This window comes from Pieris napi, chromosome 5 (assembly GCF_905475465.1).
Source record: "Pieris napi chromosome 5, ilPieNapi1.2, whole genome shotgun sequence".
Classification (NCBI taxonomy): Eukaryota; Metazoa; Arthropoda; class Insecta; order Lepidoptera; family Pieridae; genus Pieris; species Pieris napi.
The window spans coordinates 1,089,719-1,161,807 of record NC_062238.1 but is presented as its reverse complement, the minus strand read 5'-3'; the positions used below and the strand labels follow the sequence as shown (position 1 = coordinate 1,161,807).

The following is a 72,089-nucleotide window of genomic DNA, read 5'->3' as shown; positions in this document are numbered from 1 at the left end:
CCTATTTAACTAGTAGACAAAGTTTAAAATTAGCGTCTTTTAATGACAGTTTCAGAGGAAATTATGGTACATATAAAGCAGCCAATAGTCAGTCAAATAAATACAACCTTAAAAAAAGTGTAAATATATCGACTTCGACTCAAAGCATGTTTAAAAATAGCCAAAGCCCAGATATTAGAGAAAATTATGAATATAATGAAGATGACGCTTTGAAGAATTTTAAAAATGAATTAACTACGTCGACTATTACTCAATACGTTAGTAATGATCAAAGTTTAAGTACTACGACGAGTGATAAAAATATTCAAGAAAATAATACTGAACTGAATTATATCTTAAACCGAAGATTTATTAGCACTAACAGTAGTAATCACCAAAATACAACTACAACTGTATCCAGAGATGAATTTCAAATACATAGTACAGCACTATACCTTACACATCAACCAGTTTCAATTTCAGAGACCTTTAAAAATATTCAAGATAAAAGAACTATACAAGATAATTTTCGGATTAAAGAAATTTTAGTTACAACGACACCAACTCAATCTAGTCAGCAAAGCCTAATAACAACTATTAAAGGTAGTGAAAAGAAAAGTACGCAAGAAAGTAGAACTGCGATTAATAATTTTACTGGTCAACAAATACTGAATTTAGCTACACCTTATCATAAATTTCACGAAAAGGTAACGATTCAAAATACTCATTATCATCCAAGTTTAACAACACCTGTAATCCGAGAAAATTTTCAAGAAAACAATCAGGTGAGATTTAAAGGCGAAAAAACTCATGCTCATGCAACCCACCACCAACTCACTCAAAGTTATTTTAGTAAAGGAAATAAGTTTAGTTCTACGACATTTAGATATGACAACATACTCTTACAGATGATTGGTGAAAATTATAATGATTCTAGTACATCAGCACCATCAACGTACGAAAGAAACAAAAGTTTTATACGAGAAACGCAGCAGTTCACCGGGTTAACCATCAAAAACTATGATAAAAATAACTCTGATCTGTTATGGAAAAATAAAATACCTAATTTGCCACTAGATTCAACTTACGACAATTACATGAAAAATACACAAGCTTATTTAAGTAATGCAAATAAATTTAAATTGACGACATCAAGCAATGATTTACAACACAGTCATCAGACATATGTACCTGCGAGTCTTCAATTTAGAGAAAGTAACGAGTTGAGTATTCGAAATGTATCGCCTTCTACTCAAATTAACTCACGTGCTAGATTCAATGAAACGATATTAAAAATGTATATGCCTGAAAAATATCAAACGAATCTCAAAGATTTGAGTAGGCAACCAGCATACGATGTTATTAAAAATGATTTAACCAGTAGACAAAGTTTAAGAGGAAGTTATGATACATATAAAACACCCTATAGCCAGACAAATAAAAACAACAATATAAAATGTCTAAATATGTCGACTTCGACTCAAAGCATGTTTAAAAATAGCCAAAGCCCATCTATTAGAGACAATTATGAATATAATGAAGATGACGCTTTGAAGAATGTTAAAAATGACTTAACTCCGTCCACTATTACTCATAACAACAATACAACAAATGGTCAAAGTCTAGATACTACGACTCATAAAAATCTGAGTGATAAAAATATTCAAGAAAACAATACTGAACTAAATTTTATCTTAAACCGAAGCGTTAAAAGAAGTGATCACCAAAATACAACTACAGCTGTATCCAGAGTTGAATTTAAAAAACTAAGTACATCACTATACCTTACAGATAAACCAATTTTAATTACGGGTAGACTTAAAAAAATTCAAGATAAAAATACTGTACAAGATGATCTTCGTATTCAAGAAATTTTAATCACAACGACACCTAAAAATATTTTACAAGAAAATAGTACAACACTAATTCAATCTAGTCAGCAAAGCCTAATAACAACTATTAAAGGTAGTAAAAAGAAAAGTACGCAAGATAATGGAACTGCGATCAATAATTTTACAGTTCAACAAATTCTGACTTTAGCTACACCTTATAATAAATTTAAAGAAAAGGTAACGGTTCACAAAACCCATTATCATCCAAGTTTAACAACACCGGTAATCCGAGATAATTGGCAAGAAAGTAATCAGGTGAGATTTAAAGGCGAAAAAACTCATGCTCATGCAACCCACCATCAACCCACTCAAAGTTATTTTAGTAAAGGACATAATTTTAGTTCTACGACATTTAGATATGATAACATACTAGTGCAGATGAATGTTGAAAATAATAATGAATTTGCAACATCAGCACCATCATCGTACAAAGGGCACAAAAAAAAACTTTTACGAAAAACGCAGAAGTCAACAGGATTAACAATCAATAACAATGCTAAAAACAACTCTGATCCGTTATGGAAAAATAAAATACCTAATTTACCACCAGATTCAACTTACAACATTTACATAAAAAATGCAACAGACTTAAGAAAAGTGAAATATACACAAACAACAGCAGAAAGCGACATTATAATTAACACTAAAAAGCCACAGTTATTGGTGACCAAGTTTAACATTTCACAACAAAATGTTGGTAAGTTTAAAAATGTAAGTACCAACTATTTTGATAATACAACATCGACATCTAACGTCTCCCCAAAATGGTCTGATATACAATTTCAAGAAAAGGCCTTGGTCTCTACAATTGTTCCAAGCTTATTAAAAACTGTACTGAATAAGGACCTCGCAAATAGAAGTGTTCATAAATCGAATATTGCAGTACCGAACAATTCATCGGCATATAATATTAACTTAAAACATAGCAGCAAAAATAATCAAACTCTAATACTGCAAGACAACATACAATATATGATAAGTAATAATATTACAAACAAAACTTTGAGAATCTTTCCCACTCACATGGAAACAAATATTGAAATGAACGTATCAAATTCAAAAAAATTGCCATTAGGTATTTTTAATACGTATATTACTTCGGCAGTCGACTACACACATATTGAAGACACAATAATACAAAAGTCAAAAAATCTTAAATTTGCTAATAATCTAATCTTGGCTAAAACAATATCGCCAAATGTTCTCAATGAGTATCTAAAACCAACTAAAATATTGAGTAACAATTATTTTAAATCAATAAAAGAAAAAGGAAGGATTGATGAATTTAATGACGATTTAGCATCCAATACTATTTCTCCATTATTGACAGTGACAAAGAGTTTAAATAGACTTCCGAAATTGAAAAAGGCAACTAAAAATTCTAGTACATATGTTACAATAAAAACTTATTATCCAGATAATATAGGATACAATTCACAAATGTTTACAACAACTGCACTTTTTCTAACACCTAAAAGTAGCAGTAGTATACCAGTTATAAGAATTGGTAATCAAAAAGAAATAACGTTATATAGCGATGCCAAAGGAATTACAAATTACACTATGGGATATAATGGCAGTAACCATTTAAGTTCTACTAAGCAAACAAAATCTATGATTAAGAATAATATTGAAGGAATAACAAAATCTTCCCCAAGACCATTTGAATATAATCAAACAGATAAAATAACTACTCATAATCTAAAATCTGCGGTTACAGAATACAACGTTAATAAATCTAAGTCTGTAGCTACCTTGAGACGTCAGAAAGATTATTCGACGATCATAGGTAATATAAGAAAACTGGAAAATTCTAGCGTGCATGCTGTAACTAGCGCTATATCTACACCATATAGGAACAATTTAAATAGAACAAGGATGTTAAACCTTTCATATACCACCGCAAAAATCCCTGGAAAATTAACTTATATTATGAACCGAAACTCTTATACTGCTATAACAACACCTATGGCTTATCATTATGCAAATAATAAAGGTCCACCAACGGCAAAGATCAACTTAGGAAACGTTACTCGAAAAATTTATAAAGAAATTCAAGTCAAAGACACGAAAAATATTAAAAATGAAATAAAGATGCTGATAGCTACACGCCCACTCACAAATAATGTTACCACTGATGATTCAACACTGTTGGATTCTAATATGAACTATGAATCACATTCAGGGAAGCAATTAAACAGCACCAATAAATTAGTATTTTTAAAGATTGACAAAAGTACCACAGTATCAGATTTAACGAATAAAAATTTTACCATACAAAGCCCTACTTCTCAAGATTGGAATAATTCTAGTAGCCCAAGTGTACAAGAAATTGATACGACCACATTAGAAAGTTTTAAATCCGAACCGCATCAAGGCCAATTAAATATCACTCAAAGCGTTATATTACACAACAGATTTAGACACGGGAAAACGAAAAACAATCAGGCGATTACTGCTTCGTCATCTAATTCATTGAAGCAATGGACAACACTTTTACCGCTAACCGAACAAAATATTAAGCTTTGGTCTGTAAAAACATTATCTCCAAAGCTGTTAACTGCTGTACAGAATGGATTACTATTATTAAATCACAGTTCTTCTCATCATACAACACAACCAGCGCAAAATTATGCTGAAAAAGCAACCACGAGTGCAATAAAATCTCAAAATTCTGAATTTACAAATGTTATAAAACCTTCTATAGCTCTCTTTACAACACAAGTTAGTAAAGAAATACAAACAGGACAAAATATATTAAGAGGTATAATTGAAAATGATAGGTATGTAATTTTTAATAATACAGTTCCAACAACTAATGTAATAGACCACAGAAAATTCACAGTACATCAAAATTACATAAAGGAAACTACAGAAATGTCAATATTTAGCAAATATCACAAACAAAATGATGGCCGATTTGCAAAAAAAGATAATTATTTTACGACGGATCTAAGAAGCAAAACTGCTAAGTACTCTGATGCTATAGGTATAACTACAAAGTCAATGAATCAAACATCTGAAAATATCATGAACACATCAAAGAAGATTTTATACAACAAAAAAAACCCGTTAGACATAACAACACCGTTATTACCAAAAAGAATAATCAATGTCCAAAATACCACGACAATGTTATCATTCATAACTAAAGTCGATAACGGAGGCACAAATAACTCAAATACAATGAATTATAATACTGATAATGTTTCTTTATTATCAAAACAATTTAATAAAAATTTCCTAAAGTACAATGTTAATCCTATAAGAATTTACAATGACCTGATAAAGAAATCAATTAGAATAACGTCGCCTGTAAATATCATAGAGTTGAAAGTTACAATGCCGACGGAGGTTGTAGCAACAAGCCAAATGAAAAGTGAAAGGTCGGAAATAAAAGAAATAGAATTGGATATAGACCAAAATTTAACTAAAACGAAGGATTTACCTACAGAGACTTTCTTAAAAACAACAAATTTTATTAAACCAATTAGACAAAATAACACAGGTTTCACTACACAGTATCCGTTTAACAATAGATATACAATAGAACTGGATTCAGAAAATATGAATTTGCAGGGAACTACAACCGTTAAAGCAGAAAACACAAAAACGTTTGATGATCATCTAAGTATTTTGAAACATCATTTTGGATTTGATAATATTACTTCAATGCAAAATAAAACCCTCAACACTCTGCTGTTAGGCCGTTATAAAATAATAAGAACTAGTACTACAAGTTATGAAAACAAAGCTACACAAACATTCCATTTACAAAACCGATCAACGTCTCCATCACAAAATATACGCAATGAGCAAAATATAACAAATAGCAATAAACCCCAAACAAAATACTGTTCAGATGTTTATAAAGCAGTGTACTTACAGAACATTTACCTAAATATTCCTATATTAGTAGCTAATCATAATGACATAAATGTATGTAACTTCTCTTATAATATTGTTGATAACACTCATAGTAATTTCACAACTAAACAGTTGAATTTCAGCCACATCATCCCTAAAAACAAACTTTCCGATTACTTGAAAAATATATCGACACTCATATCAAGTAAAACCATAGACCGAACATATTTCTCTGAAAAGGATACACAGGATGTGTTTAAAGAAGCATTTGAATTTAAGCAAATCAATCCAAAGACAGAGGTAATATTAACAGAAACAGCGTGGCCTATGACCACTGAAAACAAAAATTTCTCATACTTAAAAACGAATCCAAATCGTAACTTAAACTTGTTACCAACTGAAGGAAAATTTTCTAACATTGCAACTAAAATAAAACTAAGTGCGATTAAGCCTGCTAAAGTTTCACTCGATACAGATTTTACTACCGCCCTATATTCTTCCACAACAAAAACATTAACTACGTCTTCTTTCTTCAATGTTGTAAAAACAATCACACCGCCTTTAAAAGTTAAGAAAATTAGATATAACACATACAAACCCAAGTCTGAAGAAGATTTTGACACAACAATATTAAAATTTAACAAAAACAAGTTTTCGACTATAAATACTGTACAGAAAGCGGTAACCAAGTCTGATTATCGATTACTAAGCAGTACTACATATAAAGAAAAGAAAACAAGTAACAAGAAAAATAAACATTTAAATCATCTGAAAAATAGCGGAGTACCCAAAGGGCCAGTCAAAGACATGAGAAAAATAATTGTTCATACAAAAAGTGTTATAGATCCTTTAGCTAAAACGAATCTCTACCCTGTTCAACGAATCCCATCAACAAGCCAGAGGAAAGTAATGAAAAGAATTCGTCTGATGCATAAGAATAAGGAACTACTGGCAATGGACACTAATGATTTCTTCTCTCGACGGCATAACGATGTTCCTGAATCAAGAGGAAAGTCACATGGTATTTTAAGAAAAGGTTTCTTTACCCCCAAACCAAAGGAATACATTATACGCCCGACATTTAAGATGATAGATAAGCCTCAAAGTTTTAGACCTAAACCAATAATAATTGAAAGTGATAGTTTTTATAAAAATCACTTTCCGCGTAACCGGGGTAAAAGTTTATCGCTACTAGAACAGGTCGACTATTTCCGAGATACGATTAAAGAACCTCAAACAGTTTTAGAGCGACCCGCGTATTTACCTCCACATACAAAACCGAAGTTCTTGAGGGACCGGATTGATTCCATTAGGAATTATGTTCACAATTCTGATTATCTAAGGGCTTCTGATTCTGCCGGAGAGATCGATAGATATGCAGTTTTTAGGGAACCCGAATTCAATTTCAGAAGGCATGAGACGACGACAACTATACGCACTACCGTGAAATACACAAGAAGAAAACCAAGAACAATTTTCTTTTTAAGTCCAACAGTTCCTTACAATCGCTATTTTAAGTAAATAAATGATGTAAAATAATAACTATTTCTCTTTTTTTTCATACCTATTAAGTAGTTATATAGTTCATTGTAGGTGAGTTGAAGAAATGTCCGAACATTAGTCAGACATTAGACATTCCACTTTTTCCTGTTTCCTTCAATTTGTTATTTAAAAAAATGTGTGGGTATACTGTGCAGTAAAATATAATTTTGTAATGTTAGTAATATCTGATCTGATTTGCTTCATTTTTAAATATATATAAAGAATATAAACGTGAATGTAAAAAATATATCAAGACACAGAAATTCTGTGTCTTTCAATCCTTTTACTGGTTTTTATAATAAATACAAATATATTATATTATTTGATAAATTTCTTTAAACAGGTGACAGATTGGTGGTTAGATGACATGTATTTGAAAGTGCGTCTTCCGCTGCCTATTAATTCCAGTCCAGGGATGGTTTTCCCTCGCAAACACTTCGCTAAGATCGATGAAGTCGCTGATCTCGCCGCTCTATACATCGACGATTTGCTCGACTATAAAGAGATGCTAGATAGGTAATTACATAATTATATATTTGGTCTCCTAGGATATCTAGAAACATATTAAAAAAACATATTTTGAAATGCTCCAGTACGGTTTTGCCATAGTCTAATCTCTATGGAATCTGGCCATCAAAGTGAAAGTTATTATATGCATATACCAGAATACGAAATTCCACCCGTATCACCTCGACACCTGTCGCTCCAAAACTGGGAGTTTTTAAAGGACCACCACCAGTATGTAGAACCAGCTGCCCACTGAAGTATTTCTGAACCATTTTGACTTGTGTCGCACTCGCGTACCCTCTGGCATTGAGAGTGTCCATGGGTGGCGGTATGACTTCACCATCAGGTGAGCCTCCTGCCCGTTTGCCCTCTGTTCTATAAAAAATAAAGATACAGTGTGATCACTCTGTAATCTTTTAATCTAATAGTTGTATGGGGCGTATGTGACTGGAGTATCACAGCGACAGTATTAATATTCTAGAAAAATAAATGGTGCCTTTTCTGGGGGGTAAACAATACATAATTTCATTCATATTATATTTGTCTTCATAAAACAATTTTTAACACATGTTACAGAGACGAACTACCACAGGAGCGAGCCACAAGTCGTGAAAAGGGTCAGCCTCTCTGTATGGAACAATTCTATCGATTGCTGGGTGTCTGTAGAGTACCAGGTGAAGGAAAGGATAGACTGTCGCTGCCAATACCACCACCAGATCCTGATAACTGTGAAGAGCTGGTCATCGTTGCTTGTAGGAACTATGTAGGTTTCAATAAGTTAATTCTTATAAAAAACATACATGTCACTTACATGGGAACAAGTAATATAACTATAAACATAAAGATATTAAAACCATAAAAAGAAAAAAAATATCACGAGTCCGTCTACCAAAAAAACTTCCACTGCTAGTAATTCCTATATCTCAGGAGGCAAGTTCTTGTAAAGACTAGCTCCGGTTCAGATTTTAGGTAGATGTTTATGATTAGTGTTATGCCGGCTACGTGTGGGATTGAAGTTTAATATAATGATTTATTGTATTTGGTTATGTAATCTTTTTAACTAAAATGCATGTTGTGACTTATAAATAAAATGAAAATAAATAATATTGTCGCAGGGCAACAGTCAGCCTTGTTCTTTGTTAGCGATATTTTAATAATAAAGTTTGTAATGCAAAAGAAACATCACTTATTGGCTACTTAATGTTACATAAGGCCCAAATTCAAAAAGCTACTTTAAACAAATATAGTATTGCAATCGCAACAGTCACACTGACTATAAAGGAAAAATAACGATACGAGAATAAAATTGGTGCTATGTTATTGAGTAAAATATTGGACTATTAAAAAATAAATCAAATTGAAATCTGCGTTCTACGTATATAACTTTCCACCGCAATTTGTAAAGTTTAGCGAACTATACCGCTATCAAGTTATCTAATCAGACCTTCGTAATTTAATAATTTGAGTTTTCGTTTGGCTCAACGAGACCCGAGTCAAGTTATCGTAAGTTGTTTTAAAGCATTAAGGTTCAAAGCCGCCGATATTTGGGAAACTGACGTGACTTTGAATAGGTTAAATTCTTAGCTGATTGACATCTACAAAGGCGGGTTTGTAAAGTAATTAATGATAGAAAATCGACGATTGACATGAAAGACTCATTGCTTCTACAAGATTGGATCTAAGAGTGAAAGCTTGTGTAGTAATGTTTGTATTTATAACTGGGTTATATAATTTTAATTATAAACACATTGCTAGCTAATCCGTAATCATATTAGCTGTAAATAATGCGGGACACCGTGTGTTCCGTGGCGGTTATTGTAGGGATGTTCAAAATATATATGTTAAGTTAAACTCTTTATTTGAAGCTGGGTGTCAACTGGATTTAATTGTTTAGTACATGAGCTAATAACTTACATAAAATTAGTAGTTAGTGCTGTTGCGACGCTGGATTAACAAACGTGACTTATTGAAGGGTTTAAATCTAAGTGACACTTATGTTACCTATAAAAAATATAAGTGTATTCGACCGATTGGACATTATTGGAAACGAGAATGTTATATTACAATTTATGTGGGAAAAACTAAAGAGCTCATTTTGGTTTCAAGTGTGCGATGGTTTGGTTTACGGTTCTAATTATTAACTAAAATATATATGTATATGTAACATAACTCGCGACACAATAATAATTTAAAATTCAAAAATATGTCGCGAATTAAGTGATAACTTTGAATAATCGATATAGATATAATATTTAGTATTGCCGTATATAGGTTAAATTTCACATATAATGATTAAGTATAGTAATTAAAACACGCAGGAGTCAAGTGAAGGAACACTAGATTAAAATCCATTAAATTTAAATTAGTCTTAACTAATATTTTAGTTACTTAGTAGTTAGTAAATATTCTGTAGTTTTTGTACACTTGGCGTTAATCGGAGGATTTCAGTTCGATTCCCAGCGAAACATATATTGTCCTCGTTACGGGACTTTCAATATATAACAAGTGTATACATGTGAAATCCTTTATATAGTTTTATGCGGTGCCAGTGAAGGCACCAGACCGTGGAAGACTCTCAGCGGGTGAAATTCAGGCGCAACTCCTACACGCCTTAGTAGACGCATCAGCTGCGCCGCCCGCTCCTCGCGTAGGTCTGCTCACTGCAATGAACCGAGATGACTGGGCCAAGGCAAGGGAACTTCTTTTGAAAGGTACTTTTCCTTTTAAAGAACCATTGAATAAATATTATGATTATGAATATAAATATTTTTTTTTATCATGAATTAAATTTTTTTTAACCAAAATGTACATATAAATAGATCAACACTTTAAACAAAAAAAAAGTATTCGTTGATGAAGTTTTACTTTAATTAATTTTCAATTATTTGTTGGTATTGTTGGTACTAAAGTTTACGCACCACGGACCTAGTGAGAGTCTAATTGCGGAAACTGAGTGCACCGTTAAGATTTTTAAAATATCTGTGTTATCTAAATCGAATAAATTATTATGATAATGTTACCTACTTTCTTATCTTAATATATGTTATAAGATTTTGAACTGGGTTTAGTCATTCATAACATCAGCATTTTCTAGATGAAAACAACCGCAACAACCTGGAACTTCTAAACCGGGCATTGTGCCTGGTGTGTCTTGATGAAAGTGGGGGAGACCGCCGTGACTGTGACGCAGATACAAACGCACTCCTGAGAGCCATGCACGGTGCAGGGACACAGCATCATTCAGCTAACCGCTGGTTTGACAAAACAGTTCAGGTGCGTACTTTGTCGTGGAAGAAGATATTAGAGGAAGGATGTAAATTCATTGGTGCACAATCAAAATCAGAATTTTTAATAAAAAATAAATTATTATTACATTAAGAATGTTTTTTATTTAAAAGGCACAAATCTTGCACTTATTTCTTTATTTATATTCTTAAAATGAATTGTTGTCAAATTAATAAACACATTTTATTTTATTGCAATCGGCTCGGCTTAGAACTTTGGGAGTAACGAGAGTGGAATTAATGATATTAGAAATTAGTTTCTTAAGTTGTAGCTGTAGTTAGTAGATATTTTTGACATTTAAATCTAGTTTATATGGCACACCGGACAGTGTATTGACAGGATATTGAATAGAACTTCTAATAAATATTTTACTTTGTATAATAATGAACAGAAATTAAAAGATATTAGACAATCGATAAAGACTTACATCTTACATATATCAATCGATATTTATATATTCTCAACACACAAATACAGTATTCAGTATACAGTATTTTCAATGTTTACAATTGTCTTAACCTACATAGTAATAATAAAAATCAAAATAATTAAAAATCAAAATAATTAAAAATCAAAATTAATACAAATTTATAAAGTTTGGTCCCTTTGGCAGTATACCTTTAACGCTGGCAGCGTTTCCTTAGTCGTTGAGCGAGAAAAGCACCAGCTCTGGGGTACTATCTAGCAGGCACCAACTTAATTAGTAGTCCGGTCAATCTATACATTACAAGCTTTACGAGCTTTGGCCTTGAGTCAATTTTTTCCATGGTTCGTAACGATGGGGAATTTTGAAAAGTTGGTTTTAATTGTGTTTTGAACAAGTAACTCAGTTTCAGATTGATGGTAATTCTGGTAGCTTCGCTCTTCTTTTTTGACCTAATTTGACCGGACTATAGCGCCTGTGCACTTGAACTCTACGGCCCAAGAGTGACTTTAGAGTTAAAGGGAACAAAATTTAATTTAGAGGAAATACTTTTACATTTTAGCCGTTTATTATTTTCCCCAGCTTTTTTTGCTTGTCCGAGGGACTAAGAGACGGGGCTCACGTGTCCACACAAGTAGCATCCCTTATTTATTTTTATTATAGTGTTAGCGGACTAACGCCATCTTGTAGCAGAAACCTATATAAAGCATAGCAACACTGGCGTTGACTCACTTTCATTTCGAGACTTCGTGTGGAATGGACTTATTACTAACCTAACCTCAGTAGATTCTACTTACCTACCTGTAGAACCTACACGTTCTAATCTTTTGTGTTTCCTAATAATAGTTTTTTTTTACAGCTCATAATATCATCAGACGGTACTGTGGGGATGTGTTACGAGCACAGCCCGGCAGAGGGCGTGGCTGTAGTGAGGCTTGCTGAACGCGCGTTGGAACGTGCGGAAGTAGCAGACCGGCCAAAACCTCCTCCGACCCTTTTACCTGCTCCTGAGAGACTCCAGTGGAAGCTAACTCCAGAACTTAATAATACTATTGAAAAGGCGGCACGGGATTTTGACCGGTGACATACCTTTTTGATAAATCAAATAATATCAATCTTGAACCATAAAATATATTCTCAGTAGAGTTGTCTACATTATGAAAAATTTTCTAGAATTACAAGTCGGCCTCAATCATGCCAAAAGGCCAGAAGCATCGTTAATAAAGTCAAAAAAATAATTAAAATATGGATTTCTGTGTTTAAGCTACATTTATCGTAACAATTGTTTGTTTATATTTAAACAAGTCGAATGTATTTTAAGCGGAAACAATCCTTTTAGAGGTGATGTACCTAATAAAAATAAATGTATTATAATGTACTTTTATTATATTAGTATATAATATCTTATAATAGCTTTTAGTGTATTGTCATATAATAGCTTTTAATGTATTGCCATTATGTTTTAAGATTTTACGTTTCGTAAAAAAATTGTAGTACAAATAAATATTTATAAACGCTTTCATTCAGGGCTATCAAGGACCTCGACCTCCGTGTGTATACATACCGCGGCTACGGCCGTGAATACATGAAGTCGTGCCGTACCAGCCCTGACGTCTACATTCAGCTTGCTTTGCAGTATGCCTACTACAAGTAAGACATACACACGTGAATATTATAATTAATATCGCTTGAACTTTTACCTCAACTGTGTCATAGTCGATTCGATAATCTACACTCGCGAGCAAACAAATCGACTCAAGCGCTACCTCTGCATTCAAAGATTGTTTTAAGTATAAGTATACAACATTTTAATAAAAATGATATGTCATTTGAAAGCTTAAAACTTCAGCTTTTATGAGATGACATCATTCTTAATATCCATGTATCCTTTTTTTTATTATTGGTGTCTGAAGTTAAATGGGGTAAAACTGTGATTTTGGGTAAAGGAGTTGTGTTCAGAATTTACTAATAAAACACGTTTTTTTTATCTTAAAGAGTATAATATTTATTGGTTCACTAATTGGTATTGCCCCCCTAGCCCTAATTACAGCCCATATTCGGTTCTTCATCAACCTTATTCATTTTTTGACGGTGTCTTGAGGAATACCTTCCCACTCCTCTAACAAAGCTGCTTTCAATTCTTCAAGGCTCGAATGGGCTGGATTTCTTGCTCCGTACCCTTTGTTTGAGCTCATCCCATAAATGCTCGACGGGATTTATGTCTAGACTGAGCGCAGGCCTCATTGTGCGCAAATCGACTTCTCGAAGAAACTGCTGAGTAACGCGCGCTGTGTGGCATCGAACATTGTCATGCATTAGGATGAAGTCTTCATCAAAAAATCCTGCGTAGGGCACAACATGTTCCAGGAGAATATTTGTGATGTACCCATCAGCTGTCAGTCTTGCTCTTCGGCCTACTCCAGGCATGAAAACGACCTCGGTTTTTCCCTCCAACGAGATACCAGCCCACATCATACACGAACCGCTACCATAGGCAACGATTTCTGCGAATCAGCATTAGGAAAATCGCTCACCCGGACGCCTGTAGACCCGGCCTCTCCTGTCACTACCATGCAGACACATCCTGCACTCTTCAGTCAACAGGATCGATCGCCATTGCTCAATGCTCCAGTTAAGATGCTCTCGAGCAAACTGTAGCCGAGCTTGCCGGTGGCCTGCAGTCAATTTGGGGCCCGTTGCAGGCCTTTTTGGAGTCAGGTTGGCTTCCTTCAGATGTCTTCTTGCTATCCACTCGCTGACAGCTGTACCTCGAACACGTCTCAGCTCGCCCTGCACGTCGACACACGTAAGGTGCCGATTTCGCAGGGCGTTGAGACCATGAAACGGTCGTCTCGTTCAGAAGTACAACGGAGGCGGCTGGTTGTTGGTCTCCGAGTGAATGCTCCAGTCTCTTGTCTATCGTCTGCATACTCGGGATACAGCAGATTGACTCAAGTGAAGCTGGTAAGCGACTACTCGCTGTCTGAGTCCTTGTTGCAATAAGGCAAAAACTTGAGCGGCTTCTTGAGGTGTGGTATCCATGGTTTCTTGAAAACAATGAATGCATGTTGTGGAGATGTGTATCGGTCAACTGTTGATAAGTGATTGATAAAGGTTGAAGGGTAACGGGGGTTTTATAGGGGTAGAGGGTAGCGCAACTGGCTGGTAGCGTAGTGAGTAATTTGTCCCATACGCGCTCATTGCGCAAATTAACATGTTGGTATTGGTTTTATTTAATCGTGTTGACCTTTTTTGTAAAGCTTAGGTTTCAAGCTTTCAAATTACATATCATTTTTATTAAAATGTTGTATACTTTCACTTAAAACAATCTTTGAATGCGGAGGTAGCGCTTGAGTCGATTTGTTTGCTCGCGAGTGTATATATAAAAAAATGAAACCCGTTTTCCGTTGTCACGACAAAACATGAAAACGGCTGACCGATTTGTCTGATTCTTTTTTTATAATATTCCTTGAAGTACGAGGATGGTTCTTACGGAGAGAAAAATTAAAAAAATTGAGTGAAAAAGTCTAAAAACAACACTTTTCTATATTCCCATACAAAATATTCATAATAATATTTAAAGGCAATTTGAACTTTAATACCATATCATAAAGTTCAAGTGTTAGTGGAGGGGTTCCGGGAAGGTAAATTTTTATTTTTTGACATAATGTATTGGTTGTATTATCAACTTTCTTTTTTTTATCTAACTAGCTAGACCGGTGTCCCGAATAGCAGAATAAGTATTAAAAAAAATTAAGAATCGACTGTTAGGCGGTACGATGTTCGCCAGGCCAGCTAGTCAAAAATAAAAATCAATGGCGCTACAACCTTTTTAGGTTTCAGATTTCGGTATCTGTTTCATGATCATTTGTTAATCTAATAGGCAAGTATAGCAGTTAAGCACACGAGTTAGCACACACGCCGTCGTTTTCTGGGTTGTTAAGTTGTTCGGATTAATACCTGCAGCTGAGTTTCGTCATCGGACGTCGAGGCAGAGTACGAAATTCCACCCGTATCACCTCGACGTCCGCCGTTCCACATCTGAGCGTTTTTCAAGGCAGTTTTTGCCGCGCACCACCACTTTGTGGAACCAGCTGCCCATTGAGGTATTTCCGAACCAATTCGACTTAGGGTCCTTCAAGAAAAGTGCGTACCGATTCCTGAAAGGCCGGCAACGCACTCGCGAGCCCTCTGGCATTGAGAGTGTCCATGGGTGGCGGTATCACTTAACATCAGGTGAGCCTCCTGCCCGTTTGCCCCCTGTTTTATAATAAAAAAAAGGCAAGTCGGTTTCCTCACGATAGTTTCCTTTTAATTTTATCTCTTGATTATATTTTAGAAAAAATTTTATCTCTTCCTAAAATTTCGTGCACAGAAACATACATATTTTTAAGTCAACGGCAATGAACATCTGTCGAAGTAGACATGGGGAGAAATTGGCTGTGCCAAAAATCAATCTGGAATTGTGTAGGAAAAACACCTTTTGTATGGCAATTAAGGTTTACAATAATTTACCAAAAGAATTAAAAGATCTTCCGACTAGAGTCTTTAAAAAGCGACTTGGTGTATTACTTTTGGAAAAAATGTATTATTCAATAAGTGATTATTTGCGTGTGACATTGTAGTTGATATAAATTAAATTAAATTAAAAAATTAAAGAAAATTGCGCACGATTGTGTATGGCAGAATGTGCGAACTTAAGATTGTACCACCTTACACATTTTTAAATCATAAATTTCTTCCAATTAATTATTATTATTCACCGTTCGAGCGAATGTTACAACACTGCTCACTGTTGATACTCGTACTAAGCAGTGTTGTACACATTAGTAAGTATTATTTATGTGGCTGGAATACTAGAAGCTAAAATTGTTCAATATTTCAGGATGTACGGACATCTGGTATCCACATACGAGTCGTGTTCTTTGCGTCGATTCCGGAACGGACGCGTAGACAACATTAGGTCATCCCACAGTGCAGCGCTTGCTTGGGCAACAGCTATGTGTGCACCTGAGTCTCCGGCTACTACCCAGACTGATGATGGGCAAAAGAAGGTCTCCTTTGATTTGCAGGAGGTAAGTGAATATTGGGTGAAAATAAATCTCTTTGGTTAGTTGAATTAAAGTTTAAATAAAAGGCAACCCTAGTAAGGAATATAACTAAAAAAAGAAATACTAAGGGTAAAGTGCAAGAAGTGCATAACCAAATCAACAAAAACTAAATTACAAGTTACACTGAAAAATAATACAATGACCAAACTTAATCTAAACTAAAATCTAATCTCTCGGTTCATGAATTAGAACGAATAAGAAAATACTAGAATTACTAAAGTCACGATTGAGCAGGATAGGATTTAGTTAAGAAGTGTTTATGTAGAAGACTTTAAAAGAGGTAATCGTACCTAAGTCGGATAGCGTATTTCACAACTTCACGGCAAAGATCCTAAACGAATTACCAAAAAGGATGTGCTGTGAGATGGAATTTTCAGAAAGCATCCATTAGAGGGGCGTGGTTGTTATTATTTGGTAAGATTTTATGTTTCGTAAATGATTAGTAATATAAACAAATAAACGCTTTCTACTCAGGGTCAAAAGAAAATAGATTTATTCTACGAGGCGGCTCGTAAGCAGACCACTATAATGGAAGCCAACATCCAAGGCCAGGGAACTGATAACCACATGCTGGGCTTACGCGAGGCGGCACGAGAAACCTTCGGCTCATTACCTCCTTTATTCACGGACCCAGCGTACCAGAAGATGATAGAGTTCAAACTCAGTACTAGTCAGGTATTACAACTATAATTTTATAAGCATACAGGGAATCAAAAATATAATTGGACGGAAGGTTCGGTAAGCTAAAGTTATCTTTATTTTGTATGAATTGCCTTATCAAGAAATCAATCTCTTTACTTCACTTACAAGAGCTACGGCTAGAGAGACATTTAACTAAAAGTGTGTTCTGTAACAAATTTTGTCCATACAATTCTTAATACATACTTTGAAGAAACAACACAATATAACCTTTGAAGAAAGAATATAATGGTTGATAATACCAAACACAACTGTTAATAAATTGTATTTTATATAACAGGTTGCAACCACAACAGATGGTACATTCATGGGTTACGGTGCGGTAGTACCCGACGGCTACGGCTGCAGCTATAATCCGAAAAAAGACCACGTCATCTTCTGCATATCATCTTTTGTTGCATCGAACGTCACTAGCACAGAAGCATTCAGACAGTCGCTGGAAGAGGCTTTAGACTCCATGAAAGCCTTGTTTGAAAGCCGAAAGAATGAAAAGTAATATGGAAAAGTAGAACTCTTCATTTAATTACTTCTAAAACATATCAAATTATAAATGTTATATTTTATGTATTAGGTGCATGTTAAAATGGAACTAAATACTCTATATATTTAAGAATCAAAGCGTATTATAAAAAGTGTTTGATTAAAACGCACATTACGATACATATCAATGATGACTTATATTATGAAAAATATACAAATATATTTATACTTACATATTTATGAATAATTATATATATCGAGCTGTTTTATGGCTATTAAAAAATTTGGAATTCTCTATCCAGTATCGGTCTTAATTAAAAAAATCAACTCAATTTTTAATCGATTTATGTGGTTGTTGCAAAAAAAATTATTAAAAAATTTAAACAAATACTTATGTATGCAAAATTTGATATCTACAATGTTACGTGCAACAAATAATACTTATAACACATTTACGATTATTATATATGCATCTTCGCAATTTTGAAAATTTGATATTATATAAATTACATTGTTATTTTATACTTAATTAGAAAAATATACAAAATGTTATTTTAAGCATAGCTTGAATCTGAGTTGACAGAGTTTATTATTATATATTTAATTAATGTTATATAATTCTTGAATAATATTGCTTCAATATGACAAAAAAGAAATATAATATACTGTATAAAGATCGCGAAAACAATTTCTCAAAAAAATGAGTTTATAAACGGCATAATATTTAAAATGGCAAATAGCTATCTGTGTAATATGCAATAAATTAATAGTACCAAGTGTTAAGTTGTACATAATAATATTTCTCATTTATTTACTACAATGCTTTTGATCTCATACAGTTTCGTAATAATATTATTGAATTTGAATTATTGGTCGACTTAAATGACAATTTTATTAGCTACTTAAATTTACATAGAATTTATACATTGATTGATATTTGAGTTGAGTATAGTTATAAATAGGATATACTTAGTGGTAAGGAAATCAAACATATCAATGTTGGACTTCATGTATATCATGGCCAAGAATATCTCAAACATATCAAAGTTTAGAATTAAGGTTAGCAATATTGAAATGTCTATTATAAATTAATCATTATATGTAATAGCTTATTATGTTATCCTTTGTACAGTTTTATATTTGTTATAGTTTACATTCGAACTTGGATATGGTATTGTAATTTTTACTGAAATTGTATTGTTCGAGAGCATTTCTAATCTCGTTTAAAGGTAAATGAAATGAACTAGATCAAGAATGTTTTATCCTAAGCTGTCTATCCTGTTTATAAAAAGCGTTGTGTTTTTAAGCTGTTAAGGTGTATACTTCCTCCAAGCTAAAGGGAACTCGACCAGTTAACCACAGACCAAACTGGAGGCAAAGACGTCAGAATCAGATGTTGCATAATATATAGCAGTATATAGCAGTCGGAAATTTAGAGCAAGTCATAGAATAACGTTATCAAAACGATTGTAGCCGGAGAAATCTAATAAAAACGAGATTGTAGGAAACCCTAAGGCTAATGTAATTTACGCGAGAAATGAAAATAAAACTCGGACAAGGCAGATAATCTCCGAAGGAATCTCATTTGTTTTTATCCCAGTTCGAATGTTTGTTATATATTTATATGCCAACCGTAAATTGCTGTATTATTTGAAGTTAAACTTCAGTTAAATCTTGTATATACACTTGTTATGCTAACCAATATTTATTTGAAAGATAGACGGTACTGTTTATAGGAGATTTTAACTTGATATTTAATCTGTGTTCATTCTTAGGATGTGCGTAGTTATACACTGCTTTAGAAGTTCGTAGTATTTACAAATTGCAGTCACCATAGTGACGGTCTTAGTAGATATATATATTATATAGTTATTTATAGACAAAGCTATTGCTGTTTTTGTTTTCTTTACATTATGGAAATTGGCAAATATGTGTTTGGTAGTAAGTGTTGAGGGAATTATAAAACTATGGAATGGATTTATTTAAAATATTAAGGTACTAATTGCAAAATATAATTAAATTTAATTAAAATATATTGTGGAGGAACGATTCTGAGCACGGAATAACTTCTTTAGTGCGTTTTATGGTGTGACGTCTTCGCAATTATTGTAGCCGTAGATTGTGTCACTACACATTTTATTTAAAATTCTATTAAAATTAAATGGCGCGCAAGCTAAGTTAAAAAATAGTAGATGTGGTTAGCTCATAAGTATATTTCCTTGAAATGTGAGCATAAAATTAGAATTTGAAAAATTTGTGTAAGTTAATATTAAATGTCAAATTGTAGAAAAATATATGTTTTTAAATGTTAGATGTAGTTAAGGCCTCGGCGATATATTAGCTGTTGAAAAGGTGAGTTTTAGCGATTGTATATTTATAGCACAACAGATGTAGCTCGTATAAGTCACAAATTATTCTGTCGTTCTAAAAATGTCTATCTGTTCCGTGGTAATTTATATTTATGTATAAGGCCCTTTCTCCACTGCTCCGGTCCGGCGTCGGATACCGGAATGAGTCATAAGAAAAATATCGGAACGCCGGATTGCGCTTCTCCACTATATCCGATCCGACAATAACCGATACTTGTATATTTATCATGCAACACCTATATTTACTAAAACCCAAATACTTTATTTTATTAATAAAACGTTCTAAATTCTGAATATTTATTGCCCTGGCTAGTTTATTACTTTTTTATATTGTCTATCTTAAAATGTTATAATCTACTTAATAAATAGTTCACTAATACTAATAATAAATAAATAGCAACATAATTTGGTTTGGTCCAGGTTATCCAGATTCTTTCAAATAAACAAACTATAAATAAACCTGTGAATAATAATTTATAACCTCTTGGATTCTTGGACCGATAAAACACCGCGTTCCGATCTAGCAAGTTATCGGATCGTTAAAAACCGGGTGAAGGAGTAGTGGAGAAGTACGTAAGTATTGTTGTGAGTTTCTAAATCGGATCGGTAATTATCGTTTGCCGGACCGGAGCAGTGGAGAAACGGCCTAAGAACTATTTCAAGTTTGTTATATAGATATATATATATGTGAAATCAAATTTAATCCTTTATACATTTATATATATATGAGTGTGAATGCTGTATGTCTAGCTCCTAAACCCCATCCTTACTGCTTCGTTCTAGAAAATAACTGCGGGCGTCGTCTATCATGTTAAAGCGCGCGAACTAAACATAAGTGTACCTGTGTTAAGGTCTTTGTCTTGATTCCTATTTGTGTCAAATCTATCTGAATTGATATCAGAGCTGTTATTTAAATTAGTTGTTGTTTTCAGTTTTATATTTTGAGGAAAAAGTTTTACGACAACTTTCCTAAGTGATTTCCCTCCTCCTTTTTAATATATACATTATACACATTTTTTTTACATTATTTGGATATTTAATATAAGAGATCTGAAGTTGTTTTTCGATTGTAATAATTATGGTTACAATTATGCGTCCATTCTATACAGAATTCACTTATATCAAATATCAAAAAGTTGTATATTATACTCATTGGAACTTATCTTTATAACATTTTAATCTTTTTTTGTTTTCTAATGCAATGGACGGGTATTGAAATGTAAACATATCATTAGACATAAGATATTTAATGTTGCCGTAATAAAGTGTTGGTGTAATACGACTTTTATTTATTTGGCTTTAGCCCGCAGTACGAAGTAATAGCCAATACAGAGAACCACCAAATCTCCGTCGTCCTTTGGGTTCGTCGGATCATTGCGTGGTCTCTAATCATTGCGTGGTCAGTACTCTGTACCGTGCCTACTACGCAGCCTTCACAGCTACGCTTTACGGGCTGTCGCTGTATTTGGCACTATAGGTCAGCAGATTGGGACGGCATGCGGTCTTTCTTTGCGTCCTACCTTTGGGGGACTCTGTCGCCGAAGTCGTTCTGCAGCCAACTCTTTATTATATTTTCTGCGGTGCCGAACGGTGGCAAGTCACAGCATGCCATGATACCAAGCCTTCAGGAAGGCTCTTAGATTTTATAAGATTACTAGCTGACCAGGAAAACCGTTTTTGCCATGTATATTATTTCTAGGAAACATTTTTTTAGTTTAAAAATGACTATTTACAATAATAAAAAATAGGGGTTGATCGTAGAGTAATAAAAATAAAGGGGGTGTATGTATTTTTGTATGCTGTATCATAAAAAATTAAAACATTTTTTTTTGGGGTGGACACCCCTCATCACTAAGGGGTTTGAAATATAGATAGTAGCCGATTCTTAGACTTAGAATCGGTCGAGCCGTTTCGGAGGAGTATGTGACACGAGAATTTTATATATTACATTGTACCAAAACCATATCTGAAAAATACTTGGTTTCCTTACTGGTTATGACAATTGTGGGCGAATCGTAGAATTAATCACTTCATTTAACGGTCAGCGTTTGACGTAAAACAGTTACTTGCATGGCCACTTCACGATATGGCTAATAATTAGTGATTAAATTGTATAATAAAATAAATCAGTGGCGCTACAACCTCTTTAGGTCTTGGCCTCAGATATCTGAATCTGTTTCATGATCATTTTTAAATCTAATTGGCAATTAGGTAATCAGCCTCCAGTGCCTGACACACGCCGTCAACTTTTTGGGTCTAAAACATGTCGGTTTCCTCACGATGTTTTCCTTCACCGTTTGAGCAAATGTTAAATGCGCTCATAGAAAGTCCATTGGTGCACAGCCAGGGATCGAACCTACGACCTCAGGTATGAGAGTCGCACGCTGAAGCCACTAGGCCAACACTGCTCTATTGTATAATAGTTAGTTATATTATTCACCGTTAAATGCGCTGCTAGCACCTTTCTACGTTTGTTTGTACATCCCAAACCGTTCTTTTTCTTTAGAATTCAGTATTTCATGTTGATTTAAGCATGCGAAGGTTCATAAAGAAAAGTCATATTCAAAATAACATAATATATATTTCATAATAATTTATTAAAATAACATAAACATTTGATCCATTTCACTCATAATCCACATTTGGAAAACCCTCCCCCCAATAGTTCGATCAAATAATTTGTTCCAGACATTGATAGCTACCTTAAAACAGCTTATATGACGCCGATTTTAAACAATTATCTTTTATTTATATATACAAAACCCAATTCTTATAGAATTATGCCATAATTTCATTTACTCTATATATTATAAAAATATGGACTAAAAGTACTCATGTCTCTTTTCAACACAATATGACAGAAAGAGACAAAGTATAGTTACAGTGCCGTACTGATTTAGTCCTTATAAGGAGAAAGCGCTAGATCATAGTTACCTTTCTAATTACGTAGATTTCATTTAAATATTCTTTTTAGATATTTTATACATATACTATTAGGTTCAACTCACATTGGCCCAGAGTCGAAGCGAAACGAGGCGTCATGTTTCTAAACTTTTACGCGCGAAATAATTCCTTTACACCTCTATAGTAGTCGCATTAAGAACTAATTCTTCAGGTCATAAATCATATTTATCTGTCTGTCTCGCTCACACTTACAGGTCTTATAGAGAGGTGTACTGATGTGCGTAGATGTTCAGATTAATAACGGGATAACGGGATTGATAACGGGGTACGATTGATATGCTAAATAATGAAAAGTACTTATCTGAATAATTTTTCGCTATCTGAAAATTACTTATATACACACACGTTTTTTAATTTGTAAGTATGTATGTATGTAAGTATAGTTACAAATGTCACGATTTCATTTATTCAAAACCACGTTAGAAAATAAATTCTCCATCGTGTAACGAAGCGTAAGTAATGTGTAATGTGTGTCATAACAAAGTCTTATATTTAAACATCAACCCTTACTCGTAACGACCAATCAGGAGTCAGAGCGCGTGCGCAGGTAGCTAAGTATCGATAACAAGTTGCATTGCGTGCACATTACTATGTATTGTTAGTGACATTTATTGCCCGAAGACTCAGTTTAAAATGCGTCGACTTTAGTCCGTTATGGCCGGCGTTTGACGCGTCACTGCGGCCGTAGTGCCCGCTCGCCCGTTCAAGCAACGACGCGCGTATACGTGCACTTATAAATTTCCATAACACATTTGCTTAAACTCTGCGCCTATGAGCGTTGAGTTTTGAAGACATTCTTCGTTTGTTAAAGGCTAATCTCTTTTTGGACGATTAATCAAAAACTAACTTATAACTATTCTTCAATCACAGACAACAGTCAACTTAAGTAAAGGAATACATGTGTTTTTTTTTAATAATTAAATTATTATTTTCATCTCATGAGTCGTGCTGATTCGCAGGTACAGTCATCGTCTGATTTTACCTAAAAAAAACATCGAAATAAAATGTTAATGTAATTAACAAAATTAGTGTACCAATTTTGATAAACTATTTGGATTTGATTTTAAATTATTAGATTTGAAATCTTATGATTTTTAATTTCCAAAATTATGGATAATGGATACACAGACTTTTCGAAATTTTACATAATATATTCTTGGAAGCAAAAATATATCATTAAACTGAAAACTGCCAATTCCAACAAGGGTTATATTATATAATAACCTCATTTATAAAGTCGGTTAAAATATAGTAATGGAATACCTAGGCTAAATCTATCAAGATTTATAAATATAAATCCATATCCCCATGGCCAATCGGGAGACGAGGAACACTAATTAACGTACCATCAAGAAATGATGCAATTTAAGTTCTTCAGCGCGCGGTCTGTTCTCGGGGTCATGAGTGAGACAGGTCATACAAAAGTCCTGCCCTTCTTTAGAAAGAGAGTCAGGGATGTGTGGCCTTCCACCCATTCCCACTACGAACATAATCTGGTAGTTGCTGTCGTATTCGGAGAAGGGACGCTGGAAACGTTCAAAAAAATTATTAAATTTGAATTTGGAATGTGATCTTAGTAAATTCAAAAATCATTTATTCATATTTAACAAAATGTACACTTATGTACGTAAAAAAATAAATATATGTATATGAAATACTTCTAATTTTATATTAACTGCCAGTTTTCAAATCAATCAATGTAACTTAAAGGAGATTTGAAATGTTCTAGAGAAAAATATATCTCAAGACAGCCTGGCCGAAAGGCAGACAAAATAAATTACCAAAGAGATGGATATCACGAATATAGTTTGAACATGTTACTGGTTGTTAAAAAAGCTGCGCAAAAAAAAGAATAAAAAATTGAAAAAACGCGCCAAAAGCGTTCTTTTGTTTTGTCTGTTAAATATTAATGCTTAATAAACAAGTAAGTGACCATGAAGTGTCGCTAATTGCTGGTCAAGGCCTTCGATTTTTGGGTCTTAGGGCTGGTTGGTCACGGTCACTTCATCGTACGTGTACGCGCCCGTAGAAACGCACGAACGAGCGAGGGACGAACGCTTGCCCCATACTTTATACCATAGAGCTGTCATATTATTTAAAAAATATTACCTTCCCAGAAGCCATTTCAGTGACTACGCATCCCAGAGACCACATGTCAGCAGCCCGTCCGTGGCCCGACGACTTCATGAATACTTCTGGAGCCATATATGCTGCGGAAATTATTAAATATTAAAACATATATTTAAAAGATAGTTTACAAATTAATAGCGTAATTATTGTTTATTTAAAAAATCAAAATGATGTAACTTACATCTTCCGAAAGGCGTGACAAATACACCAAATATTGAAATTATATTATTGTTAACGATTAGAAAAGTTAAGAGTCGTTTAATGTGAAATAAATACCTTGTGTGCCGACGAATCCTTGTAGTTCCCCCGGCGCAGTGGTGTTAGCTCGGATCTTTACCGCACATCCAAAATCACCCAGCTTCAAGCAATGACCTTCATTTGTAAGAAATATATTGCCACCTGTGAACAAATATTTTCTATTACACTTTTTTGAATAAAGGAATATAAAATAGAGTCATATTAACACCAGTGCTGCATAGGAGAGCTTATGGTTCTATGGCAACTGAATTTTGTGTTTTATTTTTATACCACGAGTATAAAGTTTAGTATGTTTAACGGACAGTAGAAAGGCAGTTTTGAAAAATTTATTATAACAAAAAAATACAAGGTTAGTTGAGATCCGGCTCAATATATGCTTTAATGCGAAATAGACATACATATGAACAACATGAAAATCAAATACTTTTTGACGTACTTGAGTTAGTCTTAGCTTTCTCAAACTTATCAAAGTCCACCAAAATAATAATTTATTTATTTACAAAAGCCTGCCAACGCTCGGCACACTGTACATTGGAACAATAATAATAAAATAATAAAAACTATGGAACATTCTCGCAGATAATTAGAGCAGTTAATCATTAATGAGCTGATTTGTTCCTGCTAAAATTATTTATGTTGGCTACACCGTGAATGGCGCGCTTGCCAAGATGCTTAGTAATTAAATGCTTACTAGATTCTAGTTGAGTAGATTTGCCAAAACCAACAATTTTTAATGATATTACACCTGTGTACATTTAAAATTGCTTTGATATACTGTTTTGTTTATTTATTTACTTATTGACACTTCGTTGCATAACAATATAAAGATTGAACATAATTAAATTAAAAGGAGGGCAACTGGCGGCCTTATCGCTTTCGAGCGATCTCTTACATGCAAGCATTGTGAGAAAAGAAAAAATGTATTAAATTATTATTATTTTAATTAAAATAACAGCTCAGCAATACGACTAGTTCAATGTTTGAGAAGAAATGTAAAAGACAGACTTCAAGTTGACAGTTGCCATACACAATATTGTGATCGCAACTATGCATATCCAGATTAGTTTGTTTAACAGAATGTTCAATCTCATCAATAAGATCAAGAATTTCATCTGAAAGGAGGGGAAAATGGGATGATGGGACGCCTGGGGTATAGTTTGCCTTACTTTTAATATCTCGATGCGCTATAGACCGCGCGTGCAGTTCGTTCACAGCGCATAACAGTTGCTTTGTGTATCTTCTCGTTGTGTGTTCAGCTAACGCGCCGCTTGTCGCTATCAACGCCTCCAGAGACCCCTCCACGCAGAGTTCCATGAATAACAGCATTTCTTCCTGAAACGGGACACGTGTTTTACGCATATATAAATACGAGAAAAGTATGTTATTACAAATTTTACATAACAAAAAGATAAATTCTTTTGATCGTATAGAACCTGAAAATAAATATTTTTTTTTTTAATTTAAACCTATATGTTTGACCTAATCTCGTTCAAGCAAATTCTCTACAGCTTTTAAATATGGATTTATAATAGAATTAAGTCATTTGTATGAAAAACTAAGATTCATAAGCGAAACTGTGTTTCATCATCGGACGTCGAGGAAGAATACAAAATTCCATATATCCACCGTAGTTGTAGCTGCCCACCGATGTATTTCCGAACAAGTTTGTTTAAAAAAAGGGTACGAAATTTTAAAAGACCGGCAGCGCATTTGCGAGCCATCTCGACGGCAGTATCACTTAAAATCAGATGAGCCTTCTGAGAGTATATTGCCAGTTCTTCTGGTCCGTTCTACGCCCTTGATTAGAGAACTGGCAGTAAATGTAAAATTAGAAGCATTTAATATGTATTTCTTTTTTGACGTTCATAAGTGTCCATTTTGTTACCTATATGAATTTATAGTTATAAAAAAGCCTTGTTATCGCGTGACATTGAGCCGGCAGCGCCATCTCTTGACGAAATAAAAAATTATCGCAATTAAATAAATATACAAACCCGATGTAATTCACAGCCATAATATCTGACAAGGTGCGGATGTACAACGCCCTCAAGTACGCGCAGTTCGTTCGCTGCTCGTTGCAACGCGCGTCTGTCTCCTGCGCCTATACTTAGCTCCTTCATCGCTAACACCTGACCGCTCTCTGTGTTTACTACTGTGTATACCTGAAAAATTCATTAATTTTAAAAACCCTGATTCATGTAATGATTTATGTTTTTTAATAATTCGAAATTAAACGTAACATCATCTTACGAGTCTAAAGTCGAGTAAGTAAGGTATAGGACCTTTAAAGCGTCCACACACGGCCCTTAAATCAGTGGCAATATCGGGGAAGTGGTGGGGAGCACCCTAGATCGCCTCGTGTGTAGGCAAATCGTAGCCTAATTATGCTATATACCAGTATGCTACTGCCGATTCAAACTACGAGCCGAATTCATCCCCACCAGCATAGTCCCGATCCGATATCATGACTGATTTTAGATAAATAAATCATGTAACGCGACAGACTCGCGTTGGCGTAAACAATAGCACACTACGTCTTCCGCGTATAAGCAACGCACACATAGAAGCGCGCGGTTTCTATATATTGCCAAGTCAAAGCTCGTTTGCGGGACAAAATTTTATTATGATCTTTTAAAATTTACGTGTCTTTAAAACTAATTTGTAATTTACAATGCTCGAAAACATAATGTGAATGTTTCGTTTAAAGTTGTACAGTTTTTTGTCACGGTTTTCAATTTAAATGTAAATAACATCGTAACCATGGTAACGACCACATAAATTATGTTTATTATGGAACATAAGATACACGTATCACTTATTCCACTTCATTAATTTGGATCGGTAGACATCCCTACTCATCGGCAAAGAAGACAGAGGGTGTAGGCCCAGATTAATAGCCGGCGTAAATAACTCTCAGTACTCTTTTACCTAACTGTAGTCCACGTTTTATAAGCCCGTTTAACATTAGAAATAAGAAATACTAAGGAGTCAAGGGTGATTATTTGAGAAAAATAGTATTTTATTAATAATGCCCGGTTCAATTACCTTTCCAAAAGTGCCAGCACCAATTTTCAAACCCCTCTGCCATTTGAATTTGAGCTGTCGTAATTTGGGCTCGTAGCACTGAACGGCCGCTCCTAAAACGCGTCCGACGCGTTTATCTTCCCGGAGCTTCTCATCCCGAGCCTCGTCCAAATGTTGAACTGCGTTTCGGACTCTTTTGCTGAAAGCTGAAAATTTATACAAAGTTTTAATTTTAAAAGTAACTAAAAAAAATATCGGACTATAAATACACGTAAAATCTTTTTAGTTTCCTTTTTGGATGCCTAAATAGATCCAATTCCAAAAATGTCACATACATGTCTAACAGATTTGATCTCTCGTCTATCTTGGTTGTGATTGGTGGATATCTGACGTACACCGCCATCCCTTACTTGATATTTTTATTTATTAAATTAATTATTGTTATTATAAATAATAAGACCAAAACTCGTACCGCAGTCGCACAGACTCTTGGACAAATCAAGCAAATAAAATAGAAAGGATCTAAAGAAAGACTCTTTATAAGAGAAAAGATAAACTCTAATACATGTTTTGCAATACGAATTAACTCCCTCAAGTATACAATAGCTAGTTAAAATAACGTGCTAGAACATTAAAATATATTTAAATCCAAGGATTTTTTGTTCTGACTTAATCAAATAACAAGTAAGTAAAATATCCAAATAACATCATTTAACAAATTAATTACCTGGCGTTTCAGGAGTAGCGAAGACAGGTGGTGACGTGTCCTGTTCGCTGGGTGGGGATTGGGCCTCTTTGTTATTGTGACTAGAATTTGGTATGGGACTCTGTAAAAATATTAAATTATTTTCACCATATAGGATGTAAAAAGCCCCCTATTTCTATATATTATGAACAGAAAACAAAATAAGTCTAATTGCACCGTCGTTGTACAATGCGCAGAGACGGTGATAACTTGGAGATATTGATAGTGGTTGGTAACACAGAAGACAAAAGATCACGTGACCGTTCATCAACCAGATGGATCGATCAAGTAAAACATGAACCGTCCTCAAAACTATACACTGTTATACGCTGAACAGAAACTTGTGGAAACAGATAATCCCCTCCAGTATTTCCGTACTGACCACGACGCTCAGACATGAGCTACGGACTGAAGAGCACCATTGTAACTAAATTAATTCTTGTTTGAAGATTCATAAATATGCAAGTTTAATGTAGGATTAGAACTAACGATGTTTTATATTTAGAGGGAAAAACCTCTTTGCGCCTCTGACACTTGCCTGCTGATGGTAAGCATTCCTTATTTTATTATCATAACTCATTCAATACATCGGCGCATGGTGTAATGGTTGACTTACAATTTCATTGTAAACCAAAAACTTAGCAATAAAAAGAGTGGCGGAGAGTTTCTTGTCACTTCTCGCCCGCTCTACGCTCTTTGGGAACTTTTTTTTCAATATTGACGTTCATAAGTTATAAATTGGATTGCCCTTAAACTTATTAAAATTTTATTTTTTAATGTACTTTAACTTACTAGTATAATATTTTTGACAATATTGTAACTAACACAATAATGACCATTTGTACTTATATTCGTTTGAATAAATACATTATTATTAAAGCTCTTACTCACATGTAATCTCAGTCTATGCCTGTGAGGTGGCGTCGGTGATAACGAAGGAAATGTCGTCGGTCGGGAACCGATCACGTGGGATATGCACCCATCCATCAGTTGCTTCAGATCCTGTATAAAAGTTATTTTTGACAAAACAGTAATTTAAAAAAAAACGTATTCATTTAATACTGATACGCCAAAGAACTAAGTACTTCTTTGAGTTAATAAAAACTGTATTACAAAAGCAACCAAATATATTTAAGGTTTTAAAAAGGCTGTTATGGTGTTATGGTTGCAACAAACGTTGTGTAAAACAAAAAACTCGGCGATTAAAGAGTGGCGAAGAGTTTATTGCCAGTTCTTCTCTTCCGTTCTACGAGCTCCATCAAGCTGGAACCCGCTTTAGAAAAAACTTGATTTTTCTAAATTTACTTTTATCTACAAACGATGCTAGTGAATGTAGTAAACTTTATTTTTTTGTAGTATCATTAATTGCGCCGAAAAAATAATTAATACCGCGCAAAGCAGGAAATATTACAAATAATTCAATAAAAAACTTTGAAACGGGTGCTAAATTGTTTGTAGTTTATTGTAGTGACAAAAAAAATTTTTTTTTACCCCACTTTATTAAAAACTACGGAATGAATGCTAAAATAACGGAACTATGCAAAAAAAAAGACACCGACTCAAAAACTATAAACGATGCTCATAAATGTAGTATACTTTATTTTTTTGTAGTATCATTAATTGCGCCGAAAAAATAATTAATACCGCGCAAAGCAGGAAATATTACAAATAATTCAATAAAAAACTTTGAAACGGGTGCTAAATTGTTTGTAGTTTTATTGTAGTGACAAAAAAAAAATTTTTTTACCCCACTTTATTAAAAACTACGGAATGAATGCTAAAATAACGGAACTATGCAAAAAAAAAGACACCGACTCAAAAACTATAAACGATGCTCATAAATGTAGTATACTTTATTTTTTTGTAGTATCATTAATTGCGCCGAAAAAATAATTAATACCGCGCAAAGCAGGAAATATTACAAATAATTCAATAAAAAACTTTGAAACGGGTGCTAAATTGTTTGTAGTTTATTGTAGTGACAAAAAAAAATTTTTTTAACCCCACTTTATTAAAAACTACGGAATAAATGCTAAAATAACGGAACTATGCAAAAAAAAAGACACCGACTCAAAAACTATAAACGATGCTCATAAATGTAGTATACTTTATTTTTTTGTAGTATCATTAATTGCGCCGAAAAAATAATTAATACCGCGCAAAGCAGGAAATATTACAAATAATTCAATAAAAAACTTTGAAACGGGTGCTAAATTGTTTGTAGTTTATTGTAGTGACCAAAAAAAAATTTTTTTTACTCCACTTTATTTAAGGACTACGGAATAAATTCTAAAATAACAGTGTTATGAAAAAAAAAAAAAAAAAACTAACTCCGAAACTATAAAGGATGTGGATGCTTGTAGCAGTATTCGTATGCTTGTGAAGTCTGTTAAACGCTTCTTATAACTGCACAGAGATGAATTGTTAGATAAAGTGATACATTTTCAACAGTTGATGCTTCAGATTATATATATATACACTGATAAAAAATTTAACTTGACTTAAGATCACGAATCTTGAACCAAGAACACCATTTTGAAGAAAATAAAACTCTTGAGTCAAGAAGAAAAATTCTTAAATCAAGAAAATTTTCTTGAACCAAGAATTATATTTTGACTCAAGAAATTCTTTTTCTTCAAAGTGGTGTTCTTGGTTCAAGATTCTTGCTCTTGAGTAAAGTTAAATTTTTTATCAGTGTGTATATATATATAATTTAGCTGAGCAAGCAAGACATTTGTTTCGGGTAATTTATTACACTAACAGGACAAATTTTTTTAAATAATTGTAATACTAAGTACTGGCAATGTGAGTAATTGCCTTAATGCATATATCGTTAATGCGGGTTAGCAATAAATTTTTCAACACTTAAGATTAATAAGCATTCTTTAAAATATCTTGTAATTATCGCATGTGCTCTGAAAAGTAAAAATTTCAAGCAACTAATGTTATTTTAATACAAATCAAAGATTTTTTTTGCGGAAGTAGTACAATTAAATTGCGTGAATAGAATTGATTTCTTTGACTAAAAAAGTTTTAAGCATAACGACCAATATAATAATTTCACTTGATTTCGTATATTTTTGTTAGTTTTTCATAACACTGTTATTTTAGAATTTATTCCGTAGTCCTTAAATAAAGTGGAGTAAAAAAATTTTTTTTTTGGTCACTACAATAAACTACAAACAATTTAGCACCCGTTTCAAAGTTTTTTATTGAATTATTTGTAATATTTCCTGCTTTGCGCGGTATTAATTATTTTTTCGGCGCAATTAATGATACTACAAAAAATAAAGTATACTACATTTATGAGCATCGTTTATAGTTTTTGAGTCGGTGTCTTTTTTTTTGCATAGTTCCGTTATTTTAGCATTCATTCCGTAGTTTTTAATAAAGTGGGGTAAAAAAAATTTTTTTTTGTCACTACAATAAACTACAAACAATTTAGCACCCGTTTCAAAGTTTTTTATTGAATTATTTGTAATATTTCCTGCTTTGCGCGGTATTAATTATTTTTTCGGCGCAATTAATGATACTACAAAAAAATAAAGTATACTACATTTATGAGCATCGTTTATAGTTTTTGAGTCGGTGTCTTTTTTTTTGCATAGTTCCGTTATTTTAGCATTCATTCCGTAGTTTTTAATAAAGTGGGGTAAAAAAAATTTTTTTTTGTCACTACAATAAACTACAAACAATTTAGCACCCGTTTCAAAGTTTTTTATTGAATTATTTGTAATATTTCCTGCTTTGCGCGGTATTAATTATTTTTTCGGCGCAATTAATGATACTACAAAAAAATAAAGTATACTACATTTATGAGCATCGTTTATAGTTTTTGAGTCGGTGTCTTTTTTTTTGCATAGTTCCGTTATTTTAGCATTTATTCCGTAGTTTTTAATAAAGTGGGGTAAAAAAAATTTTTTTTTGTCACTACAATAAACTACAAACAATTTAGCACCCGTTTCAAAGTTTTTTATTGAATTATTTGTAACATTTCCTGCTTTGCGCGGTATTAATTATTTTTACGGCGCAATTAATGATACTACAAAAAAATAAAGTTTACTACATTCACTAGCATCGTTTGTAGATAAAAGTAAATTTAGAAAAATCTAGTTTTTTCTAAAGCGGGTTCCAGCTTGATGGAGCTCCGTTCTACGCCCTTGATTTGAGAACTGGCAGTAAATGTTAAATTAGAAGCATTTCGTATATATTTCTTTTTTGACGTGTAGTGTAGTGTTACCAATATGAATAAATCATTTTTGAATTTTGAAGTGATAATCATAAACTTTAAATCTATTCTAAAGGGTAGGAAAGGGAGTTACAGCTTGCATGTTAAAAATAATATAAGTGGAATTATTAAGGATTCTAATGTAATCCATGTGTTCTGCAAGAACTTACATTATTTGTACCAAGTACGGCGGAAACGAAGATTATTTTCAGTCCCTAAGGCAGAACGAATTTGGCACCAGACCCCACCAGAGGTCTCCGCAATAACAACGTTAAATATCCTATGTTACGATAATTAAGTTACACAACTATCACATTGGCTATTAGCTTAATAGCTTACCCTAATGGGGAGTTGTATAAGTAAATAAAAAATAAATAATAATTTACGAACCTCAAACTCTTCTTCAGTCAAATGCTTCGTGTTATAAGGATCACAAGCAAGCATTAGGAACTCTAAACCTTGACTCGCCCACCTGTTAACAAGAACTATATTACAAAGCCAAACCACAATGTCCCTCCTAGAACGCGGAATAAATCTACCGTCTAAAAAAACGACGGGTTGCAGTACGGGAGTGCCGGCAGAAGTGAAAACTTGAATATTAACGTTGTGCATTTTTGATATTTTGGAATGGCTAGGGAATAATTTTGCACGAATTGCTTTAATTATCAGTATAAAAGAACTATCATTTATGTGGTACAATACAATATTTATTTATTGCGCTATCGTAGACAAACATGACAATTTATATTACATTAAATACGCCGCACCAGCTGTCTACTCTCCATCCATCTTACGAATTTTCGACCAGGTCACGTGTCCTGACGCGAGTTTAACATTTTTTAACCATTCCAATAAAAGTGTACAACGCCGATAAAGAAGTTTTCACTACAAAAAAAAAACATGAAACAATATGTTATGGCATTAAGTTTGTTATGAACGAGCTGATATTTTTCACTCTAAAAGGTTTCCACATTCCAAATTCCATTAATTATGTATTATAAAGTTCGTCCCTTTACAGCTAGTACTTTGAAAATGGATAAAAAAATAAGTACCTAGGCCTCAACCCTCTTCCGCGATCGCATCTCTCAACGACGAACAACATCCAGCATCTGGCGAATTCGATGACAGCGCGCGCTATCTGCTTCGCCCAGTCCGCTTCCTCCGCTGTGGGCTCTTCACATCGCTCCATTCGATCCGTTTTTTTGGGAGTTTCAGAACCCGAGAGGAGCGTTTCTATATTGCCTTGGACCTGTAAAATATATATTTTCTTAGAATACGCCCTTTATAATTCGTCCGAATATTCTAATTCCTATTTAAATCAACGTTTACATGGCGAGAAGAAAAATATAAAGTAATCGACGAGTAATTCTTAAAGGCCCGTATTCAATCAAACTTAAATAAAAGAAATTTCAAGAGCTGTCAAACCATTGTATGAAGTTTGACAGGGGTGGCTAGCAAACCCCATTTTTTTTTTACTCGTCCAAAATTGTTTGCGATACCAAGGGCCCGAACCAGTCTGTTGCATTAACAAAGACGTTGCTACTGAATGTCGTCTCCGACACCATCGACATCTATATATGTTCGCCGAGTTCAAGGAAGCGATATGTATATCTTATTTATTTAATATTATATATTTTATTATATGAAGTAAGGTCTGAGAGAAAAGCAAGAAAAATGGACAAAACTTATCACAGAATGGTACCCTTTAGACGGAAAGAGGTGTTTTTTAGTCATAAGTAAATTAATTTTAGGCACACGAAACTACTCTGTGTAAAACTTGTTAACAACAATAAAGGCTTTTTATTTTATTTTTATTTATTATTATTATATTTTATTATATTGTGTTTCTTTTCGACATTATCGAATTGGCTTAGTACTGCAAGGATAGTGTATGTATTTTTGTGAAGAAATAAATAAAAATTTGACAGCTGTCATGAACAGACTGTATCCCGAGATACAATTTAGAATATTAAATGGTATTCCTATAAGTACTGCTTGCATGTTAACCAAGAGGTTCTAGATTTTGGACGAATCAATTATGAAAACTGCCTCAAAAACTTTTATAATCGATAGCAACGTTTGCTATAATATTCTTATTATTTTTTATTTGAAGAATTAATTATCAATACTAACAATTACAATAACAAGAAGTGCACGTTAGTCTAAAGTGTAAGTGGTAAGTGAAAAAATAGACCACAATAACAGAGTTTATTTACCTTATTAGACTATAAGTAGTGTTATTGGACACTTTCTTATATTAAATATCCATTATAGTAAACAAGGGTAGTTTTAAAGTAGTTATTAAGTGAGGATAGATCGTAATTGAAAGAAAAAAACCTTTTTGCCGGAATAAAGTTTTGTATTATTATAAATTTACAATTATTTAACATAATTTTAAACACCGTGACCACGCACGCTGTAAAGCACGCGAAACGTCGGATAAATTTAAAATTATGTTAAATAATTGTAAATTTATAATAATTCATAACTTTAATCCGGTATAAAGTTTTTTTGTTTAAATGTGTAAAGGTTATGTCAATCAAAGACAATACTATAGATCGTAATGTTCTGTGACGCCTCAGTGAAGACACAGTTATTAAAAAATACTAACAATTGTTGAAGTATTTGATAAAATCTAGATACTAGAAAAAGTTATATGATTCTATTCATATATTAAGCCTCAAATAGTAATTAAAATCCACGTCACACATGTATCGTTTACAAAATAAACATTTAAGCAGTATTTTTTTAGGCAAAAAATCTCTTACGATATTATCCTTCAAGCATATATCTTCCAAAACGCTTCCTTCCCCCTCTTCACCGATACTTTCAGACCTCATGAGCCGGACTCGACGCGTAGGAGCAGCCGGACGTCCGATCGGACGACAAGACGGCGCGTCGCTCACGAACCTATGCAACTCTTTGTGCAGCTGTGGAAATATAAATCTAGTTTAATAAACTTTGTCAAATATATTCCCAATTTTCCCTTTTTTCTATTAAGTCTTTCGGTACGGTATACAAATAAATCTTGATTAAAGAAATTTAAAAATATTTACGAATGATTGATGATGCCAGAGTGCCGACGACGAACACAGATTTAGATATTAAAAAACAAAATTTTGTGTTACTCTAGGACAAATTCATTAAACAATTTCTCAAGACCCATATTTTAAATTGATAGCCAATACCATCCCAACACACGACAAAAGCATTACACGCATAAAAACCAAAACACCAAAAAGCCAAACGGACAATCCCACAAAGCGCACTCCGAAAGACCTGTGATTCTACCATAGGATTGAAAGATTCGTGAATGAGAACTGTCTCGGGACGTTTGCGTCTCAGTACTGGATCTTTCACTCTTGAAGGCTGCAAGGAAGACGGTCGAAGTCGCCGCGCGCGCATTTCGCGCTGAAGTTTGAATGGTGCTTGAGCGAACTTGTGCATTTCCATGTGCAACTGCGAACATACAACTGCTTATGTGCGGGCATGCGTACGTGCACGTGCAAATTGACTGTTTACGAATAAAAGTTTTTTTGTTAAATAATTTAGTCGTATACTTTTGGTGTGTAATAAGTATTTGAAATTACTATTATCAATCTGTACTTTAAAACATGCGAAACATCCAAATTCATAATAAATAACGGCATCATTTAAAAATTTTAATATTAATTTTTTATTTTTTTATAAGTCAAGTAATTTAAAAAAATTATAAGTCAATATATAAAACATACAAAAAGTGTTGATGTATTAAACACAAATATAAAAACTAGATAGGCGGACACTTAAATACTTTCACAAAGTGCATATTACACTAACAAAGTGTTAATAAGCTTTTCGTGCTATATTCTGGTAGTAACATAAAAAGCAACTATTTATTTTAGTTATGTTAGTTATTTTAACTATCATATTAGAATATATACCACTACTCCTACGATAGACACAGTACAGTTAAATGACAGAGATTTGTGGTACCATGACAGTTAAAGCTAGACTTTTGCACACAGGTCTAATTGCACTGCGCTTTTACTAAAGTACTCATCTATCTCTTTTGATCACAGCATAAACACAATGACAGAAAGAGATGGAATAATAATTGAATTAAAAGAGGACAATTTAGATTTAAAATGTGGAGGAAATCTGCCATTTATAGCAGTCATGGTATGAACATATCTTCCTCGTCTAGACTGATCAAGCTAATATAATAAAAACATTAAAAATTTTCGAGAGATTTTGAGGTAATTTTGAAACATTGTGCAATGTAATTATATATTAAAGCGAACTGAAACATTCAATCATAAATATCCTAATTTTATTTTGCATTATCAAGGCAATGATGATATTTGGTTTGAATAAAAAAACAAAAACATTGAAAACGTCAATTTCAAAAATATTCAGCGAATCAAGTTTGCGGCGATAGATTGCGGCGGCACACACTTCTATGAAGATCTAACTAGGTTTTTTAGTGATTAGTTCAAGAACACAAACTAACTTTCTGGATATCTACATAATTATAGAAAGTTTTATCACCTCGAATCCCAATTTGTAGATTTGAAGCAGCAATTCCCGAACTCTTGCATTGAGAGACTCCCATGATTCGGTCGAAATACTGGGATCACTCGCGGGAAGTCGACTACGCTCTAATATATGTTTAGTTTGTTCCACCAGACAATTTCGTAGGGCCATCAGGCTGTTCTGTAAATTAAATTTTCCAAATGGTCAAAATATGTAATTACTTTCCTCCAAGATTACGCAATTAAAAAATACAGAGACAGGTATTCTCCGTTCGACTCCGAGAACTGGCAGTAAATGTAAATTTAGAAGAAATTAATATTTTTACATTTAAACGTGGCCAATTAACTCGTAGCAATAAATTTATCCATACTGGTAAGGAATTGAAAACGAATATGAGTAACTTATAAAGCTTAAAAAGATATGTACCCAGAATTCGGTTACTACTCTAATTTATTTCTAGCTCTGGATGTTTTTTTTGTTGGAGGCAAAAGGGTGTTAAGTGATACCGCCTCTCATGGACTTCCATTGCCATAAGACTCGCAAGTGCGTTGCCGGTCTTTTAAGAATTGGTACGCTCTTTTCTTGAAGGACCCTAAGTCGGATTGGTTCGGAAATACTTGTATGTTTTATGTTACGTAGCTTTTTAAGTAAGAAGTTTTGACGTGACAACGTCTTATAATTCGATGGAGCCGGCTGCACACACGAAAAAACATGACTCATGCGGCGTTACCTCGCTCTGAGGCGTTCCATTTAAAATTGACATAATTGTATTTATGCGTACAAATAAATGTAACTTGATCAATTCAGTTGTGATTTCCATTTACCTCCTTCTCTATATCCATACATAATACCTATCAAACAAATAAATTTTTTTTTTTTTTTTTAAATGCAACCATCCCATCAATATTTTTTTATGACGTTGTCACGTTCAACTATCGTCAGTAAACCGACTTTACAGACAACCGATTTTTCTTTATGTTCAAATTTGTTACGTTAGAAAAATTAATTTTAGTCGCTGAAAGAAATTATCAATTGTGAACTCTTTATCAAATGAACATAATTCAAATGATTTATGTAACAAACTTTCGTGTCTACTTACAAATATTTGCGCCTTATATCGTGCGTGATGTGGCGGCAGTCTGTTTGCGAGTGCGCGCGCCCATTGCGCGGCCTGAAGTGCGCTTTCTCGAGATCCCATATAGATCGTTTGGGCCTCGCGACAGATAAGGTATACAACGTACCTGTGAATAACATTTTATATTATTTTAAGAAATGGTTCTTTTACCATATAAAGATGTCAGGCGAAACATAGTATACGATTGTGGTTGGACCAAGGGGCGTATCATGTCACGTATTAGCACGTAGAGATGCTGTTGACCAATCACAATCAACGAACGCAAATCGTTTCGTCATTTACATTTCCAACCCCTTATTAATGAATAAATAGTGTTTAACAATATATACAGCTAATCACGTGATCATTAAATATATAAGAATAAGCCTCTTATCCTGAACTGTTTCTTTCACTTTGTGGTTGACTCTTATCTTTAAGTTATAAAATATCTCAGAGTTCAGTGTGCCTCTTGGCAAAGGCCTCCTCCAAGATCATTAAATAAATCATAATAAATAATTTTATTTTAAATAATAAATTATTTATTATGTCATAGTCATATTAATTATCATGTCATAAAAATAACAGTTAAGTTATAATTGTGGTCCAGACTTTTGATCTAAATACTCTCCCACGCTATAAAGGCACCTTTGATTTTAAAAATCACCTTCTTCTTGAAAGCATTACACGGCAGTGATCTATAAATTCTGGGAGGGTGATGAAATCGTTTAATAGCCATGGCGTAACAATTTTTGAAATACATCGTGGTGCAACATGCAGGCACCGACAGCCGTGTTGGATCCCTCGGTAGTTTCTTTAAATGTTTTGAATAATTTTGGATGTTGAATTTATAAACTTGGTACTGTCAAAATACCGAGTTCTTGTGTACAGGTTACAAGAGGTCCAACACAAAAAGCCCTTTTTTACATAATACGGCAATTTTTTTTTAAATCGTAAAATAATCACGGCCCTTAAAATAAACGAAATTCCTTTTCACGTAACTCAGCAACAAAATATATTTTCAAAATCCATCCTATGTACATCTTGGCAAATAAAGATTAAGGGGTGATTGTATAAAATCATTCTTATTTTTATTTTAAAACAATGTTTTAATAAACAATAACTAAATATTAAAATTATTCACTGCTCTAAGACAAGAAAACTAATTTGAATTAGTCTTTGGTACAAATTAATTTCCTATATATTTATTCGAACCACAGTTACATATGGGCCTGGATGGTTAAGATTTTCCTTTATCTAACCAACATTAATATATACATAATATTACCAACCTCTGAGCGTCCCCTTCGGCACTTTCATTGAGCTCAAGTTCCTTTAATTTATCGAATTTCTCCTGGTACTGTTTTAAAATCCTATCCAACTGGTTGCACGCGATATCCCTGGAAGATAAATATTTATTATTATATTAAAATTCATAAAAATACGACCACCAATTAACACAAATCTTCAAATAACATAGGTTAACTTATCTATTTAACGGCTTAAATGTTTATTTATTAATTCATTAGCTTACATACATATGACAAGACAAAACAATTTAAATTACGTTTGTTCCTGAACAAAGTCAAAGTCTTCCCGCCTCTTCAAATATTCCGCCGTTCAAGTTTTACGTAAGCAGATTTATCTCCTTACTTAATTTATTTCCCCCCCTTCCCCCCCCCCCTTCCGTTTGTCCCATTAAGTTTTCACCTTTTGTTCAGAATAAGCAGTACTCTACAAATTTCACTCTCACTACTTCAAAGTCGAGAACAAAAATATTTTTAAGATCAAATTGCTTATCAAGAAATTCTGTCGTCTAAATAGCTTGGGTATGAAAATATACTAACGCGAAAGCAGGTGGCGCTAGTTTCCTCGCAGGCGGCGCACGCGCAGCCAATCGGATGGCGAAGCCCCATTCGGCGGAAAGCGCAGCGCGACTCATTGACTCTTGAAGCGACATTGTACGGAGATATGACAGGTATAACTGAAAAAGAAATTAAAATAAACTATATTATTTTTTATTGCCGACATTCCTGGGTGTATGTATAAAAATTAATGAAATATGTAATATTTTTTTATGGCAATAGTTAAATGTAAATTCCTTGTTTTTGTATTCACTTATTTGCCTAATTTAGATTAGGTACCCGATGGGTGCTTAGCTTTTTTTTTAAATTTATCAGCCCACTACCGAATATATTTAGCTCTGAAGAAGTAGCGTTCATTCAGTGAGGCTACTGAACTCCTCCGGAATTTGGAAGATTTCAAATTCCGTCTGTAACGACAATGTTAATATTCTGTAATAGTATTAGATAGTCTTATAAAATGATGCCATTTTCAAAAAATGTTGTTTCGCTAGATTTATACAAAAACGATTAATTGTGCCTGGCTTATAAAACATAAATCAGTGGCTCTACAACCATATTAGGTCTGGGCCTCAGATTTATGCATCTGTTTCGTGATCAAGCAAGGCAAGCCGGTTTTCTCAAGATGTGCCCATTTAGCATTCCCTCGTACAATCAAACAGAAATAAACTCTATTGGTGCACAGCTGGGGATCGAAGCTACGAACTCAAGGATGAGAGTCGCACGCTGGAGCCACTGTGCCAACATTGCTCTAACTGGCTTATTAACGCTATATTCTTAACCGAAGTTAACGTAAATGAGTAGTATCGGGACCAAAGACAACATACAGAACTAAGTGTAAAATATGTGTGGGCAAATATTAAATTATATATTAAAGTATTACCTGCGTGCAAGTATCCACGGTGGCGTCGTACGTCTTAAGCACCATGAGGAGGTCCTGCCTCGTGGTGGGCGCTATGGACCAACCCCGTAACGCAGCTTCCACGTTCCGTGCGAAGGAGGCGCGCGTTTCGGCCGCTATATCTAAACCTTCTTTTAACTCGTGGATTAACTGGAAATAGATTACAATGTTTTTAACTGTATTATGGGTTAATTATGTAAAATTAATCAAATGAGAAGTTTAATAAATAACAATATACTCTGATTTTTATTCCCTTAAATTCTGGCAACAATAATTTATTGACATGTCAGAGATGGCAAACCTTTTTAGCCAGGCACATTTTTCAATTTCAATACCAGTCCGAACATCTGTATATACATGCATGTTATTGTTAGTGAATGTATCCATTTTATTAAGTGCTGAGCTCCACATTAAAAGTGGTTTTACGGCGAGTGATAATTACGTCCCGTTTCATCACAAACAGTAAAAAACGCACAAGTAAAGATAACATCTTTTTAAAGGTTTATTAAACCTGGAATTTCAGTATTGTCAGCTAAAGAACAAAATAAAGTAATTAAAGTTAATTCAATATATTGTTCGTGATTTTGAAATATTTGTTATTTTTGTATTAGGTCACTTGAGTAAGTAAATATTTTGATTTACCTTTTTGTAGGTAAAACATAAAAAAATGCATTTTATTACCCTCAAATAAGTCAAATCGGTCCTTTTTTCGGTGGGCAACTTTTTTTGTAGCAACACTTATGAAATGTCAGAATTCTACGGAATGAAAAATCAGAGTACACTAAATCTTAAAATTAAATAAATAATGGCGGCAGGAGGATATTTTGGACTATCCATTCCATCCTTTAAGTGGTAATTTTCACCACATAAATTAACTGTTTTTTTCTGTGACCATTTAGAGAGTACACCTTATATAATATAATCGCAATTTTTTAATATTAAACAAAATAGCTTTACCTGTTTGATAGTAAGACATGACGGTTGATCGGGACGCGAGTCAACCCGCAGGGCGAGGTAGTCGTGCAGGGCCTCCATACAGATGCAGTTCAGCAGCAGAAAGTGGTTTCGGAAGGAAGGTAGCTGCATTGAAATGCTCTCGGGGCTCCAGCAGCCATACCTATGAATTTTTTTTACAATTAATCTCATTAATAATTGAGCTAATTATTATTATTTATACGTGATTTAGAGCAAAGATATATCGAATGATATTTTTAAAATATATTTTGTATTTTAGTGCTTGAATTAGTAAAAAAGATACAAATACAGATCAGATACAAAGTTCTAAGCAGCATCTCAGGGTCAGATCCAGAAACGAGCTGAACTAAGCTGAAACTAAGAATCCAATACTGTTTTTACGTACAAGTCGGGCTTAGGATAAGTATCACAATCAAAACTTAAGTATTACTATTTTCAAAAACAGATTTTGACATACAGTCCTAGTTAGCTGTCTTAAAATCGTATTCTCTCGCTGACAACGAATATTGAAAATCACTGGTAATATACATACAGTAATTAAAAGGCTAGCAACGCACTCGCGAGCCCTCTGGCATTGAGTGTCCATGGGCGGCAGTATCACTTAACATCAGGTGAACCTTCTGCCCGTTTGCCCCCTGTTCTATAAAAAAATATCGCGTTTAACTCATTAAATAAATTGTTTAAATTATTGGAAGAATTAGAATTTTCAAACATAATACCTTTTTAATACATATATATTTTTTGCATTTGTCTCTTTGTCATCTTTGGTCGAGTCGATTTCTGCTTCATCTTCCATTGACGCATCTATTTGCTGAAAATTATTTATCAACATATTATAAGCTGAGATGCTTCCATAGATTAAAAATTGTATAGAGTATTGTATACAATACTAAACCAGTGATTCGAGCTTGCGACTTTCACCTCTACGGCCCGTCAGGCACAGGAGGCTGATCACCTACGCGTTTTAAGAAAAATAGATGATTCCGAAACAGATTTTTGTATCTGAAAATTACAGCAAATAATATTTTTTTACCTGTGGTTCCTGCAACACGTGGTAGACCTTGTGCAGTATACTACTCCAAATCTTGTTCATAAACATCATACAACGTCGGACTCCCGCCGTTTTGAGCATGTCGTAATGATAGTCGCTGGAATAAAAATAAATAAATTAATTAAAGTACCGTTTCAGGTTATTCATTAGTGACTATGGAAGTCATATAAATTGTGCTTTTTATTTTGTTAAGTCTTTTTATTTTAAATCCATCAAAATAAAAAGACTGAAATCAAACTCCAAGACAGTATTAGGATTATACAAGCGAAGACGTGATTGTCGATTTTACTAATCTGTAAACCGTTTTGGGTCACGTGACTGACGCATAAAAATATATATTTTTAATTATGGCTTTTTTAAAGAGATGATGTGCAGCTGTGTTCATTTCTTCGTGGATCGAACCAATGCGATGCATGTTTATATTATTGAAAATACAACGTGTAATACGACGTTTGCGTCGTGATTGAATGATGATGAAGTTACTAGTCACGTGTTACCATCACGACGACTATTGAAAAGTGTTATCCTTGCGCAGTATTCTTTGTATCATTCCATCACCTTTCCACGCGAATAGTTGTATGTGAAGGAACGGGATGGGAATAGTAAGGGTAGGAGGCCGTGTGTCAAACCAAATACCTAGTAAAGTAGATACGAAGACTTTACGTGGCGCAAGCATTTAGTTAAGTTATATATAATATGTAATTTATAAAAAACGCTAACCAAATGTTAATCTTACACTTGTATCCAATAAATTGTTAAACATCAGATTTCCTAGTAATGAATGAGCCCTCTAGTTCTTCATATATTATAATATAACATTCTAGTTTCCGACATTGGCCAATAGGTCGACAGCACTTATATTCGTTATATGTAACAAATGTCTCATTTAGTTTTAAGAACCCATCAATAAGTCAAGTTATTTTTTGGTAGTCCAGGGTCGCAACCCCTAATTATATGTTAATTATAAGCTAGTTTTCAATGATTAGACACAATTGACACCCAGCTTCAAAGAAAGTGTCTCATTCAGGCAGAGTTAATTGCCAGTTCTTATCCTCCGTTCTACGCCCTTGATTTGAGAACTGGCAGTAAATGTAAAATTAGACGTTCTCTTTTGACGTTCATAAGTGTACATTGTGTTACCTATATGAAATGATTTCACCGCACTCTTTCAAGCACATTTATTGTTCACTTTATAGATAAAACATCTTACCGATAAACGGAGACCTGCTGTCGGTCCAGCAGCCTCATTTGTGTTAAATCATCCAACGGCCCTATGTAGAAGGCATCTCCGCGTAAACACTCTTGTTCGACGGAAGCGTAATCTTCAGAATCGTTCGTGCTGTACGTATCCAATACAATCTCGGGAGTTGCGTCACCTGTTCGATCTGGAAAAGGTTTTGAAATTAATTTAATTCAATAGAACGTAAAAAAGTTCAGATGAATATCAACCGCTGGCACGCTGACGTGATTTTCCAAAACTTTTAGTGATGAAGAAGCTCACTTAAATAATGTTTTACTAAAGTCGACGCATTTTAAACTGAGTCGTGCCATTATCGATACTTAGCTACCTGCGCACGCGCTCGTACTCCTGATTGGTCGTTACGAGTAAGGGTTGTTGATTTTCTATAAATATAAGATTTTTTGTTATGACACTCATAACTTACGCTTCGTTAGACAATACGCTCAGTGAAGAATTTATTTTTTAATGTGCTTTTGAAGAAATGAAATGGTGACATTCATCTTACAAATTAAAATATTTTATTTTCAGAGAAAATTATTCTTATTAATATATATCCCGTTATAAATATGCTCCTCTACAATTCTTACGCACATCAGTACACCAATCCATAAGACCTGTAAGTGCGAGCGAGACGGACAGATAAGTATGATTTATGACCCGAAGCCTCAGTTCATAATGCGTCGACTATAGTGTGAATATACAACAAATTAGTTTTGACTGCTCTGTCTTATTTCTCGCATCCTCTCAAATTAGACAAGACACCTTTATAAATAAGCCTAGTGAGCCACCGTGGCGATGCCAGATAGTTTTGAGGAAATCCCACCACCTTATACCTCTGATCCTACCTAAGTCTCTTGATGCAGACATCCCATTTCTTGTTTGTACTTGGCTATTAGATATATATATTTGGGTAGTTGATAAAACAATTGATAAGTAATTTCTTCAGCTTGAATTACACCTCGATTCTCACGTCGGTGAAGTCGAGAACGGTCCAATAAGAGTATACTCTCAAAGGCCAGCAACTCACCCACTAAAAATAAGTGTCCTTGGGCTGCGATAACTGCCCTTTTTGGGGATCTCGTAGGCTCGCCTATACTATAGAACTGGCTCTTATGTTGATATTGTATATTTACAGTGTCGTGTCATATGTACATACATAATTTAGTTTTTGACTCACCAGATCTACTATATCCGCTGTCGGTTGTACCATCTTCCTGTTTAAGAGATTCGTTATCCAAAGGCTTTTGCGCTTTCTCTTGGTCCTCCGAGCCGGATTTTTTATCATCATGCGACTGTCCGCTCGATGCGCTGCTATTGGAACCACTCGGAGTGGTTACATTGAATCGCACTTGGCTCGAGTGGGCATCTGAAGACCTATAAAAATATTTAATATGTTGAAGTCCGAGAACATGCATCATGTTGCATTAGTTCAGGTGACACTTTTCAGAGCAATGTTAGTGATTTTAATAAGTATTTCTCAAATCTGAATAAATGTTGTCTAAGTGCATTTAACATTTGATTGCATGTTAAAGGAAGAAACACAAACATCGCAAAATTTACAACATAATTATCTTAAATATAAAATCCCTTTTTAGGAAAGGGAAGCTTTGACACTACCCTACTGCCTAGATTTTCGCCCTCAGACCTGCCTGATCACGTGCCTGATAGGCTACAATGTAGGGGTCCTATAAAAAAATATATATCCTTAAACTTAAAAAGGACGTGTACCAGGCACTGAGGTCTGATTACCTACTGACATCTACACTCATAATAGTACGGGAGGTAGCAACGTTTTCGAGAAAGAATTTCAGGTCAGCTGATTTTGTGATATGTCTTCCTTCTTGCACTTCCGGTTAGAGTCTGGGCAATCTGGCTGGCGGTAGTGGTTGCGTTCATTAGTGCGCATCCTATCTGTCCAGGTAAAAATCCTGGATTTTAAAAGCATTTTAAGAAGCGTAATTTTTAATTTTTCGTTTTTAAATACGTCTACCTGACATACTTTTTTTATTGCCAGACATTTTTCACGTTGCTAACTATGTGCCAGACGCGATTTTAAGTTTTATTTTTATGAAAATTTCAAAGCATTTTAGAATGTCTGTAATTTTAATATTATGTTATTTAAATATAAGGAAAACTGAAAATGAATTTGCCAGACATTAATTCGGTTGTTAAGTCTTGAATTAAAATGATAAAGTATTGCAGTATGATGAAGCATTGCATTTTAAGAAGCGTAATTTTTGATTTTTCCTTTTTAAATACGTCTACCTGACATACTTTTTTTATTGCCAGACATTTTGCACGTTGCTAACTATGTGCCAGACGCGATTTTAAGTTTTATTTTTATGAAAATTTCAAAGCATTTTAGAATGTCTGTAATTTTAATATTATGTTATTTAAATATAAGGAAAACTGAAAATGAATTTGCCAGACATTAATTCGGTTGTTAAGTCTTGAATTAAAATGATAAAGTTTTGCAGTATGATGAAGCATTGCATTTTAAGAAGCGTAATTTTTGATTTTTCCTTTTTAAATACGTCTACCTGACATACTTTTTTTATTGCCAGACATTTTTCACGTTGCTAACTATGTGCCAGACGCGATTTTAAGTCTTATTTTTATAAAAATTTCAAAGCATTTTAGAATGTCTGTAATTTTAATATTATGTTATTTAAATATAAGAAAAACTGAAAATGAATTTGCCAGACATTAATTCGATTGTTAAGTCTTGAATTAAAATGATAAAGTATTGCAGTATGATGAAGCATTGCATTTTAAGAAGCGTAATTTTTGATTTTTCCTTTTTAAATACGTCTACCTGACATACTTTTTTTATTGCCAGACATTTTTCACGTTGCTAACTATGTGCCAGACGCGATTTTAAGTTTTATTTTTATAAAAATTTCAAAGCATTTTAGAATGTCTGTAATTTTAATATTATGTTATTTAAATATAAGAAAAACTGAAAATGAATTTGCCAGACATTAATTCGATTGTTAAGAGATAGAGATAGAGTTTTAGAAGATAACGAAAGTTCCCAAGAAGATGATATGAATGACACCGACAAATACGGCGACGATGATGATGATGATTATGAAGATGCCTCTTTTTTGTGACGTCACTATACGCTAAAAAAACTTGAAAACTAATATTAATTATTCATAACTTACATTTAGTAATTAGGACAATTTAAATAAAGTGTTGATTATTAATTTTAATCAAATTTTATATTCCTTTTTATGCTCGTACTACAAGCATTATACTGCAATACTTTTCATGACTTTTACATTTTAATTCAAGGCTTAACAATCGAATTAATGTCTGGCAAATTCATTTTCAGTTTTTCTTATATTTAAATAACATAATATTAAAATTACAGACATTCTAAAATGCTTTGAAATTTTTATAAAAAAAAACTAAAAATCGCGTCTGGCACATAGTTAGCAACGTGAAAATTTTCTGGCAATAAAAAAAGTATGTCAGGTAGACTTATTTAAAAAGGAAAAATCAAAAATTACGCTTCTTAAAATGCAATGCTTCATCATACTGCAATACTTTATCATTTTAATTCAAGACTTAACAATCGAATTAATGTCTGGCAAATTCATTTTCAGTTTTCCTTATATTTAAATAACATAATATTAAAATTACAGACATTCTAAAATGCTTTGAAATTTTCATAAAAATAAAACTTAAAATCGCGTCTGGCACATAGTTAGCAACGTGCAAAATGTCTGGCAATAAAAAAAGTATGTCAGGTAGACGTATTTAAAAAGGAAAAATCAAAAATTACGCTTCTTAAAATGCAATGCTTCATCATACTGCAATACTTTATCATTTTAATTCAAGACTTAACAATCGAATTAATGTCTGGCAAATTCATTTTCAGTTTTCCTTATATTTAAATAACATAATATTAAAATTACAGACATTCTAAAATGCTTTGAAATTTTCATAAAAATAAAACTTAAAATCGCGTCTGGCACATAGTTAGCAACGTGCAAAATGTCTGGCAATAAAAAAAGTATGTCAGGTAGACGTATTTAAAAAGGAAAAATCAAAAATTACGCTTCTTAAAATGCAATGCTTCATCATACTGCAATACTTTATCATTTTAATTCAAGACTTAACAACCGAATTAATGTCTGGCAAATTCATTTTCAGTTTTCCTTATATTTAAATAACATAATATTAAAATTACAGACATTCTAAAATGCTTTGAAATTTTCATAAAAATAAAACTTAAAATCGCGTCTGGCACATAGTTAGCAACGTGAAAAATGTCTGGCAATAAAAAAAGTATGTCAGGTAGACGTATTTAAAAACGAAAAATTAAAAATTACGCTTCTTAAAATGCTTTTAAAATCCAGGATTTTTACCTGGACAGATAGGATGCGCACTAATGAACGCAACCACTACCGCCAGCCAGATTGCCCAGACTCTAACCGGAAGTGCAAGAAGGAAGACATATCACAAAATCAGCTGACCTGAAATTCTTTTTTTTCAAACGTTGCTACCTCCCGTACTATAAAGAAAGTAAACCGTAGTTATAATATACCTCTTTATTTGTTTATATGCAAGGTGTTGAAGTAACAAACAAATACAACTATTATTCCGCCGAGAATCAAACCAACTAATCCCCAACAGTATTAAAATGTGTTAAAGTAATGAAATAACCTGCTACTAGTAGAATCAACTGACGGTTTGTGTTGCATTTCTCTTCGACGATTCCGTGCGCGTACAATACGTAGCAAACGACGTACCGATAACAACTTTAGCCGCATATGAAGGGCCGTGTTGTACCAAAGACACATTGCCTGGAATAATAAAAATTATTAGATCTATATATTTTGGATAGATTATTATTTTATTACACTTGGTAAACGAGCTGGGTCTGGATATACATAGTTGCATGTTTTTATAACTTAATCATTTTCTTTAATTTTTTTTATTGTCTCTTGCCTATAAGTGCTTGTTACATCAAACATTTATTTTATTTTTCTTAAAGTATGTTTCATGATTTTTCGCTTAGTTATGCAGGAACGAAAATAATATTGATATAGTTTGCGTTTCTGATCCACAGATTTTGCTAAATATCCTTCAATTAGATCGCTAAATACAAATGCAAACTTTTTCATGTCATATATACCGATATATATTTACTTATTACAATATATATTATATCTTTAGCAGTAAGATAATTTTGAAATGACGCATTTGCTATATAGACTCCTAGACAACTTACCCTAATTCTATCATTAAGTTCGGGTGACGCAAGAGCCGGGTGATCGTGCTTGGCAGCTGTTGATGATGGGTATAACGCAACTGCATTGTCAAATGCGTCCAAAATACCACCAACTTCTCGCATCGCTTCTCCTATCACGTCCGAGCATAACGTGCAGTCTATACTGAGGCAGCCCAGTTGGATTTGTATATCTGTAAATTATCACAATTACAAACGTTGCATAAAAAAAGGCATTTAAAAAGAGTGGCGAAGAGTTAATTGCCAGTTCTTCTTTCCGTTCTACGCCCTTGATTTCAGAACCGGCAGTAAATGTAAAATTAGAAGCATTAATATGTATTACTTTACTGACGAGTCAAAAGTGTTAATTATGATACCTATATGATTAAATGATTTTTTACTTTTACTTTTATCATCTAAATTTTTATTGTATGTTTAAAATGGCGATATTAGCACATGAATTCGTGAGAAATGGACAAGAATTCTTATCAAACGGCCGTCACAAGATGAAAAAAGACAGGTCAGCGATTGATAATCTGAAAACCATGAGGGCGGGGACTTTCCCGGTTTTGCAAACCGACAAACGGACAGGAGACTCGGCTTATGTTAATACCGCCGCCCATGGACACTAAGATTGTAAATGTAAAATTAGAAGCATTTAATGTATATTTCTTTTTTGTTGTTCATAAGTGTACATCGTGTTAGCTATATGAATAAATGATTTTTTAATTTGACTTTCACATTGCCAGATGGCTCGTAAGTGTTGCCCGCCTTTAATAAAAGAAATAAGTGGAAATTGCCAGGAGATCCCTTCGAGTCCCAACACAGACTGTAGACCAGTTTTTTTTCGGTAGTATTTTATTAATAATCGTTGTATGGTCAGATATCAACGCTTTGATAAATTGATATCAGATAATGTGATGATAATAATAGAACTACAAAGAATGAGACATCGACAAGGACGCAATTAGACCTTTACAAATTTTAATCTTCCATGGCTAAAGTTGGTGTTTTTTACAGATTGGTAAGATTTATGTCGTATCTGCCCTGCGATTCTACAGACGTTACAACTCACTTCACGAACTCACACTCTTCTGATAAACAATAAAGTACAAGCTCCCACCTTTTCAGAATGCCAAATCATAAAATGACTGCTTCACGACTGATTTGAGAGAGACCGCCGATGCGAAAACCGCTGTGTGAGTTCGTGAAGTGAGTTACAGAATCGCAGGGCTGTATCTACTAACATATTTTTATCAATATTATGCATGATAAAATGTTGTTTTCGCTTTAATCAATCGTGTGTTGCAACATCAAGGGGAGGGACAAGATTCATTAAAGGCAGAGATTAAACCCACGGCATACGTGTTACTATCAAAGCCCGATCAATTCTGCGCGATCAGCACTAGAACAGCGCAGAACATCGGAATTGCTTACAAAAGCTTTGTAATCGGTTTCGCTATGGAAGTTACATAGTACAATACACTATAAATACAAAATCCTAATATTTTTCATGGAGGAGGCCTTTAACCGTAGAGGAGTATGGAATGATTTATAAATTAGGGAGCGTTCAAGTATAACGTAACGCAATTTTTGGAGCTTATTGTCCCCCCCCCCCCCCCCCCCATGTAACTCGCCGTAACGTTTTTCAGTACCCAAGTACAATACTGTCCCCACGTATAGTTAAACGTTTCGTGACCACCTAGTGACTCATTAGTTACTATTTTGTGGTGTAAGTCAAAAAAAATATTAACAATAATGCTTAATCCCCGCCACGCATCGTAACGTTTTACAAAAGGAAAAAAAATTCGTTCTGTAAAACTTGAACGCTCCCTTATATGAAATTTGATTATTTTTAATTTATTTATCATTTGAAATTATATACATTTAAAATATTTACAATCATTGAAATTTAAATATTATATAGTAACTAGCAAACTCGGCGAACTCCGTTTCGCCACCAGATGGTTTCGTTTTATGTAACATTTCGTTTGGTGATCCCGCTTTTCTGTTGAAAATTTTCCTGAATTTTCTCTGCTATAAACCTCACGGAGCCCGAGACCTTTCCAACGAATGCAAAACCGTGGAAATCGGTTAGTGTGTTCTCGAGTTATAGCGTCAGGAAGGAAAACCCGACTTATTTATATATAGTAGATATTGTATTTTTTAATGCATACACATAATATGTAATAATTAATCACATACTTGTTTAATATATTTTTCATTATTGAAATAAAGAGGCTAAAATAATAATAATATTTTTCGTTTTAACAACGACCTGTTATTTTACACATATATTAATTAAGATTGTAAGGGCGTGTTGAGAATTAAACTCAATTGTCCTTAAGAAAGTAATTTATTGTTCTTCTTGTTACAATATTGAGAACTTTACAGTAGGTAGGTACAATACGACTAACCTAACATTGAACCGTAGGGAGGACGCGGGGCATCGCAACCCTTATGTTCACCTAGCTAAGGCTTAACTTAACGACGCGGGGCATCGGTCAAGAAAAGCTACTGAAGATCCACAAGCAGACGACCCGGTGGGCTATCGTACTTGCAGACGTCTAGCTAGCGAATGCCACGAGCTTGATCGGACATCGCATTATATAGAAGCCACGCGCTTCTATGTGTGCGTTGCGTGTATGCGTCTTGGCAGTAGTGTGATATTGTTTACGCCAACGCGAGTCTGTCGCGTTACATCCTCCCCCTCTGGTACTCGGTGAGTCGTCCCGATGAGAGTACCAGCATTAACATTGGCAGGAGTTTTCCTTGGTCTTCCTCTTCTTCTAAAAGGCAGGACTGCTTCTGGAACATCTTCTTCTTCTCTTTGTTCAAACTTCCTTATTGCTGATGTATGAAATTTACCAACATGCTCATTATTGTCCTCCCCCTGCAATAAAGCTGCTCCAATAGCATAGTCACTTGCATCGGTTTTTAAGGTAAATGGTTCGTCATTTATAGCTTGACGCAATATTGGTGCAGTAGTTAATGCTTCTTTGAGTAAATTGAATGCATTGCAACGATCCATGAGCCTCTGAAAAGTTGCTGGAGCATTGCGTAACCCAAATGGCATTCTCTTAAATTTATATGTTCCGAAGGGAGACACAAATGCTGTTTTGTTTTGGTCATTAATGTTTACAATTATTTGCCAGTAACCTGACTGTAAGTCAATTGTAGACATATATGGCATTGCTTTAGCTTGATGCAATAAATCATCAGTTTTAGTTATGTCGTTCAAAACTTTCTTCTCTTGAAGACAATGATGTTCTTGATATCGCTTCAATCAAGTGAATGAGTTGATTGTCACTCATAACTATATTAGTAGCTTGTTCGCTCATTTTGAAAAAATGCGGGTAGTTTAAAATTTTAGTACACCCGTATATTTATTTTTACTGTTGCCAGTTGAACGACGCGTTGATAAGTCAGTTGTAAACCAGTTGTAGGCCAGTTGTAAGGCACGTTGAAAATATTGCGGGTCTGTTTAATTTTAATATACCCGTCTTCTTCTTTTACATTGAACGCCAGTTGTAAGGCGCGTTGAAAATTTGCGGGTCTGTTTAATTTTAATATACCCGTCTTCTTCATTTACATTAAGCGCCAGTTGTAAGGCGCGTTGATAAAAAATGCGGGTCTTTTGAATTTTTAGTATACCCGTCTTCTTCATTTACATTAAGCGCCAGTTGTAAGGCGCGTTGATAAAAAATGCGGGTCTTTTGAATTTTTAGTATACCCGTCTTCTTCATTTACATTAAGCGCCAGTTGTAAGGCGCGTTGATAAAAAATGCGGGTCTTTTGAATTTTTAGTATACCCGTCTTCTTCTTTTACGTTGGGCGCCAGTTGTAAGGCGCGTTGATAAAATATGCGGGTCTTTTGAATTTTTAGTATACCCGTCTTCTTCTTTTACGTTGGGCGCCAGTTGTAAGGGCGTGTTGAGAATTAAACTCAATTGTCCTTAAGAAAGTAATTTATTGTTCTTCTTGTTACAATATTGAGAACTTTACAGTAGGTAGGTACAATACGACTAACCTAACATTGAACCGTAGGGAGGACGCGGGGCATCGCAACCCTTATGTTCACCTAGCTAAGGCTTAACTTAACGACGCGGGGCATCGGTCAAGAAAAGCTACTGAAGATCCACAAGCAGACGACCCGGTGGGCTATCGTACTTGCAGACGTCTAGCTAGCGAATGCCACGAGCTTGATCGGACATCGCATTATATAGAAGCCACGCGCTTCTATGTGTGCGTTGCGTGTATGCGTCTTGGCAGTAGTGTGATATTGTTTACGCCAACGCGAGTCTGTCGCGTTACATCCTCCCCCTCTGGTACTCGGTGAGTCGTCCCGATGAGAGTACCAGCATTAACATTGGCAGGAGTTTTCCTTGGTCTTCCTCTTCTTCTAAAAGGCAGGACTGCTTCTGGAACATCTTCTTCTTCTCTTTGTTCAAACTTCCTTATTGCTGATGTATGAAATTTACCAACATGCTCATTATTGTCCTCCCCCTGCAATAAAGCTGCTCCAATAGCATAGTCACTTGCATCGGTTTTTAAGGTAAATGGTTCGTCATTTATAGCTTGACGCAATATTGGTGCAGTAGTTAATGCTTCTTTGAGTAAATTGAATGCATTGCAACGATCCATGAGCCTCTGAAAAGTTGCTGGAGCATTGCGTAACCCAAATGGCATTCTCTTAAATTTATATGTTCCGAAGGGAGACACAAATGCTGTTTTGTTTTGGTCATTAATGTTTACAATTATTTGCCAGTAACCTGACTGTAAGTCAATTGTAGACATATATGGCATTGCTTTAGCTTGATGCAATAAATCATCAGTTTTAGTTATGTCGTTCAAAACTTTCTTCTCTTGAAGACAATGATGTTCTTGATATCGCTTCAATCAAGTGAATGAGTTGATTGTCACTCATAACTATATTAGTAGCTTGTTCGCTCATTTTGAAAAAATGCGGGTAGTTTAAAATTTTAGTACACCCGTATATTTATTTTTACTGTTGCCAGTTGAACGACGCGTTGATAAGTCAGTTGTAAACCAGTTGTAGGCCAGTTGTAAGGCACGTTGAAAATATTGCGGGTCTGTTTAATTTTAATATACCCGTCTTCTTCTTTTACATTGAACGCCAGTTGTAAGGCGCGTTGAAAATTTGCGGGTCTGTTTAATTTTAATATACCCGTCTTCTTCATTTACATTAAGCGCCAGTTGTAAGGCGCGTTGATAAAAAATGCGGGTCTTTTGAATTTTTAGTATACCCGTCTTCTTCATTTACATTAAGCGCCAGTTGTAAGGCGCGTTGATAAAAAATGCGGGTCTTTTGAATTTTTAGTATACCCGTCTTCTTCTTTTACGTTGGGCGCCAGTTGTAAGGCGCGTTGATAAAATATGCGGGTCTTTTGAATTTTTAGTATACCCGTCTTCTTCTTTTACGTTGGGCGCCAGTTGTAAGGGCGTGTTGAGAATTAAACTCAATTGTCCTTAAGAAAGTAATTTATTGTTCTTCTTGTTACAATATTGAGAACTTTACAGTAGGTAGGTACAATACGACTAACCTAACATTGAACCGTAGGGAGGACGCGGGGCATCGCAACCCTTATGTTCACCTAGCTAAGGCTTAACTTAACGACGCGGGGCATCGGTCAAGAAAAGCTACTGAAGATCCACAAGCAGACGACCCGGTGGGCTATCGTACTTGCAGACGTCTAGCTAGCGAATGCCACGAGCTTGATCGGACATCGCATTATATAGAAGCCACGCGCTTCTATGTGTGCGTTGCGTGTATGCGTCTTGGCAGTAGTGTGATATTGTTTACGCCAACGCGAGTCTGTCGCGTTACAAGATTAGATATTAATTAGGTAAAATAGTTAATATATAAATTGTTTTTATTTCTATCAGTTATTTGAAGCGATAAAGATCTCGTGTTTCATGATGAGTCAGTGTCGGAGCATTTAATTTTCTGCTTTTCTATAAAAATAACTTCTTATTACTCACGTAAATTCTATTTTAAATATATTTTCGTTTTAACATACTTTAAACACTTTAATAAATTAACAAAAGTCTAAACATCCACAGTTTATATTAAAAAGTATATATGTATGTATATTTTTATACCCAAAAACCGCCGCTGACTTTCTCGACTTGTATCAAGGCGCATTGCGAACCATAGTAATTTACATTAAAAACACCTTACCATCATGATTGACTTCATCATTGCAACAATCCAAAGACAGATCTTCATTGGAGCTCTCTTGGGTCGGCTGCAATCTCGTGCCAGATCTACAAACTGGTTTTGAACTAACAAATCTGAAAAATAAATACATCACATATTAAAAAAATGTGTGTGTACTTATACGCGTTACAAGTTATACTTCTTTGGCGTAACAAGATAAAAATATTTTTGAAAATTTTATCTTTCGTCTTATTCTACGTAGAAAAAGCTAAACTAACAATAGAAAAAAGGTATTTAATACATTGAAAGTTTTTTTATAACGTATTATCTAGTTGAAATTTCACAAAAAAATATTTCTACATAATTAAAGAAATGGATTTTTTTTTGTTTTATAATGTTGACTATGATAACTTCAGGGTGTCGGTTTTTTTGTGACGGTGTGCGCGCGCATCGTTAAAATTAACTCTCATAATATTTCCCTAACGCTCGAAAACTACTACTATGTTATACTTGATAACTTCAAAAACTTACTTATAGTCCAAAATCCGTTGTACAATATTGGGTATAACGTTTCTCTGAGTGCAAAGAAAATCGTCCTGCTGCTCAAGGGTCCGGCCAGAGAGCTTGGCCTGCAACTCTAGCCATATGAGGTCCTTTAACTCATTCTGCCATACTTGCTCTTCACGACTTATCTGAAAGGGTTAAATTCGTTTTACGAACTCGACTCGGGCAACTTTGCCAAATCACAAATCAAAATCACAAACAATGTTAAAAAACAGGTATCATGATTAAAAGGTGCAAGAAAACATAAAAAAAATGCTGTACTTTATACCATCAATACATATTGCTGACCACGACGCTCGGGTATGAGCTACCGACTAAAGAGAGAGAGAGGTCTCTTTTCATCACTGTGCTGACTGATATTTAAGTAATCACATCTAATGTAACTAACAAAACCTAATCAAGCAGAAGTGGTCAGTTAAAGGATGTCCATTATTCAGATTTCAATATATATATACTATCTATCTTAATATATATATAAATTACGTGTCACGTTGTTTGTCCGCGACGGACTCCTAAACTACCGAACCGATATCAATCAAATTTGCACGCCGTGTGTAGTCTGATCCAACTTAAAAGATAGGATAGCTTACATCTCAATTTATACCCGCAATATTATTTTATTGCAAATATTTGTTTATTATTTGATAGTCACAATTAAATGGCATAACCACAAAACAAGCATGGTGGTCCCCATGACTGGTGTTCTCCTACCGTTTCCCTTGAATAGTTTACTACTATGTGATATAACAAAAACTTTAGCCACAGCAAAGCTTGGCCAAGTCTGCTAGTTTATATATATCATACTCACAGTTCTCCGACATCCTTTCTCCATATTCCCCATATTAATGAGCATACTGAAAGTGTCGTGGAAGTTGATGCGACTCGCGGGCACTTCATCATCACAACACCTTATTTCCTCTTCAGGTTGCCGACACTTCGGCCGAGACACGAGGGACATGAAACGACTGCACGATTCCACCTTCTAAATACCCAAAATGACAAAAATCTTTTTCATAATACTGTTTTGGATTATTATAATATTTATATTTTGCTTTCGAATCGTGGTCTACAAACTTTCTAATAAAATAATATTTGTCGGAGCAATGGCTGCCATTGGTCATTATAATTTAATAACATCAAAGTCAAATAAGTTCAAAACCGTTATATAGTTTGTTTTATTTGCCAATATTAATAGATCTACAAATTAACGACTATTTGATAGTCTTTAGTAATTACATTGTCATTATTAATGTTGAAGCAATGTCATTATTAATGTTAGTGCCAGCTGCTATTGTTCCGACATATTATACACTATACAGGTTGGCCAAAAAGTTGTGCATCAAACGCAACTATGGGATAGATGAGGTCATCAAAATAAATTATAACTCTGCAGGGGTTGAGCTTAGGGACCTCCCGTAGAACAATTTTTTGCAGCTGATAACCTCATCTATGCACTAGTTGCGTTTGATCCACGACTTGGCCACCATGTATAATAAGTTCTATTGTTTCTAACATTAAAATCTACATTTGTATTTAAAAAATTTAAAAAAGTCGTAAACTATTTAAGATTTATTTTTTACAATGACCTATCAAACAAAAAATTTCACAAACTTACATTTAAAAAACATCTTTTAATCTTCTGATTAAACAGGGTTTGGGTTGTGAATCTGATCTCTGTTGTCACTCAAATTAATTATTCCACAAATAATAACTTAAGTCTTAGGTAATAACGAACTTAGATTCAAAAATCACAGCATCAGAAATTAAAAAATATCCCGTAAAAAATATACCTCACTTCATATACCTATTCATTAAAAAAAAATATTATTTTTAGACAAGCTAAATAACTCACCAAAGTAGGAACAGCAGCCATAACAGATGGAGAAGGCAGGGAATCTGCCTTCGTCTCCATCTGGCCAAAATCTTGCTTCCAGTCCCTCTCTTTGGCGCGTATGAATTTCATACTGGCCCGTTTCTTTAAGCGCTCTACAACACAAATATAAATTGGGTAACGCCTAAAAAGTTTTCGTATCAAAGGCTTAACAGATGAAAATCGTGAGCAAAAATGTGTCTAGTATATGTGATATCAAACAGCAGTGTAGAGACTCCGTGGGCCGTGAGGTTCTAATGCGCAGGCGCTAATTAAATGTGTGTTAAGTTTAAGGTTTGACAAAACATACATAATATTTTATGTAAATCATTGTCGTTGGTTGATGGTATTTTTTTCGGTTGTCGTGTTATTAGTGATAAAAACACAAAGACAACAAACAATAGGTACATAATTTTTTTTTTATAGAACAGGAGGCAAACGGGGAAGAGGCTCACCTGATGTTAGGTGATACCGCCCATGGACACTCTCAATGCCAGAGGGTTCGCGAGTGCGTCCGGCATTTTAAGAATTGGCACGCTCTTTTCTTGAAGGACCCTAAGTCGAATTGGTTCGGAAATACTCAGTGGGCAGGTGATTCCACATAGTGGTGGTGCGCAGCAAAAACTGCCTTAAAAAACGCTTAGTTGTGTGATCGCTGTTCCATTCTTAATTTTACAATCGCATCTTTGTATTATACAATGTATCTGTTAACGTAAAATTGTAAAAACCGTTAGATTGTAATCTATCGGTTATCGGTTATCGGTTATCGGTATTCGGTAGATTGTACTACACTAACTTAGTTATCATTCAAACTTCTTTGGTCAATTACAGATTAATTTTACTTCCCAACAATTTCATATAACTACCGAATAATAATACGTTAAATTGCAAGCAGTATGTTGAGTTGACAATCTTTCGACAGTTTACAATCTCGCGAGATAGATTACAATCTAACGGTTTTTACAATTTTACGGTGACATATCTACTTACTGTTTCTACGTATATTTCGTAATGTATAAATAACTGAGTCAGTTTATTGTATTTTACTCGGTTCTCGTGTTATTTTGAGCATTGTCAATATGTTATGTGTTTTCTATTAAATAATTAAAAACTACTGGACCGATTTCAAAATTACACCAATTATATATGCATATCCCTGAGGCTATATGCTATATTTCTTTTCAAAATATTATAATTAGTAAGTTATTAATTACAAAACACTAATACACACATTAATAAGTTAATTCATTTAAATATTTGTGCATTTATTCAACACAAGCGTATTAAGTAAGTCAGTTAGTAAAAATTATTACCAACGTGTACAAAATGTTTCATCTCTCTTTCTTCATCGCAGAGATCTCAAGATAAAAACAGACATTTGAAATAACAAAATTACCTGGTGGTGTCGGCTGAGTTGCAGGGAAACTGTCGACCGACTTCCCATCTGTCATGTTGTGGTAGCACAAACTCGAATCTATCATGTTTCTGAAAAATATATGGACGTAAATAAGGTTTTTAATGGGCTTTAAGAAATTACGTTATGAGTTAGACTTCTGATGTGTTTATAATAAGCCTACGGGATAGCCATAAAGGCAGCCTATTAATAAAACACAAGAATGTGTATTCCTCTTAATGGAGACTGTAAGTAGTGTTATTCACTCAAACTCAAAATAACTTTATTCATATGAGTAACTAAGTACACTTATGAACATCAACAGAAAAGATGTTAAATTGATTCTAAATTTACATTTACTACCAGTTCGCTTTTAAATAATCGTCATATTTATAAAAAGTTTTTAATTATTGATTAACGTTTAGCGAGTAACACTATGTTAAATATCCGTATTAGTAAATTAGGTTAGACTTCAATTACTTATTGAAGTTATACTTCTTTTGGCGCGTTACGGAAAAATTATGAGAGTAAATTTTTACGATGCGACGCTCTGAAGTTAGCTATAGTCAACATTTTAGTTTTTTTCTATTATTAGTGTCGTTTTTTCTACAAACGCAGAATAAGGCGAAAGTTAAAAAAAATTAAAAGACTTTTATCTTGTTACGCCAAAGTATAAGTTCTAACGCGTGTACATAAGTACACACTATAGTAGTAATTTGTTTTATAAATAAATACTCTTAAACAGGTAAAAACTATTTGTCGTTTGGAATTTTAAAACCAGTCCTCTGGTTGAGGAAAAGACTTATCATTAAAGTATACTAATTATTATCGCCATGGATAATTTGAATATGTATATATATTTTTATTATTATTTATTTCTTAGTTATACGTATACAATACAATAACAAATAGTACTTCGTACTGATTAAAAAAAACGGTGTTTATTTATTTATTTATAGCCACGCCAACAAGGCCACAAACAAGAACAGATAAGAAGAAAGAACAAAGTTACAAAATGTATAACCAATGTGTGGCCTCGATAAAAGGCGTGTTACGAAAGGCTGGTGTACCCAAAAAAAACCAGTAAAAATATTATTGCAAAGCGAATACAACATAAATAAGAAGTACAGACAAAAAAAGTGCGTGAGTAAAAAGTACACATGTCAGAAGTGAAACCTCTTTGGCAAACTAATTTTTAAGTCTTGTTCATATTTATACAAATCTAAAACTTTAGATTTCAGAGACTTAGAGGGGAAAAAGAAGATATGTTAGGAATTTAATGAATTTAATTGTCATTAAAATATTAAAAGTGTCGAAAATTAATAAAAATAATATTTTTTTTATTATTTATTTCTTCGATAATAAAAATACGTGGCATTTTAATTTACATTTCGCCATTTGGGATTTCAATACATTATTTTGCATAAGATATAAAATACTAATATTTGATAAATTCTCTTTACGAAATTTTAATTTTAAAAATAGAATTTCTATAAGGTTTCATTCATTCACCCTTCTCACTCTCTCTCAATCGGTCTCTCCCTTTTCATCGACAAAAACGTTGCACATCTTCGTGACTTTCTGTAAAAATTTTACCCTCACTAAAGAGGTTTTACTTCTAAAATAGAAACTAATTTATAAATCCATCTCACTGTCATCTAAGCCGAAAAGAATTTTATAGCTTGCTTCTAAACTTAGAGTTAATATAACAGTTTTCCTCAATCGGTGATACAAGAGTGGTGTCAAGTAGGTACTTTTAAGCTAAGCGCGTTCTTGATTTGATCAGCCCACCACAAAGGTTTTCTTCGAGCTTTCCACCCTCCCTTGCACTACCAGTCTCTCTATGTATTCCTTTCGTCGGGATATGAAGATAGACGCTGCTTTGATGCTACAAGTGATGGATTGGTTGAACCTTGTTTTGGATGCACGATATTCCGAGCATTTGGTCTCATTGGTGCTCAAGGAAGGTTGCGGATACGATTCCACGGGTTTTCCCAGTTTAAGTACCCGCTACAAACTTAGCGCGTAGTAAGCCGGACACATATGTATTACTAATGTAAGTTTGAAGCAATTATTATTCAAAACATTATTGTACACGAATTTCACATTGACTTAACCTTTTTAACGAAAAATCTTGTTTTTTATAAAACAACGGGCAAACGGACAGGAGGCTCATCTGATGTTAAGCGACACCGCCGCCCATGGATACTCTGAATGCCAGAGAGCTCGCGAGTGCATTGCCGGCCCTTTAAGAATGTGAACGCTCTTTTCTTGAAGGATCCTAAATCGAATTGGTTCGGAAATACTTCAATGGGCAGCTGGTTCCACATAGTGGTGGTGCTGCCTTAAATAACGCTCAGTTGTGGAACGATGGACGTCGAGGTGATACCGGTGTAATTTCGTATTCTGCCTCGATGTCCGATGATAAAACTCAGCTGCCGGTATTAATCCAAACAATCTCCATGGTAAATGCGGTAAAAGCACATCTCTACGCAACGCCAAGGGATCAAGCCTCTCGGTAAGGGATTAGTCGACGCTCGCTCTTCGTTAGCAGTATTTTGAGCCCATTTCTGGACAAAGGCCGTCTTTGCCCATGAGCTCTTGTATTCTGTGTATCTCGATTGGTCTATTACGCGTCTACCGCCAAGATGCTATTGTTACAATATGGCATCCTACTACCATTTCATAAGCCTCTTGTTCTGCTGGAGAAGGATGCAAGAATTTTTCCGTTCAACGACCATTTCTTTACATATATTTATAATGCAGTATTTGATTTTTCAGTCAAATTATAATTGCTACTTATGTATGTTTAGGCCAGAAGCGGCCTTGAAATGAATACGATAGCAAATCGAGCATATATATTATATATATGTTTATTGGTTTTATACACAGCAAAATTATATGTATCAGCGACAACTGGTACTACAGCGTGATATGCAAGAACTACTGACATTGATTTTGTCGACGCAGAAAAAATAAAACATCAAACTAACATACTTTTGAAGCCTATATATAATATAAAACATGTTCTCCTGAATCATATTAAAAAGGCTTTAATTTTTTTTTAAATTTAAGGAAATATCTATTACCTATGTAATAATTTCTTTAAAAAAAAAAAATGTTTGAGGCGCAAACTAATGACCAGACGTGTTCCACAGCATAATGCTGAGCCAGGGCCAGTTACAACCACAACACACACACATAATACACTGAAACGGTACCTTATTCAAAAAAAAAATGTAGTTTTTCTTTTTTATTATTATAATTTTGTGTCTGTCTATGTCTAATACTAAGCTAAGTAACTGAGCTTTCATCGAAATAACCTAATTTTTATACATCAGATTCGGTTATCACAAACAACGTATCTATTGTTTTGCCGCAACTATGAGTCAGGGGACTGTACCGACTGGGTCACGTTCTTGTGCTGACTCACAATTGATTACGTGATAAGGATTTATAGTAGGAATGATAAACATGTATGAAAAATTAACCAAACTCTGGATTGCCTATATAACATACATATGTGAAAATATTTTATATATATATATAGTCAAAAACTCGTGGATCAAACGCAAATAGGGGATAGATGAGGTCACCAGCTGCAAAAAATTGTTCTAAGGGAGGTCCCTAAGCAACCCCTGCAGAGTTATAATTTATTTTGCGTTTTTATAAGAAAATTGACTTTTTTTACTAATTCTTATTAAAATTCGAAAATATCTACACCTGTATCTTTTTCATAATATCCACTAGATTGGTACTGATGAGTTCTTGCGTTAGACATACTATTTATAGTTGTTTATTGAGTGTAATGAATATAATATTAAGTTATACGATATAATTTTTTTTCAAATCATAACTTTTTGTTTAATTCGGACCCCACTATGAAAAAAAATTACTCTACCGAAAAGTGCCCCTGTATTACAAGTTTTGGCGCATTTAATAGGGATTCTGAAAAGGTATTGCCATCTATCCCCTATTTGCGTTTGATCCACGACGTTTTGGCCACCCTGTATATATATTTAATTGCAAATCTGTCATCAGCGATCTATTGAAATTTTTCAATCACACACAAATATATTTATTATATTAGGTCGTTACATATGAAATTGGCATTTTGTATGGGAAGAACAAAAAGATTTTTTTTTCAAATAGAATTTATTTAATTAATCAAAGTATGTACCATTGCTATCTGTGCAATTTTGCCAAATACACAATATGTAGTTCATTGATCCCTTTACTAAAAAACCATTCGGACTCGAATCATTAAAATCTTTGAAGGCAGTTTCGACTGCCCCATCAGAGTTGTATTTTAACTTATTATCCACATTTCTAAAAATGGTAATCTTATGGAGGTCCGGGGAGTACGGTGGATGTCTTAGAAATTCCAATTGAAGATGAGGAGCATACCATATTAGAGGTAATATGGTAGCAGTCTATTGTGCAATGTGTGGTCTAGCGTTGTCGTAAAACAGCAGTCGCCTGGAGCGATTGACCAGGCTTGGCCGGATCGTCAGGCCAGATTTAAGAAAGTTACAGTGAACGATCCCGTCAATTTCATATGTAAGGACCTAATATTATATACTTAAATTATTTTTTTCTACGATGACCAATGACAACCATAAAACAAATGTAAATCTTAAATGGGTTAAACTCACCTCCTCTTCTCCTTATCTCGAATCCTGGACCGCGGAGGCGTGCTCCCTAAGAGATCAGCTTCGGACCCATCCCCACATTCCTCCAGGAGGAAGTGCGACGATCGGTGATGGCGCATCACTACATCCTTGGAGTTCCTGTAAAATTATAAATTAAGTAATTATCATAAACTTTTTAGTAGGTTTTGTAAAAATGTTTAAATAAAGGAAGTTATCACATGATATTGTTGGAATTGAATAATATTTGAGTATGGTTTTTTAGTTTCCTGCGTGTACTAAATTTAAAGTCAAACTAAAACATATTTTATGAGAATGCGTATCTATATATTATCTCGTATCATATGCACATATCTTCAAAATAATATCGTTTATATTTTTCAGTTAAAAGGCATTTGAAGTGGATTTTATTTTTTTACATTACTTTTCATAATACATTCAAACATAATCAAAAGTTAAAATTCTTCTCTGAATCAAATATCAAACATTAAATATAGATATACATATATAGTTATATTTATTCCAGTTTTAGTTAAGTTTTTTTATACAGGATCGCTAATAGCTAACCACGCGGCAGATCTGTGGCCAAGAAGCTAAACAGCACGGGAGTGTATTATCTACCCTATTCTAAAAAAGGACTATATTTATTTAAAGGTCTGGGCTTGGCGTATTAAGATAAATACCTACTACGTAAACATAACGCGTACGTTTTTCTGAAATGGATTACTTGACTTGCGATAAAATATATCGTGTAAATTTAAAAATCATGTTCTATTTTCGTCATATTAGACCAGTGCAGATAGCCTTCAAAATAAATAAAAAGTGAAAAAAATTACAGTAGGATGAAACCCATTAGAAAAGCAGGGGAATATGATCAAAATGAAAGGAAAAATAAAATACGGTCGATCTGAGGTCGGGAAGGGGTGGGGGGAGGGAGTTTTAAGGGTAAAAAACGGTTTATCTCGATTTCCGGCAAAACAAAATGAAATACGAAAATTTTAGCCCATCTAAAGGCTAAAAATTTTTTTTAGGTCACTCAGGTATATATAAGTTATCTTAAAATAGTAATAAATAGGCATCTAATTATAATTTAAAGAAGATTCATAGAGAAGTAGGGAAGGGTATGACGGGTCTGGGCGTTACTGCATACGATGTTTTGCATTTTCTGAGAAGATTTACTATGGTAATATATATATATATATTTTTTACCATAGGAAAGTAGAGATTTCAACGAACTGAAAGCATACCAACTTTTTGAAAAAAGCTGAAATTTTGACGTCAGAATTTTCGATTGAAAATTAGGGTGTTTTTTCGATATTAATTCAAAATAAGGTTAAGAAATAAATATTTTTAATCAAATAAATTACAGTATATTTGGGACATAATAAGGTAAGTTTTCACCAAATTTCGTTTAAAAAAATAAATTTTTGTAAAAGATAAAAATAAAAAACCAAAAACTTGGTTTTTTGAATTTTTCACACCAATTTTGAGGTTATGTGAAAAATGTGTGAATACAAAAGTTTTAGATCTTTTTATGACCTACAACTTTGCCATTTAACTTTCTTCGATAGGACTTTTAGTTTTGCCGGAAATCGAGATAAACCGTTCTTTACCCTTAAAACTAACCCCCCCACCCCTTCCCGACCTCAGATCGACCGTAATTTATTTTTCCTTTCATTTTGATCATATTCCCCTGCTTTTCTAATGGGTTTCATCCTACTGTAATTTTTTTTGGTTTCAAAAATTATCGGCACTGGTCTATAATGAATTCAAAGTGTCAAAAATTGGCTATGTTTGGATTTTTTTTCTATAGAGCGACTAGATCTACCAAAATGGACAGATAAACTAATAAACTCCACCATATATTTTTTCCATTCGTCCCACTTCTAGAAACGATGACGAAAAATGGAAAGAAACAATGTAGGTACTTTTTTGGAGTTTGGCGACAGGATTAGGTCCTTAAAGGGCTACGCGTCACCCGCCGGGCCCGAACGACAACTTCTCGGGAAATATCGTCGTATTTATTGGCTATATTAGTTTTAAGTAATTTGCAAATTTCATAAAATATTTGCTATGTTAATAATTCCATCATTGTCACAAAGGTCACTAGGTTCGTTCACCGCGTCTTACAAAACAGGTTGTGTGGAATTGAAAACAAATTTCTGCAAATTTGTAGTGATTTAATAAAAGTATGGTTTTTCTAGTTTTCATAATTTGCGATTTATTATTTTCATATTACATAAGTACTAACAATTAAAATAATAGTACAATTACCCACAATATTTTTTATTTCAAAAAGAATTTTACGTAAAAAAAAATTTGAGTAAGCAACTTCAATCTTTCATTTGCCCAATTTTAAAAAACAATGGACAGGTCTGTACAAGATAAACACTTTAAATTATAGCCTATAGGGAAGCCTGGACTTTAAATTATCGCATGTATAATTATTAGCAGAGATACGACCTCCAAATGTTCAAAAAGCGAGTCTACTCCTCCCTCAAAGGCCGGCAACGCACCCACTAAAAATGGGTGTCTATGGGCTGCGCAGACTGCCCTTTTTGGTCGTCCCGCAAGCTCGTTTGCCCCCCTAATTTATAAAAAAAAAAATGTTGGCAATCAAGATACTACTCCTTCAACTTCAAATTACCGAGGGACAGAAAAAAATTCCAATTCGAAAGATTCAAATTAACGAGTATCAAATTATTATTTTTCCAACAACGGAACAAACCTCTAACAAACCAGAATCTTTAAATTTCCCAAAAAACTATCAGTTAAGACATCTTTCTTTAGTGTGTATGTACCGCTTGAATGTAATTTGTTAATAGCATCTCTCGTTCATCACGCGTGGACGCGATTATCATTAAATCCGCCAAAAGAAAATGTTCAAATAAATGGAACGGCACATTCATTCGTTTAATCCTCAACTAGTAAACGCATTATCGTAACATAATTAAATACGTCATTAAATTACGTAGTTATAACCTTGAACTCGATAAAAAAATATTTGTTTCTTTAAACTTCGAACAGAAAAATGGAAATGTGTCCCTATGAATTAAACTATTATTTAGCAGAATAATTCATTTCCTGAAGAGAACTCATATTCATAAATATTATCAATGTGTAACTATACAAAACTGGGCTTATCAGAAGAATTAATGGACCCATTATCAAATGATACCACAAGAACACTATTTAATATAATTGATTTCATAATATACTTTGATATTAAACATTTTAAAAATCTTGCTAGGAATGTTATACTTCTTATCATTTATAAACTCAAAAATATTAATGAAAGAGAGATAAATCATTATTTTAAAGATAAATAAATTTCATGAAACATATTAAAAGCAGGCGTGGGTTTCAAGGCATGAGGGGGTAATTAAAGATTTAAGTCGGTGCGTGGTAGATATTACCAGCGTCCCCAGCAGCAGCTGCTTTCCTCGCTCATGGAATAAGTATCGCCATTTAGCAAGGAATTGCTGGCAGCGTTAAAAGTGCCACAGAGACCAAACTTTTTTAAATTGTCTATTTATTAATTTTTAAATATATATTTTGATTATTATTATTACTATGTAGGTTAAGAATATTGTAAATACTGTATATTTGTGTGTTGAAAATAATCTGCATATAATCAAAAAAAACAATGTGTTATATTATCATGTAAATCTTAGATTAGCATAGTAATGATACTATAACTTTTCCAATAAACTTATTACACAATATTATCTAGTTAGCCCAAAAAATACAATTCAATATTCATGCACTTTTCTCTTAATTGTATTTTTTTTTCACTTTTCTCTTAACTGTAATTCATTTGTGCATATTCAAAACTATGAATCCTGCTGCCTATACTTAGTACTATGTCTAGATCTTAACCATGAAGTTGTCTCTTTATTACATAAAGGTATCAAAATTACAATCTTTAATACAATTACATATAAAAATGTCACATGTTTGAAACATAATAAAACAATTTCAGCTCTAATTAACTTTTTATTATCCAACATATGTGAATATTATAGAGTAAAACTAAAGAGGCAATTGTGTTTGCACAGTACTATCAGCACTCAGCCGTAACGCTGATATCGAGATAATGAATCTGACATTTATAGCACCTAATAGCACAACCACTTCATTTTACATGGTTATAATCCTTTTCATATTTATAATATGTATTGTAAATTGAACAAACAAATATCCTTGAATTTAAATTGTACTTAACTATCATATACTTATCTACATTCATATCTATATACATATTATCTAAAAATCCATGATGAATTTTGGCGTGAGCTATACAAGTCTAAATAGGCATAGTCTTCAATGATATTAAATGGTATGCAGTTATCATTTAGAATTGTGGTTAAATTTATACCAGTTTTTTAAAAATATATGCTCGAGGCTACTAAATTGATAGATTAGTATTAACTAGCAAACATTTTTTAATAATAGTGGTTTTAAATGTGGATATAATTTGAAATAACATAGCCGAGAATACTAATTAACATTGATTTTACTAAATTATTTAGTACTTTTCAAGGGCAAGGAAAAAGAATTCAAATCAAGGATTGTCAAATTAAGAGTCCACTGTACCATTAAATGTAGGCCGTAAAAGCCAAATTTATTACTAGCGTACAGAGTAATAATTACAAATGGCAAAAGGCAATCAACTTTTTATATTGTAGATCAGTTAAGATTTCATAATTTTCTTTTTTTAAAAGGTAGACTGCATAGTAACAGTGGTTAAGTAAATAAACCTTTAAAGTAGTGATAAAAAAATAAATGTTAATACTTACTCATCATCTGAACTTTGGCCAGAATCATAATTGATGGGGAACTCCAATTTAGACTTCCATTCCTTGTCGCCACTCGAAACCATTTTACAAACACGTTTAATGAGTATTGAATACAAGTTTTATAAACGACATAACACTGTTTTCGTTTCAGTAATATTATTTAATGTAAATCAAACACATTGCATCTTTCACACATCACATGTCAGCGATAGTTTACCACTTTCACTAAAATATCCTCAACTACACAAATAGATGCCGGCATTAAATACTCTATGAGGAACTTTTAACATAATATTTTTAATATCTAACCTATCAAAGAAGTACACGGCCGCAACCAACGACCATACTAATTACTAAGGTACTCTGTGTCTGTGAGTCTGCCTGCTGCCATCCGCTCAGTGATGCCAGCTTCTACAAAATGTTCCCCAACCAACTTTAAATACCTCTAAATAATATAAACTTAAAACCCCTAAATTGTTTACTGTACACCCGGATTGAGAGGTAATTTCAAATAAGAAATACAATCAAGTAGTAATAAGTATTAAATAACGTTTGTAGTTATGCGGTTACATTTTACACATTTACATATATTAATTATTGACCTAATAATATGTATTAATGATAATTTTATATATTATATTGCGTGCCTATTCTTCCTTTAAATTAAGTTTTTCTTGGCATATATTTATTTTGCTTTTATCTAATTTTTAGAAGCATTTTGTACTTTTCTAACCGTTGATCTAATATTGCGATCTTGGGGTGAGTTATTTATTTGGTTTAGTTTGTTGGTTCGTTTGTGGATTAAAATAAAACGTACAAAAAAAGTACCTCCTGAACATCTGGAAAACCTCCAAGTTGGCATCACTGCATCTGCTGTCCGCATTTTGCTATGCAGAACTTTAAATGTTGCCAGTTTCTGGAAAGAAATTCCGGGTTTCAGACAAAATTCCGAAACGAATTTGTATGAAAATAGTCGCGTGACAATGCGAGAGCTAATGTCGTTTCTATACAAATTCGTTAGTTAGTTAAGTCTCAGTATTGCCAAATTAATATACAATTATTATAAACAATTCGTAGATGGTGCCAATATGCATATTAACTTAAAAGTACAAGGAAAATGTAAATAATTAAGAAACCCATTTTCCATACAAACAAATTGAGATAAAATGAGTCAATAAATTTAATTTAAATTTAATACGTGCCAGTTCGGTAGGATTAAAAGAATATCTACAACCGGGATGTACCTAAATATTATCGCTAAGTTCACTTGTGTCGAAATTATACCAAATTAAGATTAATAAGGTACGATATTTTAGCCGCTACGACTTGCATAATGCCTATGCTTTGTTACAGCGGGTGGGGGCTGCTCTTCCTCCGCGCCTCAGATTTTTTATATACACTCTAGGGGTAGGGCAGAAAAGACCACGTGGATAGTGGGGTGCTCTGATTCGGTTTTGGGTACTTTTTGGATAATTTTAAAATTTTCACTTTTACCGTGGTTTCATAAAACCACACAATCCTTTTTTTATTTTATGACCTTCAAGTTAAGATTAATACGCACGCCAATTCATTAACGATTTCGGTCACACCGACAAATCGACTGAGAGGTCAACAAAACTCAAATCTCAAAAGATAAGTGGGACAGAGCAGGGGATGGAGCGTGGGGTCTTTCGCCTACTACTAGACATTTCCCTTCCTTTCACACAAAATCACTTGTAAAAATTGTCAATGGGAACTATACATTGTATTTTTACTGCACACAATATATTATAGTATTGTATTTTATACAAAATATGTTGTTTGTTGTAAAAAACAAAAAAAATATTATTGCGACCAAACGGCTAATAACAGATTTTATTCAAATTTTGAAAATCGTTTAAGATCGTTGAGCTCTTGTGCGTTGGTATGGTATGGTATGGTTTGTGGACTCGTTTTCCGCACTTAGACTCTCACTAGGTCCGTTGTACGTGAGCCCTGGCTAACTGAGCCAGCCTAACTCCTTCCAGAAGCACAGAAGCTTCCTGGGCACTTCGCAGGCTTCACGGAGCGACCTCACTGTTCCGAGGATTTCTGTACGTTGTTTAGCCACAGCCTCGCACTCCAGGACTACGTGGGTGACTGTTTCCTCTGCGTTGAAACAGCCTCTGCACATGGGGCTGTCTGTCGCGCCTAGGACATAAAGGTGTTTATTAAGGAGGCAATGGCCCGTGATTGTCCCTATCATTATTTTGAGGT

At 33.8% G+C, this 72,089-nt stretch overlaps 1 protein-coding gene across 3 annotated transcripts; it reads right to left on the bottom strand.

Annotated features, from left to right (window-relative positions):
• Positions 1-22,716: 22,716 nt before the first annotated feature.
• LOC125049386 (mitogen-activated protein kinase kinase kinase 4) lies at positions 22,717-70,202 on the bottom strand. 3 transcript variants are annotated; one of them, XM_047648623.1, is made up of 32 exons: positions 69,855-70,202; positions 65,062-65,196; positions 60,410-60,498; positions 58,996-59,129; positions 57,952-58,125; positions 57,111-57,271; positions 56,601-56,713; positions 50,402-50,592; positions 49,858-49,973; positions 46,337-46,533; positions 45,130-45,304; positions 43,902-44,016; positions 43,588-43,679; positions 42,851-43,010; positions 41,876-42,043; positions 40,978-41,114; positions 40,423-40,530; positions 39,119-39,260; positions 38,035-38,199; positions 36,796-36,963; positions 36,273-36,434; positions 34,557-34,753; positions 33,895-33,976; positions 30,168-30,278; positions 29,259-29,358; positions 28,553-28,737; positions 27,502-27,669; positions 26,674-26,839; positions 25,526-25,648; positions 25,229-25,329; positions 24,466-24,645; positions 22,717-24,101 (listed from the first exon to the last, which is right to left on the bottom strand). In XM_047648623.1, the coding sequence occupies exons 1-32, from the start codon at positions 69,935-69,937 to the stop codon at positions 24,051-24,053; spliced, it is 4,449 nt and encodes a 1,482-aa protein (XP_047504579.1). In that variant the 5' UTR covers positions 69,938-70,202; the 3' UTR covers positions 22,717-24,050. The 3 variants fall into 3 exon arrangements, with proteins under 3 accessions (XP_047504579.1, XP_047504578.1, XP_047504580.1); XM_047648622.1 differs by having other exon boundaries at positions 49,834-49,973; positions 69,855-70,201; XM_047648624.1 differs by lacking the exon at positions 36,796-36,963 and having other exon boundaries at positions 49,834-49,973; positions 69,855-70,201.
• Positions 70,203-72,089: the final 1,887 nt, after the last annotated feature.

Bases quoted from the DNA above. Each gene is read 5' to 3' on its own strand.
- LOC125049386 (XM_047648622.1), bottom strand. From the start codon at position 69,937: ATGGTTTCGAGTGGCGACAAGGAATGGAAGTCTAAATTGGAGTTCCCC. The intron at 50,593-56,600 runs GTAAGGTGTTTT...GATAATTTACAG, and splicing joins TGATGAAGTCAATCATGATG to ATATACAAATCCAACTGGGC. The intron at 43,011-43,587 runs GTATTATGTTTG...AAAAATTCATAG, and splicing joins AATATATATGTATTAAAAAG to GTATGGCTGCTGGAGCCCCG.